This window comes from Triticum dicoccoides, chromosome 1A (assembly GCF_002162155.2).
Source record: "Triticum dicoccoides isolate Atlit2015 ecotype Zavitan chromosome 1A, WEW_v2.0, whole genome shotgun sequence".
Classification (NCBI taxonomy): Eukaryota; Viridiplantae; Streptophyta; class Magnoliopsida; order Poales; family Poaceae; genus Triticum; species Triticum dicoccoides.
The window spans coordinates 545,386,430-545,458,518 of record NC_041380.1 but is presented as its reverse complement, the minus strand read 5'-3'; the positions used below and the strand labels follow the sequence as shown (position 1 = coordinate 545,458,518).

The 72,089-nt window shown below is 44.3% G+C and overlaps 3 protein-coding genes and 1 pseudogene across 3 annotated transcripts; 2 read left to right on the top strand and 2 right to left on the bottom strand.

Annotated features, from left to right (window-relative positions):
- Positions 1–27,598: 27,598 nt before the first annotated feature.
- On the top strand, positions 27,599–32,933 carry LOC119287804 (annotated as a pseudogene).
- A 1,222-nt stretch (positions 32,934–34,155) lies between these two features.
- Positions 34,156–36,592, top strand: LOC119287796 (50S ribosomal protein L20-like). Its single transcript, XM_037567410.1, has 3 exons — positions 34,156–34,312; positions 35,481–35,699; positions 36,046–36,592. The coding sequence occupies exons 2-3, from the start codon at positions 35,514–35,516 to the stop codon at positions 36,226–36,228; spliced, it is 369 nt and encodes a 122-aa protein (XP_037423307.1). The 5' UTR covers positions 34,156–34,312; positions 35,481–35,513; the 3' UTR covers positions 36,229–36,592.
- A 655-nt stretch (positions 36,593–37,247) lies between these two features.
- LOC119287787 lies at positions 37,248–44,200 on the bottom strand. The gene is made up of 6 exons (XM_037567403.1): positions 44,059–44,200; positions 43,851–43,941; positions 42,209–42,693; positions 41,876–42,121; positions 40,782–41,012; positions 37,248–39,221 (listed from the first exon to the last, which is right to left on the bottom strand). Exons 3-6 carry the CDS (start codon positions 42,629–42,631, stop codon positions 37,485–37,487), a joined length of 2,637 nt encoding a protein of 878 aa, XP_037423300.1. The 5' UTR covers positions 42,632–42,693; positions 43,851–43,941; positions 44,059–44,200; the 3' UTR covers positions 37,248–37,484.
- A 6,714-nt stretch (positions 44,201–50,914) lies between these two features.
- On the bottom strand, positions 50,915–55,955 carry LOC119354945. The gene is made up of 5 exons (XM_037621715.1): positions 55,874–55,955; positions 55,503–55,783; positions 55,143–55,388; positions 54,226–54,456; positions 50,915–52,711 (listed from the first exon to the last, which is right to left on the bottom strand). The coding sequence occupies exons 1-5, from the start codon at positions 55,953–55,955 to the stop codon at positions 51,035–51,037; spliced, it is 2,517 nt and encodes an 838-aa protein (XP_037477612.1). The 3' UTR covers positions 50,915–51,034.
- Between the last annotated feature and the right edge of the window lie 16,134 nt (positions 55,956–72,089).

Here is a 72,089-nt window from a genome sequence, read left to right as displayed (position 1 = left end):
AAGGAGGAGAATTTATTGGAAGGCGGCCGGGTGTATGAACCCGACCAGGGTGGTCAGTCGACTAATGAGATTCATCCACCTGGGTCACAACCGATGAATAGTAGAATTATATGTCACGCATCGCCGTTTGTCGTGAAACAGGGTTGAGCAGTCAGTCAGCAGTAATTGTTGGTAGTGGTTTGGCTAATATTGCTGGTAGTGGTTTGGCTAGTGGGGACGGGGAAGGGGAGAAAATGCAAAGGATGATGGAAGAGAAGGATGAGAATGGATTGGCGGGTGATCTAGATTCTGATAATTTTTAAGAAGATGAAGGTGAGTGAGGATGAGGACTGGGCGCCGTTGGGAAGACATCGAGACGTTGATCTCCTGCAGCTCACTCTTGCCCGTCTTCGTCAGGTCTACGCTCTGGCGAGAGCTCCTGCGCCGCCCCCGTAGGGATGTGAGGCAGGCACCTTTTGGCACCTTTGTTGTGAGCCTGCGTGCTCTATGCTAGCCGTCTTCGGCTTGTAATCCAAAACTTGCTCCCCTCGCCTCGCTTGATTTTTTGAGGGTTTCTGTTGCGTTGTAAGACTGAAAGTGCGTTATATCGACTAGAGGGGGGGTGAATAGGCGATTTTTATGAAAGTCTTCAAAACGTGAAAGTTATGAAGACAAACGATAAAAATAAACCTATTACCATGCACCGGAAGGTAGACTACATTAGGCAAACCATAGTCAAGTATTCAATGGAGTGAAAGCACAATGACTAATAGCAGCAATCTAGTAAGGATCAGGTAGGAAGATATTATGAAGCCAAACAGAACACGCAGTCACTCAGTGAAGATAAAAGATAGTGCAATCATACAATGACTTCACAAGGACCAACAGTAAGTAAAGGGAAGGAAAGGATGAAACTAGTGACACGTTGAAGACAATGATTTGTTGGACCAGTTCCAGTTGCTGTGACAACTGTACGTCTGGTTAGGGCGGCTAGGTATTTAAACCTGAGGACACACAGTCCCGAACACCCAGTCCTGAACACGCAGCTCAGGACACCTAGTCCTCACCGTATTCCCCTTGAGCTAATGCACACAGACCTCGCCCAATCACTCTGGTAAGTCTTCAAGGTAGACTCCCAAACCTTCACAGACTTTGTTCACCGGCGATCCACAATGTCTCTTGGATGCTCAGAACGCGACGCCTAACCGGCTGGAGGATTCACAGTCCTCAAGTGTAATAAGTCTTCAGATCACACGGACAAGAAGACTTAAGTGATGCCTAATTCTCTTTGGCTCTGGGTGGTTAGGGCTTTATCCTCGCAAGGAATTCTCTCTCAAAGGCTTCGAGGTGGGTTGCTCTCAAACGACAAAAGCCGTATACTAACTCTGAGCAGCCAACCATTTATGGTTGTAGGGGGTGGGCTATTTATAGCCACTAGGCAACCAGACCTGATTTGTCCAAAATGACCCTGGGTCACTAAGGAACTGACACGTGTTCCAACGGTCAGATTTCAAACTCACACGGCAACTTTACTTGGGCTACAAGCAAAGCTGACTTGTCCGACTCTGGACAAGATTCGCTCTCATAGTCTTCACTCGAAGACATAGGTTTTGGTTAAGCATCACTTCAGTCATTCTGACTGGTTCTCTTGGACCCCACTTAACAGTACGGTGGTTCCTATGACTCAACAAAGAAGAAGAAAAAGAACTACGAAAGATCTAAGTCTTCGAGCTCCATAGGCTTCATGCGATGTCTTCTCTTGTCATAGTCTTCAATGTGAATATCTTCATATACCACCTTTGACATCAATGTCTTCATACATTTTTAGGGGTCATCTCTGGTAGGAAAACCGAATCAATGAGGGACTTCTACCTGTGTTATCCTGCAATTCTCACAAACACATTAGTCCCTTAACTAGGTTTGTCGTCAATACTCCAAAACCAACTAGGGGTGGCACTAGATGCACTTACAATCTCCCTCTTTTTGGTGATTGATGACAAACTAGTTGAAGTTTTCAACGAGGAATATAATATGTGAAATTGTAAAGGATAAGGAATTGTCTTCATAAGTTGCAAGGGCTCCCCCTGAAGATGTGCATATAAGTAGTTTGCTTTTGGAATGCAAATGCACATGGCAAGTTGTGCTTGTGGAGACTCTCTTCAACTTATGATGACAATCCACTATGCATGTGAAGGTATGTGAAGATAATGACATGCATAATGGAAAATGGACGTCTGCAAAATGATCTAAGTGCGGAATTTATCGTCGCACATGCGGAATTTATCATCGCATCACAAAATGGCAAATAAGTAGCAGACGACCATTGAGTTTAAGTGTTACAACTCAAAAAACCAAATGTATCAAAACAATAGTTGTAAACACGAAGCAAAATATGAAGCACCCGCCCATATGGACCCGCTTGAAGACTATCAAACTCATATGCTTCTCCCCCTTTTGTCAGTAAGGACCAAAAAGGTTTGAAGACATAGAGCATCTACTCGTTCCCATGAAGAGTAGGTGAAGCAGCAGGGTCGTCGGTGGTGTTCGGCGGTGCAGAAGAACTTGGAGCAGTGTCGAAGTGTGCTGAAGGAGGCGGCGGTGAAGTAGCATCGTCTTCATCCTCGATCACTCTGGCATTTACAGTTGCAGCAGAGGAAGAGAACTCAGAGTCTTCAAGAGATGGAGTTCGTCGCAGCACTGCCCTTCGAGGGGGTGTGGAGTCAAACTTGAAGCGCTCAGAGAAGCCATCCTCTTGAAGATCATCTTCAGGACACATCAGCGTCAGCCCTTTCCATGTGCGTCGAGAGGTTTCATGGGCAACAAAGGCATTCTTGGTGGCAAGATTGCGAATGCGATTAACATCCACCAAGAGGCTTTGCATTTGACGCTTCAGCCAGTCATAATGCCTATCCTGTTTCTGATGAAGAGCCACAAGAAGCTCTCGGTCATTGAGAACACGAGTGCGCTTCTTGGGTCGTGGGGCAGTTGTACTGTCAGTGGCTTCAGTGAGAGCAGGATGCGGTGCACGTGTAGTGCCAGCCAAAGGATACACACGAGTGACTGCTTCAACTCCTTCAATGTTCTGAGAAAAACTTTGATGCTCTGCATTCTGAAGACTTAGAGGTTCCTTGGCAGGCTCGGGATAGATGGCTTCAATAGTCATATCCACATCAGGCAGAAAAATCCGATGATTGCGAGCAGATGGCTGATATGAGATAGCGGAGTGAAGTTTGATCAGCCGCATTACCCATGGGGCGTAGAACTTCAAGCCAAACAGATCAGAGCCTGATGCAGCAAGTTGGCGAATGAAGAAATCCTGTGCATTGAAGCATTTTCCATGAAGAATATAAAAGATCAAAGTCTTCATTGCACCTTCCAGCTTGGCATGTGGAGAGTGCCCTTTGATGGGCCAGAGAGTTCGCCTTATGATGTGATAAATAGTCCTTGGCAGATACTCTAGGTCTTCAACAAATAACTCTTTGGGATATGCAGCATCTTGGGGTAATGGTTTCATCATACTGAGCATCTGACTCATGTTAGGTTCAGGCTTCTGAAAGATGCTCTCCACAGCTTCACTGTGAAGTTGACAACCAGATTCGTAGAGATCACCGGGAGTGGGTAGACCAGTGAGCTCAATGATGTCAAAGGCTTTGGCTTCGTGATGAACGTTTCCTGTCATCCACTCCAGGACCCAAGTCTTCGGATCTCTGTTATACCCGCGGATGTGAAGTGTGGCATAGAATTGAAGCAGCAACTCTTCATTCCAATGCTCTTGGTCAGTGACGAACGGCAGCAATCCAACCTCCTTGAAGCAATCCAGAGCTTCTTCCAGACAGGGCAGACCAGCTATTGCTTCAATGTCAAGACGCTTGTGTGGGAAGATGCGACCTTGATTGTATAGAATGCAGGAGTAATAGCTTCGCTGCGGATAGCTCCAGAACCGATCAGATGATATTCTTTCCCTTGAGTAGGGGTTCCTGGAGCTATTGAAGAATGTGTTGTCTGCTCTGAAGCCATTGATATTGAAGGATCCAGGTGCTGATGCAGGACCTGGGAACCTGGGCAATCTTGGGATTGGCTTCTGTACCTGAGGCATGTGCTCAACATGATAGTCGAACTGAGGACCGGCAGCAGGCGCGGGAACAGAAGCAGTGGGATCAGTGACTTCGCTGACTTCTGGTGCTTTTGTTGGTGAGGGCTCCACATTAGCTTCAGCCATGACAGCGTCAGTGGCTTCAGTGGTGTTGGTGGTGGCAGCCTCAAGATTTTCAACCTCCACTTGACGAGCTGGAGGGTCGGTCACAGTCACGTTCTCCTCGAGAACCACTTCTTGGTGGGACAGGGGAGTAGCAGCTTGTGGGACTTCTTCTTCATCGGCTGATGCAGCCGGAATGTCTTCAGCGGCTTCAGCTTCAGACACAGAGACTGGAGGCCTGGGTCCTTTGCGAAGCCTGCGCAACACAGGCGATGCCTGTGTAGTTGGAGTTGGCTGGGCCGCAAAGTCTTTTTCCTCTTGTGGGCGATCAGCCCATGAAGCATCCTGAGCAATTGGCGTCAGAGGACGACCAATGCTGATGAGTTCGCTGTGCTCGAGCTGAGGAAGGACTGCACCATCTTCTACATGGTCATGGTGACCAATGTCGTCAGCAGCGATGGGATCAGCTGCTGGAAAGTCTTCAGCTTCATGAGCCTCTGTGAAAGCAGGCTCATGGATTGTCAGTTGGCGTTCAGCGTCAGGACGAACCATGGAAATGGGTTCAACAATCAAAGGCTCTGTGGGAGCAGCCCGTTCTTTCTTGATCTTCCTCTTCTTCTTGGAGGGGGCAGTAGGAGAGGCTTCGGGATGTTTCCTCTTCCTAGCTTCAGCCTCAGCAGTCCTTATCTTCTTCAGCTCTGAAGCGGTTGATCGGGCTTTTGGCTTCGAACCAGTGATTCTAGTTGGGAAGACAATGGGATCTGCTTCCTGCCTTGGTGCGAGAGGTTCAGCCACAATGGGCTTCTTCTTCTGCTTAGCAGCCATCCTGGGATCAATGCCCGGACGCCCAAGGGCCTTGCGCTTCTCAGCTTCGTTGTAGCCTTGCACACACTTGTCAGCCAGGCTCTTCATACGCTCCCGAGAACCCTGAGCTTCTGCGCATTTTTGAGAAAGGCTTCTTTGAGCTCGTGCAGCATAATCTTGAAGTTTTTCACCTCTTGCACGCTGAGCTTGGCCATATGCTTCTTGAACTGAGCCTTTTCATAGTCAATCTTTTGCTTCAGTTCGACGATGCGCTGAGCGAGGGCTAGCTCTGAAGCAATGGCGCCATGGAAGGCGACACTGAGGCCAATGGGTAGTTGCAGATCTTCGAAGCTGATGTTTGGCATGTCAAACCACTCATCAATGAAGTTGTGGATGATTGTTACATCAAAGAGAGGCAGATCATTGAAGATTTCTACTTCTTCTTTGCTCTTGATGAGTTGCTCAAGAGCGTCATCTGCAAGATCTTCATCACTTGACAGATCAATGGCATCATTGCGCAGAATGGCAGCAGCTGTTAGCTCTTGGCCGGTGTGTGGCAGAGGCATCTTGACCTTCTGGGGCTTGGAGATGCGTGACAAATCTTCAGACTGCACACTGTCTTCAGGAGGTGCAGTTGCCAGTGGCTTCGCCCGTGAGATTTTTGGTGCAGAGGCCGGCTTTGAAGCTTTTGGCTGCTTCAGCTTCTTTGGCTTCGGCGCTGCAGGCGCTTCATCTGATTCAGCGTCATCTGCAGGCTCATTCACGGCTGTCCCTTGAACCACGATGTGAGTGATGAGACCTTCAAGGTTGTAGAAGGGCCCAAGAAGATTGGGTTCAGCTTCGCGAGTTCCATCGGCACGGGGAGCAGAGGGACCAGGGTTGAAATCTAAACCCAAAGTCTTCTTGTTCTGCTTCGCTGAGTTTTGGGCAAACTGGAAATTGCGCTTAAACAGATTGTCGTCATGACACCATAGCAGGGACGATGGGTCAGCATCCGCAGGCTGTGGTCCACGGACCATGCAGGGATAGAAGCCTTGTTCAATGGCTTCATTTCTGGTCCTGGGTTGAAGATTTTTGTAGAGGATGTCTCCCCATGGTCGCTTGATGGCATTCTTTTCAGCATATTCCTTGGTCACAAATCTGTACTTGAACCACTGTTCTGCCCAATAGCGTCGAATCCATTGGATTCGCGTCTTGCGCTGATTGTAATCTTCTTCGGGATCTGTCTTGTACAGCTCTGAGAGGTCATCGGGCAGATCTCTTGATGTTTCTCCTCGACGCTTTCTGCCACCCTTCCTTGCTGATTTTTCTGAAGCCATGAACTTTAATCTGAAAGGCTTCAATACGTTCAGAGGCTTCAAAGGTTTTCGCTTGCTGGACAAACAGGAACTGGCTTCGGGAGAATTTATGTGATGCTGCAAGAATTCTGCAAATGAATGCAGACTATGAGAACCAAGGGATTCTCCCACGGACATGTACCTGTGACAGCATTAAGGTGCAAGGGAAGGGGAAGAGGTCATATGCATTCTCAGAAGATTTTGAAGATAAATTAGTTTAGAAGACATTGACCTCATCGTGCGAAGATATTCACTCATAGATAAGGAGTTGGTTCCAGATTTGTACGAATCCACGGATCAGTACAAGTGAGGAATCTAGCTACTTTGTGAAGCATAAGTGAATATACTAGGCATGTTATGAGATGCAGTATGAAAGAGATCCAACTTGTGTGAATAGAAACTGCTTGTGATAGAAAGTGATAAAGCTATAGGATCAAAGGGGCCGTAAAAAGGAGGTTTTATTTACCACACGAAGAACTGCTAGACGGAGTGGAAGAGGAGGCCGAGCAGTTCGATCGTCCGTGCCCTAACTTGGCGACGGAGGACACTTACGGCAACGGCGGAGAAGACGATGTCCGCGGTCGACGTGAAGACGGCGTCGGAGAGGTTGCGGCAGCGAAGCACTTCGTCGCCGACGTCGTCGAGGGCTAGCGGTGGCGCTAGGGTTCGTGCGAGAGTGGAAGAAGAGATAATGACTGCTGTGAGGTGTGTATTTATAGGTACAGGGGCGGCACTACATTATTACACAGGTGCCCCTGGCGATTTGCATCTGAGGAACACGTGGCCATCATGCAGCATATTGGGGTTTGTTCCACGTCCCACGCACGCCTGGATTGTCGGGTGGTCGTTCCCACTTCTCCGGGTTTCAGGTGGAGGAATGAGCATTGAAAACGGACTTAATGGTTGTCTCTGTATCTTCTGCTGACAAGGACACAAAGAAGACATTCGACAGTTTCAATAGAATGCATATGATTTGGAGAGATAGAGTTTGAGATAGAAAGCATAGAGAAGTTAGGGTCCGATCACATTCACTTAGTTCAAAAGATTCAACAAGAAGACATAGCTATAAGTGAATGCTGTAGAGGACAGAACACTAGTATATATATATCTATATAATCAACATAGTGAAGATAATCATGAAGATATGTTGAGATTGAAGCCAAACCAAATGTGAAGACATAGCAAATGTAACGCCATGAGTGAAACACTTCAAACAGAACATCTGGTGGTGGCGTTACCCACTGTATAGGAAGTATTAGACCCAGACACGGCGCACAATCATCGTGGCACTTCGAAGTCAAATTCCATATTAATGTATTCACACTTAGAATGTATGTATTTATTGATTGAAGATATACTTTACTTCGTGTGTTGCACATCTAAGTCATCAATATGCATAAGTGTTAGGATGTGTGCCTGATCACAGGACATTTGAGGATTCCAGGATATTTAGCTCACACCGTAACTTGCAAAATCTCTTCTCATCCAAGGGCTTGGTGAAAATATTTGCCAATTGCTCTTCAGTGTTGACGTGTATGATATCAATATCTTCCTTCACAACATGATCTCTGAGAAAGTGATGACGAATTTCGATGTGCTTTGTCTTCGAGTGCTGAACTGGGTTGTTGGCAATCTTGATGGCGCTTTCGTTGTCGCAGTAGAGTGGCACTTGCTTCAGATGAATGCCATAGTCCTTGAGTGTTTGCTTCATCCACAGAAGCTGAGCGCAGCAAGATCCAACAGCAATGTATTCAGATTCAGCAGTGGAGAGAGATACACAGTTCTGCTTCTTTGAAGACCAACATACAAGTGATCATCCCAGAAAGTGACATGTGCCTGATGTAGATTTGCGATCCACTTTGTCACCAGCATAATCAGCATCTGAGAATCCAACTAGATCAAACTCTGAGCCCTTTGGATACCATAATCCTAGAGTTGGGGTGTGAGCCAAATACCGAAGAATTCGCTTCACAGCTAAGTGATGCGACTCCTTTGGTGCCGCTTGAAATCGAGCACACATGCAAACACTAAGCATAATATCTGGCCTAGATGCACATAGATAAAGCAAAGAACCAATCATGGAGCAGTATACCTTTTGACCCAACTCTTTACCATTGTCGTTAGGACCCAGATGATGCTTGGCTGGCATTGGCGTCGTGAAGCCTTTGCAGTCTTGCATACCGAACTTCTTCAGGCAATCTTTGAGATACTTCTCTTGAGATATGAAGATGTCGTTGCGTTGCTGTCGTATTTGGAGAACGAGGAAGAACTTCAGCTCTCCCATCATAGACATCTGATATTGCTCTTGCATCATATATCCAAACTCTTCACTGTACTTCTTATTGGTGCAGCCGAAGATAATGTCATCCACATATATTTGGCACACAAACAGTTCACCATCATATGTCTTCGTGAAGAGAGTGGGGTCTAGGGAACCAGGTATGAAGCCTTTGCTCTTCAGGAAGTACTTGAGTGTGTCATACCAGGCCCGAGGGGCTTGTTTGAGGCCATACAGTGCCTTGTTGAGCTTGTATACCATGTCAGGATGTTTCGGATCTTCAAAGCCAGGCGGTTGTGCAACATACACTTCTTCTTCAATCTTGCCATTGAGAAAGGCACTCTTCACATCCATTTGATATAGAAGTATGTTATGATGATTTGCATAGGCCAGCAGTATGCATATGGCTTCAAGTCGAGCCACAGGAGCAAATGTTTCATCAAAGTCAATGCCTTCCAATTGAGTATATCCTTGAGCAACGAGACGAGCTTTGTTTCTGACAACTTGACCATGCTCATATTGCTTGTTGCGGTATATCCATTTGGTGCCTATTATGTTGTGCTTCCGAGGATCAGGACGCTTAACTAGTTCCCATACATTATTCAGCTCAAACTGTTGAAGCTCTTCTTGCATAGCTTGAATCCATTCAGGTTCCATGAAGGCTTCTTCAACTTTCTTGGGTTCTGTTATTGAGACGAATGCGAAGTGCCCACAGAAATTTGCCAGCTGAGTTGCCCTTGATCGAGTGAGCGGACCGGGTGCATTGATGCTGTCAATTATTCTCTCAATCTGCACTTCATTGGCAACACGAGGATGTACAGGGCGAAGGTTTTGCTCTTGCTGATCATTGTCATTGTTAGTGGGATTGTCTTCAGGCTGAGCATTGTCTTCAGGTTGATCAGGTGCGAAGATGATAAGTTCCTCTTCAGGTTGAGCTTCAGAGGGTATGATTTCTCCGGTTCCCATAAGCTTGATTGATTCGCTGGATGGAACTTCATCTAGCATATTTCGGAGGTGCTCTCTTTGTGAACCGTTAGTCTCATCAAACCGCACATCCACTGTTTCAACCACTTTATAATGAAAGAGATTGAAGACTCTGTAGGAGTGCGAATCCTTTCCATATCCAAGCATAAAACCCTCATGTGCTTTTGGTGCAAATTTTGAAATGTGATGTGGATCCTTGATCCAGCACCTGGCGCCAAATACTCTGAAGTAACTGACATTTGGCTTCTTGCCAGTAAGGAGCTCATAAGATGTCTTGTTCAGAAGCTTGTGAAGATAAACATGATTGATTGTATGGCATGCAGTATCAATGGCTTCAGGCCAGAATTTTCTTGGAGTCTTGTATTCATCAAGCATCGTTCGGGCCATCTCAACGAGTGTTCTGTTCTTGCGTTCGACGACGCCGTTCTGCTGTGGTGTGTACGGGGCTGAGAATTCATGTGTGATGCCCAAGGTATCAAGATATGTATCAAGGCCAGTGTTCTTGAATTCAGTGCCATTGTCACTTCTGATGTGTTTTATCTTGGCGCCATAGTTGTTCATTGCTCGATTGGCGAAGCGTCTGAAGACATCCTGCACTTCAGTCTTGTAGAGGATTATGTGCACCCAAGTATATCTAGAATAATCATCAACAATAACAAAGCCATAGAGGCAAGCAGTAGTAGTAAGAGTTGAGTAATGAGTGGGACCGAAAAGATCCATGTGGAGCAGTTCGAAGGGTCGAGTGGTTGTCATGATTGTCTTCGAGGGATGTTTGGCCCTCGTCATCTTTTCTGCTTCACAGGCACCGCATAAGTGATCTTTCTTGAACTTGACGCCCTCGATGCCTATGACATGCTTCTTCTTTGCAAGGGTGTGGAGGTTCCTCATGCCAGCATGCCCTAGCCTCCGATGCTAGAGCCAGCATTCTGAAGCCTTTGCTAGAAGACATACGGCAAGCTGTGGTCCTGCCAAAAATCTACCACGTACAAATCATCTTTCCGATACCCTTCAAACACTAGAGACTTGTCAGATTCCATTAGTACAAGGCAGCGATATTTTCCAAATATTACGATCATGTTCAAATTGCAAAGCATTGAGACAGACATTAAGTTGAAGCCAAGGGATTCAACAAGCATGACTTTATCCATGTGTTGATCCTTTGAGATTGCAACTCTACCTAGACCCAATACCTTACTTTTACCAGTGTCAGCAAATGTGATGTGACTCTTGTCGGATGGACGTAAGGTTGAGTCCATAAGAAGGCTTCTTTTCCAGTCATGTGGTTGGTACACCCACTATCAATAATCCATTCTGAAGACGCTGGTGTCATACCCTACAGTGCAGTTAGGGGGATAGGCTTCACGAAGAGAATTGTGAAGCAAAAACATTTGACGAACCAGTGGGTTATGAAAGCTTAGATCCAGATTAGGACTGATAGGGAGAGTAGCAAGCGATTCAGGAACGAAGTACATAGTAAGTGAAGGAAATATGCCCTAGAGGCAATAATAAAGTTATTATTTATTTCCTTATTTCATGATAAATGTTTATTATTCATGCTAGAATTGTATTAACCGGAAACATAATACATGTGTGAACACATAGACAAACAAAGTGTCACTAGTATGCCTCTACTTGACTAGCTCGTTAATCGAAGATGGTTATGTTTCCTAACCATAGACATGTGTTGTCATTTGATTAACGAGATCACATCATTAGGAGAATGATGTGATTGACATGACCCATTCCATTAGCTTAGCACCCGATCGTTTAGTATGTTGCTATTGCTTTCTTCATGACTTATACATGTTCCTATGACTATGAGATTATGCAACTCCCGTTTGCCGGAGGAACACTTTGTGTGCTACCAAACGTCACAATGTAACTGGGTGATTATAAAGGAGCTCTACAGGTGTCTCCAAAGGTACATGTTGGGTTGGCATATTTCGAGATTAGGATTTGTCACTCCGATTGTCGGAGAGGTATCTCTGGGCCCTCTCGGTAATGCACATCACATAAGCCTTGCAAGCATTGCAACTAATGAGTTAGTTGCGAGATGATGTATTACGAAACGAGTAAAGAGACTTGCCGGTAACGAGATTGAACTAGGTATTAAGATACCGACGATCGAATCTCGGGCAAGTAACATACCGATGACAAAGGGAACAACGTATGTTGTTATGCGGTCTGACCAATAAAGATCTTCGTAGAATATGTAGGAACCAATATGAGCATCCAGGTTCCGCTATTGGTTATTGACCGGAGACGTGTCTCGGTCATGTCTACATTGTTCTCGAACCGTAGGGTCCGCACGCTTAATGTTACGATGACAATTTCATTATGAGTTTATGTATTTTGATGTACCGAAGGTTGTTCGGAGTCCCGGATGTGATCATGGACATGACGAGGAGTCTCGAAATGGTCGAGACATAAAGATCGATATATTGGAAGCCTATATTTGGATATCGGAATCGTTCCGGGTGAAATCGGAATTTTACCGGACTACCGGGGGGTTACCGGAACCCCCCCGGGGGTTATTGGGCCTACATGGGCCCTAAGGGAGAAGAGGAAAGGAGACAAGAGGTGGCCGCGCGCCCCTCCCCTCCCTAGTCCGAATAGGACAAGGAGAGGGGGGCGGCGCCCCCCCTTTCCTTTCCCTCTTCCTCCTCTTTCCCACTTCTCCTTCTCCAACTAGGAAAGAAGGGAGTCCTACTCCCGGTGGGAGTAGGACTCCCCCTTGGCGCGCCCTCCTTGGCCGGCTGCCCCCTTCCCTTGGCTCCTTTATATATAGGGGCAGGGGGCACCCTAGAACACACAAGTTGATCTTTGTGATCGTTCCTTAGCCGTGTGCGGTGCCCCCTCCACCATATTCCACCTCGGTCATATTGTAGCGGTGCTTAGGCGAAGCCCTGCAACGGTTGAATATCAAGATCGTCACCATGTCGTCGTGCTGACGGAACTCCTCCCCGAAGCTTTGCTGGATCGGAGCCCGTGGAGTGTCATCGAGCTGAACGTGTGCCAAGAACTCGGAGGTGCCGGAGTAACGGTGCTTGGATCGGTTGGATCGGGAAGACGTACGACTACTTCCTCTACGTTGCGTCAACGCTTTCGCTTCAGTCTACAAGGGTACATAGACAACACTCTCCCCTCTCGTTGCTATGCATCACCATGATCTTGCGTGTGCGTGGGAAATTTTTTAAAATTACTACATTCCCCAAAAGTGGTATCAGAGCCAAGTTTTATGGTTTGATGTTATATGCACGAGTAGAACACAAGTGAGTTGTGGGCGATATAAGTCATACTGCTTACCAGCATGTCATATTTTGGTTCGGCGGTATTGTTGGATGAAGCGGCCCGGACCGACATTACGCGTACGCTTACGCGAGACTGGTTCTACCGCCGTGCTTCGCACATAGGTGGCTGGCGGGTGTCAGTTTCTCCAACTTTAGTTGAACCGAGTGTGGCTACGCTCGGTCCTTGCAAAGGTTAAAACAGCACCAACTTGACAAACTATCGTTGTGGTTTTGATGCGTAGGTAAGATTGGTTCTTGCTTAAGCCCGTAGCAGCCACGTAAAACTTGCAACAAACAAAGTAGAGGACGTCTAACTTGTTTTTGCAGGGCATGTTGTGATGTGATATGGTCAAGGCATGATGCTAAATTTTATTGTATGAGATGATCATGTTTTGTAACCAAGTTATCGGCAACTGGCAGGAGCCATATGGTTGTCGCTTTATTGTATGCAATGCAATCGCCCTGCAACGCTTTACTTTATCACTAAGCGGTAGCGATAGTCGTAGAAGCATAAGATTGGCGAGACGACAACGATGCTACGATGGAGATCAAGGTGTCGCGTCGGTGACGATGGTGATGATGACGGTGCTTCGGAGATGGAGATCACAAGCACAAGATGATCATGGCCATATCATATCACTTGTATTGATTGCATGTGATGTTTATCTTTTATGCATCTTATCTTGCTTTGATTGCCGGTAGCATTATAAGATGATCTCTCACTAAATTTCAAGATAAAAAGTGTTCTCCCTGAGTATGCACCATTGCCAAAGTTCGTCGTGCCCAGACACCACATGATGATCGGGTGTGATAAGCTCTACGTCCATCTACAACGGGTGCAAGCCAGTTTTGCACACGCAGAATACTCAGGTTAAACTTGACGAGCCTAGCATATGCAGATATGGCCTCGGAACACTGAGACCAAAAGGTCGAGCGTGAATCATATAGTAGATATGATCAACATAGCGATGTTCACCATTGAAAACTACTCCATTTCACGTGATGATCGGTTATGGTTTAGTTGATTTGGATCACGTGATCACTTAGATGATTAGAGGGATGTATATCTAAGTGGGAGTTCTTAAGTAATATGATTAATTGAACTTAAATTTATCATGAACTTAGTCTTGGTAGTATTAGCATATCTATGTTGTAGATCAATAGCTCGCGTTGTTGCTTCCCTTTATTTTTGATATGTTCCTAGAGAAAATTGTGTTGAAAGATGTTAGTAGCAATGATGCGGATTGGATCCGTGATCTGAGGTTTATCCTCATTGCTGCACAGAAGAATTATGTCCTTGATGCACCGCTAGGTGACAGACCTATTGCAGGAGCAGATGCAGATGTTATGAACGTTTGGCTAGCTAAATATGATGACTACTTGATAGTTTAGTGCACCATGCTTAACGGCTTAGAATCGGGACTTCAAAGACGTTTTGAACGTCATGGACCATATGAGATGTTCCAGGAGTTGAAGTTAATATTTCAAGCAAATACCCGATTTGAGAGATATGAAGTCTCCAACAAGTTCTATAGCTAAAATATGGAGAAGAATCGCTCAACTAGTGAGCATGTGCTCAGATTGTCTGGGTACTACAATCGCTTGAATCAAGTGGGAGTTAATCTTCCAGATAAGATAGTGATTGACAGAATTCTCTAGTCACCATCACCAAGTTAGTAGAACTTCGTGATGAACTATCATATGCAAGGGATAACAGAAACGATTCCCAAGCTTTTCGTGATGCTGAAATCGACGAAGGTAGAAATCAAGAAAAACATCAAGTTTTGATGGTTGACGAAACCACTAGTTTCAAGAAAAAGGGCAAAGGGAAGAAGGGGAACTTCAAGAAGAACGGCAAGCAAGTTGCTGCTCAAGTGAAGAAGCCCAAGTCTGGTCCTAAGCCTGAGACTAAGTGCTTCTACTGCAAAGGGACTGGTCACTGGAAGCGGAACTACCCCAAGTGATTGGCGGATAAGAAGGATGGCAAAGTGCGCAAAGGTATATTTGATATACATGTTATTGATGTGTGCTTTACTAGTGTTTATAGCAACCCCTCAGTATTTGATACTAGTTCAGTTGCTAAGATTAGTAACTCGAAACGGGAGTTGCAGAATAAACAGAGACTAGTTAAGGGTGAAGTGAAGATGTGTGTTGGAAGTGGTTCCAAGATTGATATGATCATCACCGCACACTCCCTATACTTTCGGGATTAGTGTTGAAACTAAATAAGTGTTATTTAGTGTTTGCGTTGAGCATGAATATGATTTGATCATGTTTATGGTAATATGGTTATTCATTTAAGTAAGAGAATAAATTGTTGTTCTGTTTACATGAATAAAACCTTATATGGTTACACACCCAATGAAAATAGTTTGTTGGATCTCGATCGTAGTGATACACATATTCATAATATTGAAACCAAAAGATACAAAGTTAATAATGATAGTGCAACTTATTTGTGGCACTGCCGTTTAGGTCATATTGGTGTAAAGCGCATGAAGAAAATCCATGCTGATGGGTTTTTGGAATCACTTGATTATGAATCAGTTGATGCTTGCGAACCATGCCTCATGGGCAAGATGACTAAGACTCCGTTCTCCGGAACAATGGAGCGAGCAACAGATTTGTTGGAAATCATACATACTGATGTATGTGGTCCGATGAATATTGAGGCTCGTGGTAGGTATCATTATTTTTTGATCTTCACAGATGATTTGAGCAGATATGAGTATATCTACTTGACAAAACACAAGTCTGAAACATTTGAAAAGTTCGAAGAATTTCAGAGTGAAGTGGAGAATCATCGTAACAAAAATAAAAGTTTCTATGATATGATCGCAGAAGGAAAATATTTGAGTTACGAGTTTGGCCTTCAGTTAAAACAATGTGAACTAGTTTCACTACTCACGCCACCTGGAACACCACAGTGTAATGGTGTGTCTGAACGTTGTAACCGTATTTTATTAGATATGGTGCGATCTATGACGTCTCTTATTTATTTACCGCTATCGTTTTGGGGTTATGCATTAGAGATAGCTACATTCACGTTAAATAGGGCACCATCTCAATCCGTTGAGACGACGCCGTATGAACTATGGTTTGGCAAGAAACCTAAGCTGTCGTTTCTTAAAGTTTGGGACTGTGATGCTTATGTGAAAAAGTTTCAACATGATAAGCTCGAACCCAAATCAGAGAAGTAAATCTTCATAGGTTACCCAAAAGAAAATGTTGGGTACACCTTCTATCACAGATCCGAAGGCAAGTTGTTCATTGCTGAGAATGGATCCTTTCTAGAGAAGGAGTTTCTCACGAAAGAAGTGAGTGGGAGGAAAGTAGAAAACTTGATAAGGTAATTGTACCTTCTCCCTTATTGGAAAGTAGTTCATCACAGAAATCTGTTCTTGTGACTACTACACCAATTAGTGAGGAAGCTAATGATGATAATCATGTAACTTCAGATCAAGTTACTACCGAATCTCCTAGGTAAACCAGAGTGAGATCCGCACAAGAGTGATACAGTAATCCTGTTCTGGAAGTCATGTTACTAGACCATGACGAACCTACGAACTATGAGGAAGCGATGATGAGCCCAGATTCCGCGAAATGGTTTGAGACCATGAAATCTGAGATATGATCCATGTATGAGAACAAAGTATGGACTTTGATGGATTTGCCCGTTGATCGGCAAGCCATAGAAAATAAATGGATCTTCAGAGGAAGACGGACGCTGATAGTAGTGTTACTATCTACAAAGCTAGAATTGTCGAAAAAGGTTTTCGACAAGTTCAAGGTGTTGACTACGATGAGAGTTTCTCACTCGTATCTATGCTTAAGTCTGTCCAAATCATGTAGCAATTGCCGCATTTTATGAAATCTGGCAAATGGATAAACAAAACTTCATTCCTTAATGGATTTATTAAAGAAGAGTTGTATACGATGCAACTAGAAGGTTTTGTCGATCCTAAAGGTGTTAACTAAATATACAAGCTCCAGCGATCCATCTATGGACTGGTGCAAGCATCTCGGAGTTGGAATATACGCTTTGATAAGTTGATCAAAGCATATAGTTTTATACAGACTTGCGGTGAAGCCTGTATTTATAAGAAAGTGAGTGGGAGCACTACAACATTTCTGATAAGTATATGTATGACATATTGTTGATCGGAGATGATGTAGAATTATTCTGCAAAGCATAAAGGAATGTTTGAAAAGAGTTTTTTCAAAGAAAGACCTCGGTGAAGCTGCTTACATATTGAGCATCAAGATCTATAGAGATAGATCAAGATGCTTGATAAGTTTTTTCAATGAGTACATACCTTGACAAGATTTTGAAGTAGTTCAAAATGGAACAGTCAAAGAAGGAGTTCTTGCCTGTGTTGCAAGGTGTGAAGCTGAGTAAGACTCAAAACCCGACCACGGCAGAAGATAGAGAGAGAATGAAAGTCATTCGCTATGCCTCAGCCATAGGTTCTATAAAGTATGCCATGCTGTGTACTAGACCTATTGTATACCCTGCCCTGAGTTTGACAAGGGAGTACAATAGTGATCTAGGAGTAGATCACTGGGCATTGGTCAAAATTATCCTTAGTGGAATAAGGATATGTTTCTCGATTATGGACATAAAAAAGGTTCGTCGTAAAGGGTTACGTCGATGCAAGTTTTGACACTGATCCAGATGACTCTAAGTCTTAATCTGGATACATATTTAAAGTGGGAGCAATTAGCCAGAGTAGCTCCGTGCAGAGCATTGTTGACATAGAAATTTGCAAAATACATACGGATCTGAATGTGGCAGACCCGTTGACTAAACTTCTCTCACAAGCAAAACATGATCACACCTTAGTACTCTTTGGGTGTTAATCACATAGCGATGTGAACTAAATTATTGACTCTAGTAAACCCTTTTGAGTGTTAATCACATGATGATGTGAACTATTGGTGTTAAATCACATAGCAATGTGAACTAGATTATTGACTCTAGTGCAAGTGGGAGACTGAAGGAAATATACCCTAGAGGCAATAATAAAGTTATTATTTATTTCCTTATTTCATGATAAATGTTTATTATTCATGCTAGAATTGTATTAACCGGAAACATAATACATGTGTGAATACATAGACAAACAAAGTGTCACTAGTATGCCTCTACTTGACTAGCTCGTTAATCGAAGATGGTTATGTTTCCTAACCATAGACATGTGTTGTCATTTGATTAACGGGATCACATCATTAGGAGAATGATGTGATTGACATGACCCATTCCATTAGCTTAGCACCCGATCGTTTAGTATGTTGCTATTGCTTTCTTCATGACTTATACATGTTCCTATGACTATGAGATTATGCAACTCCCGTTTGCGGGAGGAACACTTTGTGTGCTACCAAACGTCATAACATAACTGGGTGATTATAAAGGAGCTCTACAGGTGTCTCCAAAGGTACATGTTGGGTTGGCGTATTTCGAGATTAGGATTTGTCACTCCGATTGTCGGAGAGGTATCTCTGGGCCCTCTCGGTAATGCACATCACATAAGCCTTGCAAGCATTGCAACTAATGAGTTAGTTGCGAGATGATGTATTACGAAACGAGTAAAGAGACTTGCCGGTAACGAGATTGAACTAGGTATTAAGATACCGATGACAAAGGGAACACCGTATGTTGTTATGCAGTCTGACCGATAAAGATCTTCGTAGAATATGTAGGAACCAATATGAGCATCCAGGTTCCGCTATTGGTTATTGATCGGAGACGTGTCTCGGTCATGTCTACATAGTTCTCGAACCCGTAGGGTCCGCACGCTTAACGCTACGATGACAGTTATATTATGAGTTTATATGTTTTGATGTACCGAAGGAGTTCGGAGTCCCGGATGAGATCGGGGACATGACGAGGAGTCTCAAAATGGTCGAGACATAAAGATCAATATATTGGAAGCCTATATTTGGATATCGGAATCATTCCAGGTGAAATCGGGATTTTACCGGAGTACCGGGGGGTTACCGGAACCCCCCCGGGGGTTATTAGGCCTACATGGGCCCTAAGGGAGAAGAGGAAAGGAGACAAGAGGTGGCCGCGCGCCCCTCCCCTCCCTAGTCCGAATAGGACAAGGAGAGGGGGGCGGCGCCCCCCCTTTCCTTTCCCTCTTCCTCCTCTTTCCCACTTCTCCTTCTCCAACTAGGAAAGAAGGGAGTCCTACTCCCGGTGGGAGTAGGACTCCCCCTTGGCGCGCCCTCCTTGGCCGGCCGCCACCTTCCCTTGGCTCCTTTATATACGGGGGCAGGGGGGCATCCTAGAACACACAAGTTGATCTTCGTGATCGTTCCTTAGCCGTGTGCGGTGCCCCCCTCCGCCATATTCCACCTCGGTCATATTGTAGCGGTGCTTAGGCGAAGCCCTGCGATGGTTGAACATCAAGATCATCACCACGCCGTCGTGCTGACGGAACTCCTCCCCGAAGCTTTGCTGGATCGGAGCCCGGGGAGCGTCATCGAGCTGAATGTGTGCCAAGAACTCGGAGGTGCCGGAGTAACGGTGCTTGGATCGGTTGGATCGGGAAGACGTACGACTACTTCCTCTACGTTGCGTCAACGCTTCCGCTTCGGTCTACAAGGGTACGTAGACAACACTCTCCCCTCTCGTTGCTATGCATCACCATGATCTTGCGTGTGCATAGGATTTTTTTGAAATTACTATGTTCCCCAATAGTAAGACCATTCGGGCATTTGATCTTGCGCCCTACAAGATGTTTAAGGTCCCCAGCAATAGCGTCAGACGATTTTGGTTTTCTGCCAGAGACCTTTCCCTGCAAAAGAGAGTTAAGCTTTCTTAGCCACCCACATCTTCAAGGGTGGCTTAGAAGCAATAAGTCTAAGTGCAGCGTCTGAGAACTTTGGCTTTGGAGCCCTAGCAAAAAGTCTTGCAGGCGGACAATAGTACTCATAAGAATAAGCAGAATAGTTCTTGGTCTTATGAACATGGCGGTTTGATGAACCGCGCTCATATTCATAGGCCTGAGTATGGTTTCCCTACAAAACATTTGCGTTAGTGCGACTCAGGTGAGTCCTCTGTCTGTATGACGCCTTTGGACCGTATGAAGCCTGTGGTCTGAGGTTTGTCTTCTTCACGTGTGGTGTCATGATGACATTCATAGGAAGATTCTCCAGACACTTTTTCGGAACCCAGATCTTCTTCATAGGCGGTCCATTCCTGCAGTTAGTACCAATGTACCTGGCAAACACTTCACCATTCTGATTCTTAAACAGTTTATAGTTTGCATCAAAGGATTCATCAATGACAATGGGGTTTGCACAAGAGAAGCCAGATAGATTGGATAGATCTGCTGAAGATTCCTTTGCAGCAACCCATGTGGTTTTGGGGTACTGCTCAGGTTTCCAGTAAGAGCCATCAGCATTCATTTTCCTTACGAACCCAACACCCTCTTTCCTCGGGTTTCGGTTCAAGATCTGCTTTTTGAGGACATCACATAGTGTTGGATGCCCTTTAAGACTTTTGTACATCCCTGTTTCAAGCAATGTCTTCAACCTAGCATTCTCATCAGCAATAGCAATGGAATCCTCAGCAGAGGGGTTAGTTCCCACATCAACAGTTGAAGATATTGCAACAGTAGCAGCAGTAGAACATTCAGCAACAGTAGTAGCATTATCACGCTCAATGCACTTAAGACATGGTGGTTCAAATCCTTCCTGGGCGGAGCTGATCTGTTCGGCACGAAGTGACTCATTTTCTTTTTGAAGATCTTCATGAGCCGCTCTCAATTTCTCAAGATCTTGCTTTCTTTGAAGATAATCATAGGAAAGCTTTTCATGAGTTGTTGAGAGCATTTCATGACGACTTTCAAGTTCCTCATACTTAACGTGAAGATTTTTTATGTCTTCAATTAAGGACTCAGATCGAGTCATTTCAGCGCCTAACAGATCATCGCTTTTGTCTAACAGTTTTTGAATATGTTCCATGGCTTTCTGTTGTTCAGTTGCAATTTTATCAAGTGTTTTGTAGCTGGGTTTTGAACCACAATCAGAGTCATCGTCACTGGATGTTTGATAGTGAGTAGTGCGTGTGTTTACCTTGGCACCGCGTGCCATGAAGCAATAGGTAGGAGCGGAGTAGTCCTTGTCATTTGCATCGGTGTCTGTGATGAGGTCATTGTCTTCAGTGTTGAAGATGGACTTGGCAACGTATGTTGTAGCCAGACTTGCGACGCCAGAATCGGACTCCTCAGACTCCACCTCCGCCTCCTCAGAAGCGGACTCCTCCTCTGAATCCATTTCCTTGCCAACAAACACACGTGCCTTGCCAGATGAGCTCTTCTTGTGTGATGAAGACTTTGAAGAAGACTTGGAAGAAGACTTTGAGTATTTCTTCTTCTTCTTGTCGTCAGAGTCATATTCCTTGCTCTTCTTCTTCTTTTTGTTCTCATTGTCCCACTGAGGACACTCAGAGATGAAGTGGCCAGGTTTCTTGCACTTGTGACATGTTTTCTTCTTGTAGTCATGAGCAGAAGCTTCATCATTCCTTGAGCTTGATCGTGAAGACTTTCTGAAACCTTTCTTCTTGGTGAATTTTTGGAACTTCTTCACAAGCACAACAAGTTTCCTTCCAATGTCTTCAGGATCATCAGAACTGCTGTCAGATTCTTCTTCAGATGAGGAGACAACTTTTGCCTTCAAGGCACGAGTTCGCCCATAGTTAGGACCGTAGATATCTCTTTTCTCAGAAAGCTGAAACTCATGTGTGTTGAGCCTCTCAAGTATGTCAGACGGATCGAGTGTCTTGAAATCAGGACATTCTTGAATCATCAGGGCTAGGGTGTCAAACGAACTATCAAGTGATCTCAGTAGTGTCTTGATGACTTCATGCTTGGTGATCTCAGTAGCGCCAAGGGCTTCAAGCTCATTCGTGATGTCAGTGAGTCGATCAAATGTGAGCTGGACATTCTCATTGTCATTTCTCTTGAAGCGGTTGAAGAGGTTGTGAAGGATACTGATTCTCTGATCTCTCTGGGTTGAGACACCTTCGTTGACCTTGGAGAGCCAGTCCCAGACTACCTTAGATGTTTCCAAAGCACTCACGCGGCCATACTGTCCTTTGGTCAGATGACCACAGATGATATTCTTGGCTGTAGAGTTCAGTTGAATGAACTTCTTGACGTCAACAGCAGTGACACCTTCTCCAGCCTTGGGAACGCCATTCTTGACGACATGCCATAGGTCGACGTCAATGGCTTCAAGATGCATGCGCATCTTATTCTTCCAGTAGGGATATTCAGTTCCATCAAAGACGGGGCATGCAGCGGAGACTTTGATTATCCCTATAGTCGACATAGCTAAAACTCCAGGTGGTTAAACCGAATCACACAGAACAAGGGAGTACCTTGTTCTGATACCAATTGAAAGTGCATTATATCGACTAGAGGGGGGGTGAATAGGCGATTTTTATGAAAGTCTTCAAAACGTAGAAGTTATAAAGACAAACGATAGAAATAAACCTATTACCATGCAGCGGAAGGTAGACTACACTAGGCAAACCATAGTCAAGTATTCAATGGAGTGAAAGCATAATGACTAATAGCAGCAATGTAGTAAGGATCAGGTAGGAAGATATTATGAAGCCAAACAGAACACGCAGTCACTCAGTGAAGATAAAAGATAGTGCAATCATACAATGACTTCACAAGGACCAACAGTAAGTAAAGGGAAGGAAAGGATGAAACCAGTGACACATTGAAGACAATGATTTGTTGGACCAGTTCCAGTTGCCGTGACAAATGTACGTCTGGTTAGGGCGACTAGGTATTTAAACCCGAGGACACACAGTCCCGGACACCCAGTCCTGAACACGCAGCTCAGGACACCCAGTCCTCACCGTATTCCCCTTGAGATAAGGTCACACAGACCTCGCCCAATCACTTTGGTAAGTCTTCAAGGTAGACTCTCAAACCTTCACAGACTTCGTTCACCGGCGATCCACAATGTCTCTTGGATGCTCAGAACGCGACGCCTAACCGGCTGGAGGATTCACAGTCCTCAAGTGTAATAAGTCTTCAGATCACACAGACAAGAAGACTTAAGTGATGCCTAATTCTCTTTGGCTCTGGGTGGTTAGGGCTTTATCCTCGCAAGGAATTCTCTCTCAAAGGCTTCGACGTGGGTTGCTCTCAAACGACAAAAGCCGTATACTAACTCTGAGCAGCCAACCATTTATGGTTGTAGAGGGTGGGCTATTTATAGCCACTAGGCAACCCGACCTGATTTGTCCGAAATGACCCTGGGTCACTAAGGAACTGACACGTGTTCCAACGGTTAGATTTCAAACTCACACGGCAACTTTACTTGGGCTACAAGCAAAGCTGACTTGTCCGACTTTGGACAAGATTCGCTCTCATAGTCTTCACTCGAAGACATAGGTTTTGGTTAAGCATCACTTCAGTCATTCTGACTGGTTCTCTTGGACCCCACTTAACAGTACGGTGGTTCCTATGACTCAACAAAGAAGAAGAAAAAGAACTACGAAAGATCTAAGTCCTCGAGCTCCATAGGCTTCATGCGATGTCTTCTCTTGTCATAGTCTTCAATGTGAATATCGTCATATACCACCTTTGACATCAATGTCTTCATACATTTTTAGGGGTCATCCCTGGTAGGAAGACCGAATCAATGAGGGACTTCTACCTGTGTTATCCTGCAATTCTCACAAACACATTAGTCCCTCAACTAGGTTTGTCGTCAATACTCCAAAACCAACTAGGGGTGGCACTAGATGCACTTACAAAGACTTTATTCACGTGTACGCTATGTGTTGTGGGCTTTATTCAGTTAAAGCCGGACGCTCCTGGCGTCTTTGTTCTAAAAAAAGTAAGGATGAGGACGAGGAGGAGGTGTCAATTCCTTATGCATGGAATCAGGGCCTCTCAACCGCAGCCGGCCTGACCATGAATCGATGGAAGTCCATGAGTCTGTATTGGTATATCATTAGAACTAAGTCCAAATAGGCGCTATTTATGCCATAAAGAAACAACTGAAGAATGAAGTGACATAGTGGAGTGGGCTATGTCGGTGCATAGGGTTTTCACACACACACACACACATATCAAGTCAAACAAACTTATAACTTTGAAATGTGCTTAAAATGGTTCTCGACAAGGTGCACGACCATAGGCCCAAGTGAAATGTGCACTGGGTTGTCACTAATATTGTTCCATATAATTATGTGAGGAAAACATTCTAGTTGATCATCCAAACCTGAATTCAACTCTCATAACACAACTCATCTATAAATGAGATAGTGGAGAAGAAAGACATGGAAGCGAAACACACCAAAATGCGGTGAAAGCAAGATATAACTATGAAATTCATTATGTGAAGGCAAGAGGGTGGGAAGGAACATGGGAGGACGAGTGAGATGTCAGGAAGAAAAAGTGTGTGAGAGGTGACGGCTGGAAGGGAATGGGCAGAAGAGGGATGACGAGAAGGGAAAGAGCAGGAGATGGATGATGGGAAGGAAAAGGACGTGAGAGGGAATGATGAAGGGCAATCGAAAAAAGACTTCTTCCTCAACAGAAAGGAAGAGCAACTCTTGTTCGCCCTAAGAATGGCATGCAACTTCGTTGGGCAGTTTACACGAAGAGATGGGCCTAGAAGCCCTCTTCAATCTAACAATGAGTGAAGAGATGATTTTCGTCCGGAGCCGCAACGAAGAGCCCGTCTTTGGCCCATATGTGGACGAAAACGTTCTCTTTGACCAAGGTGCGGACGAAAACTGGCTCTTCTGCCTGGCCGCGAACGAAGTTGACAAACACATTCAAGCTAGAGACCTCCTTCGTAGCGCTTGTGTGCCAATTAAGCAAACGGTGCTCGCGCAAGAGAGCGTTGTGGGTTGGCCAAACAAACCTGTGGTCACCACACGCACGGGTGAGCGAGTGGCTGAGCGGGTTGATGGTTTGACTGGTCCACCTTTTGGCAGATTGGCCATTGACTTAGACCCTTGACCATTGACTTTTTTTTTGAAAAGTTCATGTGATTTTAAAAATTGCAGCATTTGAAAAAAATATTCATGGGTTTTTAAAAAGTTAACAAATTTGAAAAGTTTAAGAAATTTAGGGAAGACTGTGAATTTGGAAAAACTTTGAAATTTGAAAAAAATTCATGAATTTGATTTTTTTTTTGAATTTGGGAAAATATTCATGAATTTGAAAACATTGAATTTGGAAAAGATATTTGTTTTTTCACAAATTTGGACAAAATTTGTGAATTTAAAATAAATCATGAATTTGGAAAGGAAATTTTCATGAAAATAAAAATGAATAATGAAGGAAAAATGAAGACAAAACTTGAAAGAAAAAAATAACAAAACCAGCAAAAAAGAGACAGGAAAAAACAAAAAAGAAGCGGCCAAAAAACAACAACTAGAAACCGCATACCGGTACAGTATGAAGTGGGTTGACCTGTATCGGTCGGGGGTGTCTGCGCACCGAGCACGATTTGGCGTCGGACTAGTCTGACTCCCTATCCTAGTCGACCATCGCGCCGTCCTTTGTATTCGCCCGTACCTTCACACGCCGGCGTACATCGTCTCGCGTGCTCATCGTCCGCAACCGAACTCGCGACGCCACACACCCGCACCGAGCTGAACATTTTTACTACTTTATAACTAAACTAGTAATAATGTACGTGCAATGCACGTTTATATTAGGTAGGATATTAGTTGCACGTTATATTAGGTAAAATATATCTGTTGCATGTTGGTATTTGGTAAGAAATCAATTACTTTTTCGCAGGAATGGTAAAATATTAATTACATGGCAGATTTCGAGGGACAACGTTTTTATAACCAATGGCAGTGGTGGGTAATTAGAGCGTTAAACGCATTTGGTGCTCAATATTGGAGCGATTTGAACCGCTAGATAAAATGATTTGACGGTCGAGATGGTTTGGATCTGCCCATTTGGATCTTTTTATATTGGTATAGATAAATGCACCTAAGCATGGTCTTGAATGGTAGGCTTAAATAATATTTTAAAATGAAAGTCATGTTAATTTTTACTCTCGAGATATTTCCTCGTACAGAACTTAGGCAATATGGGAGCTCCACCTAGACCACATAAAGATGCAAACTAAACAAAATTACGCCCTCCATTGACCCGGTGGGGTGTATGAACCCGACCAAGGTAGCCAGTCGTCTAATTATAATGAGATTGATCCACCTGGGTCACAACCAGTGGATGTTAGCTATCCCGATGTAGAGTCAAATTATGTGTTACACATTTTCATTGGTCATGAAGTAGGGTTGAGCAGTCAATCAATAGTAATTGGTGGTAGTGGTTCGTCTAATGGGAATGTGAAAGGGAAGGAAATGCACAGAGTGATGGAAGAGAAAGATGAGGATAGATTAGCGGGTGATATAGATTCTGGTAATTTTGAAGAAGATGAAGGTGAGGGAAGGCTAATCAGAGGACGATGGAGGACAAGTTTGGGGCATTCATAATCAACAAGTAGGGGAGGAGTTTAATAGAATTAGCGAGGCAAGAGAACGAGTGGAAAGGAACAAAGGAGGAGGAGTGAGATGTCGGGAAGAAAAAGAACAGGAGAGGTGATGGCGGGAAGAAAAAGGGCGGGGGAGGGATGTCGGGAAGGGAAAGGGCGGGAAGGAAAAGGGCGTGAGAGGGAATGATGAGGGCAATTAGGAAAAAAAACTTTTCGTCCACAACAAAACAAAGAGCAACTTTTCATCCGCCCTAAGAACGACATGCAACTTTGTTGGCAGTTTACGTGAAGAGGTGGACCTAGAAGCCCTCTTCGGTCAAACATTGACTGAAGAGATGATTTTCGCCCGGAGCCGCAACAAAGAGCCCATCTTTGGCCCATGCTTGGACGAAAGCGTCGTCTTCACCCAGGCGCGGACGAAAACTGACTCTTTCACCTAATCGCGAATGAAGTCAACAAACGTAGTAGGACTATATACCTCCTCGTCAGCACCTGCTGCCCTAGTTAAGCAAACGATGCTCGCGTGAGAGGGATTGTGGGCCGGCCCAACAAACTGGTGCTCACCACATGGCACGGGTGAGCGAATGGCTGAGCGGGTTGATGGTTTGACTGGTTCACATTTCGCTAAGTTGACCTTTGACTTAGACTGTTGACCATTTTCTTTTTCGAGAAAGTTCATGTGCTCTCAAAAAGCATAGAATAAAAAAAATGTTCACGGGTTTTGAAAAAACTTAACAAAATTGAAAAACTTCATGAATTTGAAAAATATGCAAGAATTTAAAACATTTAATGAATTTGGATAAGAGTTCATGAATTTTAAAAAAGTTCATGAATTTGAATTTTTTTACTTAAAAAACAAAATTTGAAAAAGTCACGAATTTCAGAAAAAAATGCAAATTTTGGTAAAATATTAGATAATTTAGAAAAAGTTGATGAATTTGGTCAAAATTTCTGAATCTAAAAAAATCACTAATTTTAAAAAGAAAAGTTCACGAAAAGTAAAATGAAGAAAAATAAAAAGGAAAATAAATAGAAAACAGAAAAGTTTAAAAAAATGAACAAACGGCAGCAGAAAACGGACAGAAAACACACAAAAGAAACCGGCCAGGCCACTCCTACACCAGTGCTAAGTGGGCCGGCCCGTTTCGTTAAGGAGCGCAGAAGGATTTGGCGTCGGACTGGTCGCCCGACTCCCTAGTCGACCGACCCATCGCGCCGTCCTGCCCTTATATTCGCCCGCAACGCCGGCGTACCTCGTCTCGCGTGCTCGTCCGCAAGCCAACTCACGACGCGCCCCGCACCCAACCGAACCACAGACCCGTCGCGCACCCCGACCTCTTCGCCGACGCGGCCATGGCGGCGGCGACGGTGAGCTCGGCGGGCGGGATCCTCGCCATGCTCCACGAGCCGGCGGAGGAGCTCAAGCTGCACGCGCTCGCCAGCCTCAACTCCGTCGTCCACCTCTTCTACCCGGAGATCTCCACCAGCATCCCCGCCATGTGAGCCCCTCTCCCTCTCTCGTATCTATCCTTCCCGCGATACCTAGTTGCCGCCGCCGCCTCTCGGCCGGCGCCCTAGATGCCGGCCGGCTGACGAGGATTCGGTAGGAGACAAGTTTCCCTAGATGATGTTTCCGTCCCGCGATTCGTTTGCTTGGCCTCGTCCGGTCCGAGTGCGCGGATGTGCCCTCCCTGAGGGATACACAGAGTTCGACTTCGAAGCGAATTCACAAAATGATGGTACTGTATTTGGTAGCAATCGTAAAAATTTCAACTCTTTGCACTTTGATAGATATAACTGACAGTTGTAGGAGTGAGGTGTCAACTGAGGAGGGGAGACAATTCAGAAAGCTTTCAACTTTCAGTTTGGTGCAAGTTGTTTTACGAGTTTGATTCGCTCGGTTGCTTATAATCAGTTGTAATGCTTGCCCTGTGCTAAGAAACATCTTTGACAGACTGACAATTGAATTGTTACTTGCAAAGTTGCAATAGTTTCGGATGACATGTTTTGAAGTCAATCTATTGTTTGTTACCGAAGTTCAGATTATAAATTTCTTGTCTGAATTTCCAAGGAAGCAAATCAATAATTTGTTTCCATCATATCCTTTTGCCTGCAGCGAGAGCATGTATGAAGACGACGAATTTGACCAGAGACAGCTTGCTGCACTAGTTGTCTCTAAGGTAGGATCTCATGTTATTTTATACCTTTTCTAGAAGCGGCGTATTTTGCATTGCTTATATTGATGATGACTGCTGCGTATCATTATCATGTAGGTGTTTTACTACTTGGGCGAGTTAAATGATGCACTGTCGTATGCACTTGGTGCTGGACCTCTGTTTGATGTTCTGAGGATTCAGATTATGCTCAGGCTCTTTTAGGTGGAGGACTTGTCTTTATTTCTCAATCATTCTAGTTGTCTTAACTCTTAATTATGGGACGGAGGGAGTATTTCACATGAATTTCTTTTGCTCATAGTGTTGAATTGGTGTTTCTTTTGTTTCAGCCAAAGCATTAGATGAATATGCGAGTTTCAAGACAAGAGCTTCTAAAGCTATGGAGGAAGAAGAGAATGTGGATCCTAGACTAGAGACCATAGTGGAGAGGATGTTGGAGAGGTATGATTATATATATATATATATATATATATATATATATATATATATATATATCCTACCATTTGCACATATCCTCTTATTTATCAGATGGAGTATTCAGCTAATGTTACTGTTTGCTGCAGGTGTATTCTTGACGGGAAATACCAACAGGCCATGGGTATGGCTGTTGAATGCAGGAGACTGGATAAGCTGGAGGGAGCAATTGCTCGGTGTGCTAATATTCACGGGTCTCTTTCATATTGCATCAACCTTTCTCATCAATATGTTAGTCACCGTGAATATCGTTCTGAGGTAGGGGCATTTTATATATCCTAATTTTTTTATGTTAAAAATTTATTTGGCAGTATGGTTGGTTTATTAAGTTAAAAGCAAGTAGTATTAGTTTAGAGTAATCAAAAAATAACATTCTTTATGTGTTGATCTAATCATTCATGTTATTGCCAGGTTCTTCGCTGTCTTGTTAAAATATACCAGACTTTGCCGCATCCAGATTATCTGAGCATCTGCCAGTGCCTTATGGTTCTGGGCGAGCCTGAAACTGTTGCGGATATATTGGACACACTACTTTCTGGAAGCCAGGTATATGTTTGTTCTTTACTCTGCCCACCACACTACTTACATTGTGGTCTCTGTTGCTTACTTGAGATATTGTGTTCATTATGCAGGATGATGCTCTCATTGCATACCAAATTGCTTTTGATCTAGTGGAAAATGAAAATCAGGCCTTCCTTCTGAATGTGGGGAATCGCCTGGACTCACAGACTCCTGGTCAGCCAGCTTTACCGGTTGATCAGACTGTTAACGCGGGTGCAACTAGCACAGAACCAGCGGGTGATGTTCAGATGGGAGATGGCACAACTACTTCAAACAGAAATGCTCACCCAGTGGATCCAAATGAGGCAGCGCATGCTGATAGGCTTGCAAAACTTAAAGCGATACTATCAGGGGAGAAGTCTATTCAGCTTACGCTGCAGTTTTTGTATAGCCACAACAGGTACACTTACTATGTCCTAAACGTTGAACCTTGGTCTCTTGCAACTTTTATATCTGACATCACCTTGATGGATTTATTTCTTTCGTATGTCTGATCTTCTAATTCTGAAGACAATAAAGCAGGCTGTGGAAACGAGTGGCAATGTTTGCCATAGTGCAACTATTTGTTCCAATGCGATCATGCATGCAGGAACAACTGTAGATACCTTCTTAAGAGAGAATCTGGTAAAATAAATAAAAAATCCGGTTGTTTTGTTGCCATGCAGTGTTTATTTTTTCGCCCCTGTAATGTCTCATTTTGGTATTGTCTTTTAGGAATGGTTAAGCAAGGCAACCAATTGGGCTAAATTTAGTGCAACAGCTGGACTGGGTGTCATTCATAGAGGCCACCTTCAGCAAGGTCGGGCTTTGATGGCCCCGTACCTACCTCAAAATGGTGCAGTTGGTGGTGGCAGTCCATATTCAGAAGGTGGTGCCCTCTATGCTTTAGGTTTGATTCATGCCAACAATGGCGAAGGAATCAAACAATTCCTCCGTGAAAGCCTTCGCAACACAAGTGCAGAGGTGACATTTTGTTCCTTGTCCTTCTCGCGTAATGCTAATTATGTTGTGACTTTTCTTAATCAAAACCGTATTATACAGGTCATCCAGCATGGTGCCTGTTTGGGACTTGGGCTTGCATCTCTTGGGACAGCAGATGAGGAAGTGTTTGAGGACATAAAGAATGTCCTTTACACAGACAGTGCAGTAGCTGGTGAAGCAGCTGGTATTGGCATGGGTTTGCTCATGGTTGGGACAGCCAGTGAGAAGGCCGGTGAGATGCTTGCTTATGCACATGATACACAGCATGAAAAGATTATCAGGTCAGTGCTGTTCAATAATTGTTGCGATATTTCTGAAGATGCATCTAGCTCATGTTTCTGACATCTTTCTCTCTCTCTCTCTCTCTCTCTCTCTCTCTCTCCGCAGGGGTTTGGCACTTGGCATCGCATTGACAATGTATGGCAGGGAGGAGGAAGCTGACACCTTGATCGAACAAATGACTAGAGATCAAGATCCCATACTACGTTACGGTGGTATGTACGCATTGGCTCTAGCGTACAGAGGAACTGCAAATAACAAAGCCATCCATCAGCTGCTGCATTTTGCTGTATCGGACGTCAGTGATGATGTTCGTAGGACTGCAGTTATGGGTCTTGGATTTGTTCTATACAACGAACCTGAGCAGGTCTGCCCTCTATTCAATTTTATTCCAAGGAACAACATAGACCTGCTGTTCATTATGCATTTATGCTGCTGCATCTCTTTGCCATCTAATAGAAAAAAAATGCTAAAATAAAAAATCGTCAATAGCTTTGATCCACACCTTGTCAATAGCTTTGATCCACAACTTACATCTTCTGTTCTGATCATGCAGACTCCAAGAATTGTGTCCCTGCTCTCTGAATCGTACAACCCACACGTTCGTTATGGTGCAGCTCTAGCTGTTGGGATATCCTGTGCAGGCACAGGGTTAAGTGATGCCATTTCTTTGTTGGAGCCTCTCACATCGGACGTTGTTGACTTTGTACGCCAGGGGGCTCTAATTGCTATGGCAATGGTCATGATCCAGACCAATGAGTCCTTTGATTCTCATGTTGGAACATTTAGGCGTCAGTTGGAGAAGATCATTCTTGACAAGCACGAGGACATCATGAGCAAAATGGGCGCCATCCTTGCTTCCGGCATTCTAGATGCCGGTGGCAGGAACGTCACAATCAAACTTCGCTTGAGGAACAAGCATGACAAGCTCACTGCTGTGATTGGCCTCGCTGTTTTCACCCAGTTCTGGCACTGGTATCCTCTCCTATACTTCATCAGCCTGGCCTTCTCGCCAACGGCCATCATCGGTCTCAACTCGAATCTGGAAGTGCCGAAGTTTGAATTTATGTCGCATGCTAAGCCGTCCCTCTTTGAGTATCCGAAGCCGACAACCGAGCAGACTACAACTTCAGCTGTTGAGCTGCCCACGGCCATTTTGTCAACCTATGCCAAGGCAAAATCTAGGGCGAAGAAGGATGCAGAAAGCAAAGCTGCTGCTAACCAGGAGAAGACAGCAGCAGAAGCAGAAAGCAAAGCTAACCAGGAGAAAACAACGGAAGATGCTTCTGGTTCTACTTCTGGCAAGGCAGCTGATGCAATGCAGGTAAGAATAAAACCTCACTGTATCTGCTTGGCTTCAACTTTTTCCCATCACGGCAGAATTTTGCAAACTTTGGTAGGTTCAGGCCATAATTAATTAAACCATATGCTAGTCAACTAGACATCACAGCACAGTTGAGCATAGCTAGCCCTTAGCTGCTCAGTAATGAACCAACCCCAGTCAGTCTGTGGCCTCATTTGGATTGACCGGTCTCTCTCAATCTTTGTTCCCAGGTGGACAGCACTGCAGAGAAGAAGGCCGCAGAGCCAGAACCGGCCTTCCAGATCCTGTCGAACCCAGCCCGCGTCGTCCCCCTGCAGGAGAAGTTCATCAAGTTCATCGAGGGCAGCCGATACGTCCCGTGAGGCCCGCCCCCTGCGGCGGGTTCATCCTCCTACGAGACACGCAGCCCAGCGAGGCCGAGGAGCTTGTTGTGCTCACCGACGCCCCTGCGACAGGGCAGCCGGTGTCGGGTGCCTCTGCCATGGCTGTTGACGACGAGCCCCAGCCGCCCCAACCTTTTGAGTACCTGTCCTGATTCGTGATCTGGGAGAGAATCGCCTGTATTTACATTTCTTATTCCCCTTTTTCAGTGTATTGTGTGGGAATTTGTTGTTTGTCGGAAACTGTGTAGAATCATGGCTTCATCAGAAGTTGAGAATTTAGCTGGAATGAGAATCGCCTGTATATAAGTTTCTCCTCGAGGTGTTGATAGTTATTTCTCCTTTCAAAAATATTAGTCTCAATTCTCAAAGTTATACTATTTCACTGGTAAATTTTGTGCAAAAGATCTTCCCATCAGCTCTCGATGAATGGTTTGATGGACTTTGCCATCAACCTACAGGGTCACCCGCCGCTATTCTTTGATACCCTGAAACAAAAAAGGCTTCTTTTATTGATCCCTTCACTGAGTGGCCCGACTTGCTTCCAAATTGAGATAATCTGTCTGGTTCCCTTCATTGAGCTATCATGGTTTAGGTGTTTCGATGCAACTTTTCAGTGTTTATGTTTTGATTCCCTAATCACTGTTTGATCTTTTGTATAATCACGCTGGGAGGCCAACAAAAGAGAATAAGCAGAGAAAAAGATTTGAACTGGAGTCTGCAGTATATGTGGGGATGCTTTGGAAAATGCACACCATCCTACTTCTTTTTTTTTTGCGGGGTTCACACCATGCTACTGTGGCCTACACAAAACAAAGAGCACTTATAGAGAGGAAATGAGAAAAGTCTGGAAACTGCCCATAACACATTTGGAAACGGATGAAAACTTGGAAGTGGCAACGACTCAAAGTACACTTCCGGGATCTCCATCTCAGCATGCACATCGATGTTGATCGCCATGGCGGCCTTGAGTATCTGGCTCGCGCAGTCCCTCCTCTGTTGCAGCTTCCTCCTGGCCTCCTCGAGCAGCCCCTTGGGCGGCACCCGCGGCCACGACAGCCACCATTTATTAAGATCACATGAACTTTTTTATAAAAAATGGGAACAATTTCTTCATTACTAACATTGTATTGAGCTTGCGTTAATTAATTCGGATTGGAGGGAGTACATGGTTTTTAAAATGTACGAGAACCTTTTAAATTTCATGATTTATTTAAAAAAATATGTGAACAATTTTTACAAATTTCAGGAATACTTTTAAGGTATGAGAAAACTTATCTTAAATTACATGAACACTATGTAAAAGTATGAAACACAGTGTTGATTCCATAAAAAAATCATTGCTTATACTTTTGTCGATTATTATATAAAAATAAATAATCATTTCAATATATTATTTGATTTTCTGCATGCACACAGCGTTGTCTGCTTTCCTTTTTTACAAACGTCGGAGGCGAACTTTATGGACTGGCCTATTATAGCGTTGAACGTGTGAGGCTAGTGATGTACAAGCGCGGCAGCTAAAGGGGCCGGCCCTGGTTAGCGGCACGGGTGCTATTGACGTCTTGTGGGCCGGATTGGCACCCAAGAATATGATTCGGCCCACACCCGTGCTCGCTCGATCCACAGAAAACGCAGCGCTAGGTTTCTCCTCTCACGCGCCCGAGCTCTCACTCCGCCGCCCGCCGCCCGCCGCCGACGCCGGTCTCCGTCGCCTCCCTCTACTCCGAGCTGCTCCCGACTCTGCACCGGCTCTTCTTCCCTGCTTCTCGGTACGTACGCGCTTGCACACACATGTACATATCCCGCTCGCGCGTGCGAGGTGTGTATGATTCCACCGCGCGCGGCACGGCCGGCCCGGCTCCTGCTACTGAATCCGCGTGCTTGTTTGCCGTAGCTCGCGACCGTCGGAATCCCTTGACGCCCCTTGCCTGCCACCTGATAGTGCGGGATTGGTTGGAAATGATTCTTTGTTGGTGGCGGTTGAATTAGCAAGCAGATCACACATTTGCAACATCTACTGCTGCTTGCATTTGCTATAATTTTCACGTTATTTTTTAATCGGACGGCTAATTCAGTAGTATGCAGTACCCGGTCCTTTTTGAGCGCAATTTTTTTCATCTCTGGTAGTCACTAAACAAATGAGCACATATCCAGTTTTAACATTCATTTTGTCACATATCATAGATGAGAATGGGAAATGGGGGAAAGTAATGATGGATCCTATGACCTGTATAGTTTCTCTTGATGTGCGTATCGAAGAAGTACATGTAAATAACTGTCCCACCTGATGTTTGAACTTACTTGGGTATGTTAATTTGATAAACAAGTTCAGTGAGCGCACAAAGAGAAATTATGAGTGTAAGCGATTCAAAATAGGTGGAGTCATTCAAAACGGACTGTCAGCACAGTTCATGATGCTATTGCTGCTAGTGTCGTACCTTGATGATTAGTTTTTATCGTGACTGCTTTTCTTGGGGGGAAACCTTGTAATGCCTTCACAACCTCTTTTTATCTAACTTGTTGTCAAGTACCAATTACATCTTATTTTTGTTGTAATATTTGTTTTATGATGTTAATAATATCTATGATAAACACAGCAAGAAATTACACAATATAAGTTAAGATTCACATAATTACAGTCCATGGCCTCTTCATCAGAACATAAAATAAACTAAGGGGCAGAATAACTGATACTTACAGTCTATAGACTTCTCTATGCCACAGCTCTTGTGGGTAGAGAAGCTTAAACTGGTTCCTGAAGAAGTCTAGGTTGAAAATAACTGTTCTTAAGTATGTTTTATTCATATGCATTCCCTTCTCGGGGAATAAATGTCTGAAGTATTGGCTCCAACTTCTCTATGTTTTATTCTGAACTTCTATCTCATTACAGTAATTCATAATTTGCTCCAACTTCTTACTTTTATGTTGTGAATATAGGGAGGAAATACTGTGTGAGCCAAGACCTCAAAGATGAACAAGGGGAAGATTTTTAAGTTAGCCAAGGGATTCCGAGGAAGGGCTAAAAACTGCATAAGAATCGCCAGGGAGCGTGTAGAAAAAGCATTGCAATATTCTTACAGGGATCGGCGCAACAAGAAAAGGGACATGCGGTCTCTCTGGATCGAGCGCATCAATGCTGGTACACGACTCCATGGGGTATGTAGTATCTATTAACATACGAGGTTTGACAGGGAAATGAGTTTGTTGCATTCTCATGTTATTTTTTTCCGAAGAAACCAGGCAGAATACGATAACAAAGCAGGGACGGAGCTACCTTGTAAGCAATGGGGTCAATTGACCCCAATGAAATTAGTAAATCCTTCACTAATTTAGTACTAATCATTACTCATTTATAGAAGATGACCCCACTGTCATAAACTTGACCCCATCAATTTTTTTCTAGCTTCGTCCCTGTAACAAAGTATAAGTTATCGGGTTTCTAGTTTTGCTACTGAACGCACACGCACATGTGTTTGATGTATTGTCTGAACTTACTGCCCAGGTGAACTATGGCAACTTCATGCATGGACTGATGAAGGAGAATGTCCAACTCAACAGGAAGGTACTTTCGGAGCTGTCGATGCATGAGCCATACAGCTTCAAGGCCCTCGTTGATGTATCCCGCACTGCATTCCCTGGGAACAGGCCGGCTGCCAAGAAGGAAGGACTAGCAAGCATTCTATAAACAATTCATTCCTCGACAATTCAGTCTACTGTGATGAACTCATGTGATGGGGGTATGTATCACATCACGTTTTAGTCCATGTCATTCGGTCTGTTGGCCTGCTGAACAGAGGGTACATGTACTGTACTTTTGCACTTCTTTCTTCAGATAATGTGCTCTGTTTACCGTCAATAAATCCAGTAGAGCAGAAAGGTTTTAATAAAACATGTAAAAAAAAGATGTGGTTATTTTGGGCAGAAAGTTTTTCTAGCTTTCATCTGAAGTCATGTAGTAGTCCTTATGAAGACATGCTGAATAGGCTGCACCATCTTGTTATCGAGAACAGGCCATCCTTAATACCCACTGCGTGTTGATTTGTGTTGCACATTCCCTGGCCCTTTTCGCTGGCAGTATTTCATGCATGGCTCTGCAGTTCTGTTTATTCATTTACTCTCCCCCGTTCCTAAATATAAGTCTTTGTAGAGATTCCACTGTGGACTACATACGGAGCAAAATGAGTGAATCTACACTCTAAAATGCATCCACATACATCTGCATGTTGTCCATAGCGAATTCTCTACAAAGACTTATATTTAGGAATGGAGGGAGAATGGAGGGAGTACATCCTTTTGCATGCCTGCCTTTGTAACCCTGCTTTTTTGAAGTTCTCCCTTCTCCTGATGGGCGCTGTATCAGCAGCCAGATTATTGATCAAACTGCTGTTATCATGATAATGGTGTGGCTGGGAGCGATCTTCTCCAGGCATCGTTTGCTGGTATGGCTGATTTGAAAACAAGTTACTCCCTCCGTCCCATAATATAAGAACGTTTTTGACACTAGTGTAGTGTCAAAAATGTTCTTATATTATGGGACGGAGGGCACTAGTGTCAAAAATGTTCTTATATTATGGGACGGAGGGAGTAGTAAATAGTACTCCCTCTGTAAAGAAATATAAGAGTGTTTAGATCACTAATGTAGTGATCTAAACACTCTTATATTTCTTTACGGAGGGAGTACTACCAGAAGATGCAGGCAGAAAATAGTTGGAAAGAAATTGTACTGAAGTCTAAAACAAGTTGTACTGGCAGAAAATGCTCAGATAGTTCCAAGTTCACTCACACTTGAGACTTAACCCACACGAGGGTTCAACAATTGTACTGGAGTCTCAACAGGTCCATACACACATACAGTCTCAACAGGTCCATACACACATAAAGCTAGTACATCACAACAAACTTCAGCACACATCGCCGTCCCAAATTCACACACGGCTGCCGTCAGTTGTCGACCTGAGCCACTCCGTCGGTCACCGGGATGCCGGCGCCAGTGCCGTCGTTGTTCACCGCCCGCTTCTTCTCCTCGGCGATACGGGCTCTGCGCCAGTGGTCCCTTGTGTAGATGTGATTGATCATGCCGCGCTTGTCACAGCCGTGCACGGCACACAGGCCGCACGAGAGGCTGTCGTCCGCCTGGCGCAGCGTGACGAACAGCTTGCCCTCCGCCTTGATGTAATACTTCTCGCCGGTCACGGCGGAGCCTCCGTCGATCTCCACGGCTCCCTCTTCATCCGCATCAGCTTTCTCTTGTTCAGCTTTGGCAGCACCTTCGTCTACTTCCATGGGCGCCACGGAGGAGACACGGGCGCAGACCTGGGCGGCGACATCCAATTGAGGCGCTGCCGATGACACTACCACCTCCATCTCTCCCGCTGCTGGTTTCTTCACGGAGTCATCGCTGCCGTTAACAACGATGGAGGCGGCTTCCTTGGATGAGCTGCCAATCATGGCGGCGGCGGCGGCCTTCTTCACCCCCTGTCCTGCTGATGACACAGCCACCTCCATCTCTCCCGCTGCTGGTTTCTTCACAGAGTCATCGCTGCCGTTGACAACGATGGAGGTGGCTTCCTTGGATGAGCTGCCGATCGTGCCGCCTGCTGCGGCGGCCTTCTTCACCCCCTGTCCTGCCGATGACACAGCCACGTCTATCTCTCCCGCTGCTGGTTTCTTCAATGAGTCATCGCTGCCATTAACGATGATGGAGGCGGTTTCCTTGGAAGGGCTGCCAATCGTGGGGGCGGCAGCGGCAGCCTTCTTCACCCCCTGTCCTGCCGATGACACAGCTACCTCCATCTCTCCCGCTGCTGGTTTCTTCACCGAGTCATCACTGCCATTGACGACGATGGAGGCGGCTTCCTTGGATGGGCTGCCGATCGTGGCGGCGGCGGCGGCAGCCTTCTTCACCTCCTGTCCTGCACCGGCGTCAGTGGCGGCCTTCAGTTTGTTGGTGTGCTTCTGGCCGGACAGGTGAGTCCGCATGACGCACTCCGATGGGGCCTTGACGTCGCGGAGCTCGCACAGCAGGATGCCGCCGTCCAGCCGGCGCACGCCGTTGGCCTCCATGGGCACAGTTTCTGACCCTGACCCGTTGCCACATGCACCTACACCAACTGCAGCCACCTTCGCCTTGTTGGTGTGCTTCCTTCCGGACAGGTGAGACTCCATGTCGCACTCTGACGCCACCTTCACGTTGCAGAGCTCGCACAGCAGGGAGCCACCGTCCACCCGGCCCACGCCATTGGCCTCCATGGGCACCATTTCTGATCCTGGCCCATCGCCATCAGCAGTGACGGCTTCGCATTGCTTCTGCTTGGCCTGCTTGGAGATGTGCTTGCTCCCCTGGAGGTGGCACATCATGGTGACGCGGTCGGGGGCCTGCTGGTCACACACCTCGCAGAGGATGGAGCCGTTCAGCTGCACCACCTCGCACAATGTCCCGGAGCCGGTCACCATCTCGAACTTCCACGGCGTGTAGCCGCCTTCCACCTCTGCCTCTTCCCACGCTTCCCCAGGCGCAAGCGAGGCCGCCATCTTCATGTGAGCCTTCCCTTTGAGGTGATCCTGCTTCTGATTCTTTCTGCTTGGCCCTGCTGAAAGGGTGGATGCGGCTGGGACAACGTCGGAGTTCTTCCGCTTGGCCGGTAGCATGGCTGCTGATGCATTTGGTTTTGAGCAGACCTGCATGAAAAAACACAAACTCCAGTAAGCAGACACTCATTTAGGTGTATTCAGACCCGAGGAAGAACAAAAATCCCACTTCAAAACAAAAATGCTGTATTCAGACATATGCCACTAATGTTTTCATAGCTTTGTGCTAGTGCCATCTCAGTCCCTTTTCTATCACTCTCTCCTTCTCTGACCATGTGATGTTTCATTTTTGCTGTCTTTTCAAGCCGTTCAAATCGATCAACCTTGCCTGGTTTTTCCTGACCACGTCTTGAGAAATGACAAGATGTCAAAATATAATGTCGAATGAAACCAAACAAGGTTGATCGATTTGAACCGTTTGAAGGGACGGTGCAAAACCAGAACATCATATGGCCAGGGAAGGAGAGATTGACAGGAAAGGGACTGAGATGACACTAGCACCAAACTTGGAAAGACACTGGTGGCACATCCCTTGCTGCAACATTGATAGTGGAATTTCCTGAAATACCAAGTTTTTGAAGTGGCATTGACAATGAATCTATGTTTTTGAACTTAAACCAAGACAAGAATTATGGAATGAAGGGAGTACATCTGAACCTTATACACCCTAAAAATATGCGCATAAGTTTCAGAAAAATATGACATAAATCACGCAATTAGGGATGGATACAAGTATGCGTGTGCAAACTTAAAACTTAAATGACTGTATGAGGCCTAGAATCTATCCCTAATTTTCAAATGAATCTAGGCCCTAGATAAACAAGGAACGATGTAAGTTACAGGTCATATTTAAGTTTTTAATTTTCGATGCATATACTTGTACCCATCCTCTATGAGCATGATTCATTTGGTATTTTATCAAACTTCTACAATATTTTTTAGCCGTATAAGGCTATAGGGTTCATATGTCCCTAAGTTTAGAAAATCCCTTCTCGCAAGCTCCCGTGCTTCTCACGCCTCTTAATGTTCAAAGATAATGGAAGAATGCAAACACTTTACTAGACTAGAAATTAGCACCAAAGACATTTGTAAGAACATTTAAAATTGGTTTCTCCGCAATCATGCTTAAATAGCCTTTGAAACCTCTTTATATATGTTCCAGAAATCGTGGTACACTTTGGCCTTGTATTATTACTGGATTTGCAGTTTGGGCCCTTTTGTATAAAAAAGAAAGAGCACTATACACTAATAGCATCAGAATAATACCTACTTTCAAGCATATAAGACCCTCTCCAACTTTGAGCCCAACTTAAACAATAAGTTTGACTAATAAAATGTCAGCTATATGCCACAAAAACTATAGCATTTGTAACTTCTTTCAGATACATAATCAGTGATATATTTTTTTGTGGCATACAACTCAGATTTTATTAGTCAAATTTATAGTCGAAGTTAGACTCAAAATTTGAGGGGGTGTTACATATTTGTAAGGAGGCAGTATTGTGATCAATAAATGAGTTGGAAAGCAAACCGATTCAAGCAGCCTCCTATGAAATTATGAATATTATAGTTAACCATGCTACTGTAAAACACATATGTTGTTTTGTTGAATTTGGGTAGTGTTGGCAAAGTCCAAACCATATTCCTTACCCCATTCTCCTTAGGATATGGCTGCGCGAGCATGGCAGTCTTCCTCATATGAATTTTCCCTTTGAGGTGATCTTGCATGTTCTTTTGACTGCTTGCTGTGATGCCGCAGACCATGCAGTTCAAACCCAAGTTGTTGCAACTTTTTTCAGCGAGAGCCATCGAAGTGACAACTACACCAGGGTTTTTCCCCTTGGCCGGTAAGGCTGGCGACCCATTTACCTTCAAGCTGAACTGCATCAAACACAAAAACGGTCAATTCTGTGACACATATAAGAAATATCTTATGTCTCTCTGTAGATATAGAATTGTCGTATGTATTCATAGTGAAATCAGAAGCAGTTGAGAGCTGTTTATGTTCCTCACAATGTGTGATTTAATGGTGTTACAAGTTAAACCTAACTGCATCAAACACAAAACCGGTCAATTCTTTGACACATATAAGAAATAACACAAAACCGGTCAATTCTTTGACACATATAAGAAATAATCTTATGTCTCTCTGTAGATATATAATTGTTGTATGTATTCATGGTGAAATCGTCAAGAGACCTATTTATATTCCTCAAAATGTGTGATTTACTGGTATTTCAAGTTACACCTAACCAAGCCACTCTAGCTAGCTGGGCTGTAAAATGTAGGTAATCCAAAAATACTAGTGAATTCAACAACATTACTACTAGGGTATCAAGGTGTCAACAAAAAAGAATTGCAGTGGTCTGGACTATGGACTCAAGCCCAGACAAAATACGTGTTCATGTATTCTTTTTTCTAGGACACGCACAAGCATGCATATCTTTCATTCATAGGAAAACAAACATGAATTCATATATAGTTACGAAAATGTAAGGCTAGTGCAAATGGAAACCCAATTCAAGTGGGTTTGATTTGGAGATACTATGATGCTTTTAACATCATATGTATAGCACACTTGACTGTTATTCTATCTATTTTTTTCACCTAAAGAGCATGTTAGTTCGACCAATCAGATATATGGATATCGCAATGAAACATATATTTTACATTATTCTTAATTCCAGTCCGGATACGCGACTAGATAAAACTGAAATGTGTATATATATGATGTATTTTATTACCACATCCTCCTCTGGGTGAGGCTGCGCAGGTTTACCGGCCTTCCTCACGTGGCTCTTCCCTCCGAGGTGCTCTTGCAGGGCAACCTCACTGGTTGCCGTGATGTTGCACACCGTGCAAGTCAGAGCAGGCTTCTGCTTCTTGCTGCCTGTGGCCGCCGAAACAACGGATGCAGCAGCGGCATGAGGGGTTTTCCGCTTGGCTGCCATGGCCGCAGACACGTCTACTTTGGATCCAACCTGCACACACTGAACAACACGCATATTCCAATAGTAAGTGATAAAAAAGATCCGCGTGGTGAAATCCTCAAGAGGACAGCATGCAGAGCAGCAGACCTGGTGATCGATCGGCGCCGTCTTCAGCGATGGCACCGCCGGTGCTGCCCTAGTTTCCGACCCGCCGGCCAACTGCGCGAGCAAACTGGTGCGCTCTTCCATGAGCTCACGCCGGACCTCGAACTCGAGCGCCATCGCCTCCGCCTCCTCGTGCAGGATCCGCTCCCTTATCCTCTCCTTTGCCGCCCGGCGCCGCAGGTCGTCCGGATCCGATGCCGGCGGCGGTGAGCTCTCCCCATGGTACCCCGCACCGTCGCCGCCTACGAGACCGTCATTCACGCGCGTGGCTTCACCAAAGGGAATAAGATCAGCGGGAGCCATCATCAGCGAGGAGAGATCACCTGCTGTCTCGGAGTTGGCCGACGTAGCCGCGGCCCCCGTCGACGGACAGCGCTCCTCGCCGGCGCGGAAGTGGAACTCCATGGCGCGGCCTCGTTATATGGGGTTTGGGGGGTTTTGCTGGATCAGAAGGCCTTCGGTCGGTCCTGCGCGAGAGAAACGTGAGTCCTTTACTCTTCAAATTTGGATTAATGGCCTACTCCCTCTATAAACTAATCTTCTATCTTCTATATCTAAATAGCTAGCCCCCACTAACTATTTTTCTCAACATGCAAGCATGCCACATCATCCCATAGCATGCATGAGAAAATGCCCACCTTCACTATCATATGTCTCCCAACATGCAAGCATGTCACTTCATCATTAAACATGCATGAAAAAAAGACTCATCTCAACATGCAAACATCCAAGAGAATTTTCATTCTACTATGCTATTTATAGTTAATAAAAAAATACAATTATATAGTAATCAAACATAATAAATTATATGTATTTTCAGTTTTAGCTTTTTATATTATTACTTCAGTTATTCATTATTCATACAACGAATCATATTAAAATATGTTGCAAAATATTCCCGCAACAACGTGCGGGGCATCATCTAGTATAAGAATGTTTAGATCACTATTTCAGTGATCTAAACGCTCTTATATTAGTTTATGGAGGGAGTACCTGAAAGAACAAATAGATGTAGTAAAAAAAGCTACCATGGCTATTCCAAAATAACTGAATATGAAAGAAAAGAAAAACAAATCAACATATATGCCTTTTCGATGAGGCAAGTACATTGATGACGCCTCTGACCAAACACCTAAAAATATAAGGTGTGTGCATTCAGTCTGACATTTGTTGCCGACTCTTCAATTTTCTATAACAGAAAGCGGGTACTTACATCCAAACCCATGCATAAAAAGGTTAACAGAAAGCAAGCTGAAGGCTTGTTTACCTCAAAATCATCTCCTACATAGCTTCATATGTTGGGCATCATCCCCGCATTCTTAAATATTTAAATATGTGAATTAAGCTCAGTTGGTTTGAGCACACAATTATAATATGATACTCTCTCGTAAGGAAATAAAAGAGCATTTGAATCACTACTTTAGTGACCTAAATGCTATTTCCGTACGGAGAAAGTACAACGCATAGCAAGATAGAATAAAAAATGTCAAAAAGGGCAGAACAAACTTGCAGAGAGGCTACCGACGTAACACTAGTGATTCCTTTTTACCAAAAGAAAAAGCAGAAGCTGCGCCTTGTTCCATGAAAAGTAGGGCTCATAAGGGGCTAGGGACCCGATTCATACCTACGGCGTGCTAGCCTCGACTGGAGCAGTGGCTACCTCGACATTCGTCCCTTTGGAGCTGCAGCATACACACACTGACCTATATGTCGAGCTGCAGAAAAAATAAGGATCAGAACACACACATGCTGGGAGAGAGAGAGAGAGAGAGAGAGAGAGAGAGAGAGAGAGAGAGAGGAAATGGGGGAAGTGGAGAGGAGAGGGCGCTCACCTCTGCCTTCGCACGACGGATCCCGCTCACCTGAGGCGAGGTGGGCATCGCAGATACAAATCTAGACTGATTGGCGGCGGCGGCAGTAGAGATCTAGGGTTCGAGGGAGGGGGGATTGAGAAAAGAGGGCACACGAGTGAGGGAGGAGGAGGCGGCTAGGTTCTCTTCACGGGAGCCGCCACCATTTTATATCCCACTCGGTGAAATGACCCAAATGCCCTGGTGGGGGTATGGATATTACAATTTGTTGCAATTGAAATTTTATCCGAGGGCTAAGGTCGACCGGGTAAATATCAAACGGCTCACATTGATCTGGCCTGAGATCTAACGCCATGTATCACGAGGAGATTCCGATCGGACTGCCCAAATTGCCTAAGCTCTGAGAGAGCTCAGTTTTAGACACGAATCTAACTATGGGATATGTGAAAACAATATTTCTCAAAGAGGTGGGATAAGCAGAACACGTATAATAGTAATGATTCAATACAAGGCACACACACACAACTAAATGATAGTAATGCTTCTGTATGTTCCACATTTAGCAGGTTAAAATCATAGTACAACTACTTAACACATGCCAATTCTACAAAAGGCTCAAGCAGGAGTCGTTGGTGTACATGCAGATGATCCCCAACGTCAACCAGTACATAGATCCTTTTAACCACAGCCAAGTCAACGCTGGGTACCTATGAAAAAAAAAACATTGTCATTTACATGTGGTATTATTCTACTTGAGCTTGTCTTCTTAGCATGTATAGTTTTTCTCTCTAAACGATAGCCTGGTTTGGCTTGTGCGAGGCCTTCAGTAAGCATCCCCTAGAAAGCAACAGGAGTAAAGGTGCAGAGATGCCAAATAAATCGGGGTATGCTGCATCTCTACTACGAAAAATAGCACGAGATCATTAAGGCACATAGAAGTGTGTGATGTGTTTATACAAAAACAGATACTACATTGTAGAAATATAGCATCTCAAAAAAGAAGTGAACAGTGAATACCTCAAAAGTACAGCAAATGTATACCTATTGTCAGTTCATTTACTCAGCAAAATATACTTCTCAACATTTGAAGTTCTAAATGGAACAAAGGCTTGAGAAAAGACTAATAACACACGTGAGGAGGAACACAAAGGATAGAAGGAAGCGGCCAAAGTATACCTTAAATCAAGTATAGTTGAATTCAGTTTCTCAGTCATTCCTTCATACCTCCTCATTTGTAGTTATCTGAGGCAAAGAATAGAGAATAATCATTCGCACAAAGTACTTCACAACATGAACAATCTCATTCAGTTTCTCGGCCAATCCTTCATACCTCTTCATTTGTAGTTATCCGAGGCAAAGAACAGAGAATAATCATTCACACAAAGTACATCACAACATAAACAATCTCAGCATAAAACTACCGATTGGAAAATTCTTATTCTAGCTCATAAGGAAATGATTTAGTGAAGCATGCACGTGAACCCAGGACTCTGTAGAAGCATATAAATAGAAAAGGTACAAAGAATGACATACATTCAGCTTAGCCACAACATGGAGCAACAATAATATGAATTATCATAGCTATTCTCTTTCACTTTAAAGATGCATGAAGAATGATTCATGTAAAGCACAAGCATGACTCAACATTAGAACAAAAGGAGGAATGAAATGTTTGATTAATGATTATCATAGCTATTTTCGTTCACTGTAAAGGTACAAAGAATGACTCAACATTAAAAATAAATTACATTACATTAGTTGATTAATGATTATCTGTAGCTAAATCTCAATTTAAATACAACCAAGATGAACAAAAATATCTCACCTCGCCTTTGGTGAAAACACTCTTCTCTAATTACTCATTCTGTGACACGGTGATCTGCTTGACATATCGCAAGTTGATCTGCAACCACATAAGCAAGCATCTGCATCAGAACAAAAGAGGAATGAAATGTTTGACCTTTCATATGGTACTACCGATCCTAGAGCAACACTAAATAAGAGACTAGTAACACACATCACTCTCCGAGCAGAAAGCAACTCTTCTTCAGATTGTTGACAATATTCGTTATTCATAATAATGAAGTATGACTCCAAATATGAGAGGTCACCCCGATAATGCTAAGGATAGAAAGGTTTTTGTAGTTACCATTAATGTAATCAACAAGCACCAACTATTGCTTGATGCATATATAAACAATAAGAATGTTGTCTACCTAAATTCTTCCTACATAAATTTCCTTTACCAGCAAGGAGGAACTGTTATCTTGCGCATATACAAACAATAAGCAGATGGAAAAAATCCGAGTGACTATCAATAAAATCACACTTAGATCCACACACTCGATTACCTGAAGTGTTTATATATGAGTTATGCTTGTGCTAATGGAGAATAAACGAGTTGTAACTAAAACTACTTAGTCCATTGGCATGGGCGGCAAGTAGAGACAGCCGAGCAAGCATTTGGGCAAGCACCATAGTCGACTAAGCAAGGTATACGCTATAAAAGCACCTATATGCTAATGTTCTTTCATGGTCATAATCTGTAAGCACAAACCCATGTATATGTTATAAAAGCATAGCCACTTGGATAGCGACCTGATCATAAAAAGAACTCAACCCCTTACATGCGCAACCCCCAAAAAAGGTACTCCACTAATGTACTGATCTAAACGTTGTTATATTTGTTTACAGAGGGAGTACTCAACAACATAACATGGGAGTATATTAGCTGCCATACTGGGATCATATTAAAACCATATGAAGGAAAAATTAAAATCTTTATTACGGAAAGCAAAGTATTTATGAAATCTCTTATAGAAATCTAAGATTTTAAATATAATGAATTATAATGTGTGGTTGTACGTGCAACAATATCTCTCTCAGGTTACAACTATCAAATACTATTGGGTTTCATATGAATGCTTGTTCACATTTAGAAGGTAGTAATAAAAGAAAATACATTCTGGTTTGGGCCACATCATTGTGAAATAGGCCATGGAACACGGAGGGGGCTCTTGCATGGGTGGGTGATACTCTCTTACATGAGCTCGTGCAATTGGTTCTCGTCGGTCGTCACACCTTCCGATCTTGTGCCCACGGAGGCAACCTATGCCTCAAACTACAACGCCATGGTGTCCACGGACTCGACACCAGCAGAGAGTCATACTCATCATTAATTTCACATTGCCAAATGCAGAAAAAAGTTGGTTGACTACTACAAAGCTGCAAATTATATAACAAAACATAAAAATGCACCAAAATGTCTTGATGAACAGAAGGTCAAACATAGACCTCCATTAAACAATAACTACATGAAAATATTAAACATATACCTCCATTTTGTTTAGAGCGAATTGTAGATACGGGGTTTTCTCCTCCAAAGGATCCTCAACACTTATTTTTAGAGGATGAGAAAAACTCTTATATCAATGCTCAAGCTTCTAATGTGCCTTTTGATCCCCAACACTTTTTGATGCTCATGCTCATTTCCATTTCTTGATGCTAATGATTTGTGGACAAAGCTTCAAGATAAATATGGCGTGTCCAAGATTTATGGGGATGATTGCTCTCCCTCCACCTCTGGTCGTGTAGTGTTCTCAACTTCTTCTACTTCACCTACATGTGGATTGCCACAAGGTAATGAGATGGTGAGTAGTGTTGGTCATTGCAATGAGTTTAGTGGGATTATTGTTGATTATCCTTCATCACTATCTTATTGTAATGCTTCATCTTTGGACTTTAACACTTCGAGCACCCGAGATGTTCCACATGCTTGTGTTGATAGTCCTTGCATATCATGTAGAAATTTCTTGACTAAATTTCATGATGATATGCTTGCTATGTCTTGTTGCCATGATAAAAATGCATATATTTCCTCTAGTTGTTGTGCTAACAATGTAGAGGAACCCAACGCTCTATGGTACAAGATATGGTCTTGAATGGCGCCTCACGGGATTCTACATCATAATCCCTTGCCTTCCACTTTTGCCTTATGGCTAAGGTTTCAAAGGTATCTCCTACTTTGAAACTCAATTTATCTTGTGATGATGATGTTGAAGTTAATAAGCATGATGATAATGATGAAGAGTATGATAATGTTTCTTCTTTAAAGATTAAGGGTGAAATTATTTACCAAGCTCTTCATAAGAATAAAATTGCTCGTTCTAACTTCATGGAAATTTTGTCTATTGCTATTGAGAGCAAGAAATACATTGAGGAGTTGGATTATCATCTCGAGGAGCATGATGACACCATTGAGAAAATGGAAGGTCATGAGCTTGATTACACAAAGGAGATCGCAGATCTATATCAAGCTCTTGAACTTGAATAAACCACCAAGGAATCTCTTGATGACATTTTTGCTCTAGAATTATCTTAAGTGAAGGAATCCCGTGATAGAGCCCTTGAGGTGGCTAATGATTTCAAAACTAAAAATGACAAGGTTTAAGTCTCACATGCTAAACTTCTTGAGGACTTTGAGCACCTCGAAAATGGCTCAAGGGTCATTAAGAGTGAGCTCGAAATCACCAGGTCTCATGCTCAACTTAAAGCTTTATATTTAAAAGAGCTTGCCAAGGTGCCTTTTTTATCTTGATATTCATGATGATGCTTGTGCTACTAACTCTATTTCTTGTGAAGCATCCATATTGAAGGAGAATGTTGAGCTACGGGCTCAACTTGAGTTGCTATCTCGAAAGTATGGGGAGTTGGAAGAAAGTCATGAAAAGCTCTCAAGCTCTCATGGTGATCTTATAATCTCCTATAATGTGCTAAAGTTAGTTCATGAGGCTAGTACTGCGAGGGTAACATCTAGTGAGCCTCATGTGGACATAAGCACTATTTCTACTATAAATGTTATCTTGCCTTTTGCTAGTCCTAGTAATTCATCTACTCATAACATTGGTACCTCTTGTGATGAATTAATTTCTTTGCCTTGTTGCTCTAACAATGAAGCTTATGGTTCCTCTAGTTCTTGTGCTGATACTAACCATGCAGAGGAAATCAAAGAGCTCAAGGCCCAAGTCACTTCTTTGAAGAAAGACTTGGAAAAGAGTCATGAAGGAAAGTCCACACTCAACAATATCTTGAGTGTGCAAAAATATCCCAATGGAAAGGGTGAACTTGGATTCAACTCAAATAATAAGAAGTCCTAGATCAACAAGAAGGACCAAGAACAAGTCAAGAATTCGACCAATATTGTTTGCTTCAAGTGCAAGATTGAAGGGCATCATGTTAGATCTTGCCCATTGAAGAAGAAACCTCATAGTGACAAGCAACAAGGGAAGAGGCCTCAAGTTCAAAGTCAAGTTGAAGAAAGGCCACTTCCCAAGAAGACTCAAGTTAATGATCTTCAAGTTGAGAAATCAATTAAGAAGAAACAAATTTGGAACATACACCATAATCTCTCACAGGCAAAAGGTAAGCAAACAGTCACTTGCATTTTCTTATATTTGCAATGTTTACACCTGGCTAATGGGGAATTACTTTTATGAATACATAGGGTCTTCTTAAGGCAATAAATGAGGTGTTCCCTGACTCTCCTCAGATATAATGTCTTAGGCACATCTATGCAAACTTTTAATCTGCTGGTTTTAGATCTAAAGAATTAAAGAAGTGCGTGGACAAGGCAAGGTATTCCTACACTAAACATGGCCATGAAATGGGCATGGCAGAGCTGAAAGCAGAGTGTGAGGAAGCCTGGGTGTGGCTAAACAAAATTCGTGTTTCTGGTTGGGCTAGGTTTGCTATGAATCATGATTGCAAGACCGATCTGGTTGTGAACAACCTTAGTGAAGTATTCAACAAAATTATACTGTCGTTGATTGTATGTTCCAATAGCCATGTTTGTAAGTTCCAATGCCATCTTATTTTGTTGTAATATTTATTTTTATGATGTTCATAACATCTATGATAAACAAGCAAGAAATTACACAATATATAAATACAAAATCACACAATTACAGTCCATGGATTTTTCTTTAGAAAATAAGCTACGGGACAGAAGAACTGACAACACGGTTTCTCAGGGCTTCTCTGTGCCACATCTCCTGTAGGTAGAGAAGCTTAAACTGGTTCGTGGAGAAGTCTAGGCCGAAAATAACTGTCTTTAAGTACGTTTTATTCATATGCATCTCCTACTCGGGAATAAACAATGTCTTAAGTATTTGCGTGTACTCTGAACTTCTATCTCATTGCAGTAATTCATAATTTGCTCCATTTTCTTGGATGTTATGAATATAGGGATGAAATATTGTGTGAGTCAAGAGCTCAAAGATGAACAAGGGGGAGATTTTTAAGCTAGCTAAGGGATTCAGAGGAAGGGCAAAAAACTGCATAAGAATTGAAACCTTGCAATGAATTCATGTGATGGGTATATCGTCAACTAGTATGTTATTCTATCTTTTAGCCTGTTGAACAGAGGTTACATGAATTACCTGTTGCACCTTTTTCTTGGATAATGTGCCCTGTTTACCCTCAATATAAAGCTTTAAGTTTTAAAAGATCTGGTCATTTCAGGCAGAAAGTTATTCATGCTTCATCAGAAGTCATGCAGTGCATATGAAGATATGCTGAGTAGGCCGCACCATATCTGAACAGGCCATCCTTCTTGCTGGCAGTATTTCATGCATGGCTCTGCAGTTTTGTTTATTTATTTACATCCTTTTACATGCCTGCCTCTGTAACCCTGCTGCTTTGAACTTCTCCCTTCTCCTGATGATATCTTTCAGCAGCCAGAAGATACGATTCTTGAGTTTCATGTCTGATTTGACAACAATCAACAAGTTAGTAAATAGTACTAGCAAAAGATACTGGCAGAAAATACTTGGAAGGAAATTGTAGGAAATTCTCAGATAGTTTCAAGTTCTCTCACAAACCCACAAGGGCCCAACAATTGTACTGAAGTCTCAACAGCCCATACACACATACAGTACATTACTAGAATGTTCAGAGTTCAGTACACCGCCGTCCCATGCATAGTCACGCACGGTTGCCCTCAGTTGTCAACCTGAGCCGCTCCATCAGTGACCGGGACGCCGTCGCCGCCATTGTTCACCGCCTCTAGCGCTGCCTCCGGTGCCCACTTCTTCTCCTCGGCGAGACGGGCTCTGCGCCAGTGGTCCCTGGTGTAGAGGTGACTGATCATGCCGCGCTTGTCGCAGCCGTGCACGCCACACAGGCTGCACGAGAGGCTGTCGTCCGCCTGACGCAGCGTGACGAACAGCTTGCCCTCCACCTTGATGTAATACTCCTCGCCGGTCACGGCGGGGCCTCCGTCGATCTCCACGGCTCCCTCTTCCTCGGCATCAGCTTTCTTTTGTTCTTCAGCTTTGGCAGCACCATGTCCGGCCCCTGCACCTTCATCTACTTCCATTGGGGCCACGGAGGAGACACGGGTGCAGACCGGGGCGGCAACATCCACTTGAGGCGTTGCCGATGACACTACCACCTCCATATCTCCCGCTGCTGGTTTCTTCATGGAGTCATCGCTCCCATTGACGACGATGGAGGCCGCTTCCTTGGATGAGCTGTCGATCATGGCGGTGGCAGACTTCTTCACCCCCTGTCCTGCCGATGACAAAGCTACCTCCATCTCTCCCGCTGCTGGTTTCTTCACTGAGTCATCGCTGCCATTGACGACGATGGAGGCGGCTTCCTTGGATGGGCTGCCGATCACGGGGGTGGCGGCAGCCTTCTTCACCCCCTGTCCTGCCGATGACACAGCTACCTCCATCTCTCTTGCTGCTGGTTTCTTCACCGAGTCATCACTGCCATTGACGACGATGGAGGTGGCTTCCTTGGATGGGCTGCCGATCATAGTGGCGGCGGCAGCCTTCTTCACCCCCTGTCCTGCACCGGCTTCAACGGTGGCCTTCTGTTTGTTGGTGTGCTTCCTGCCGGACAGGTGAGTCTGCATGACGCACTCCGACGGGGCCTTGACGTTGCAGAGCTTGCACAGCAGGATGCCGCCGTCCAGTCGGCACACGCCATTCGCCTCCATGGGCACAGTTTCTGATGCTGACCCATTGCCACATGCACCGACACCAACTGCAGCCACCTTTGCCTTGTTGGTGTGCTTCCTGCCGGACAGGTGAGACTGCATGGCGCACTCCGACGGCACCTTCACGTTGCAGAGCTCGCACAGCAGGGAGCCACCGTCCACCCGGCCCACGTCATTGCCCCCCACGGGCACCATTTCTGATCCTGGCCCGTCGCCACCAGCAGCGACGGCTGCCGGTGGTTCCACGGCTTCGCACTGCTTCTGCTTGGCTTGCTTGGATACGTGCTTGGTCCCCTGTAGGTGGCACATCATGGTAACAATGTCAGCGGTCTGCACGTCGCACACCTCGCAGAGGATGGAGCCGTTCAGCTGCACCACCTCGCACAATGTCCCGGAGTCTGTCAGCATATGGAACTTCCTCGGCATGTAGCCGCCTTCCACCTCTGCCTCTTCCTCCGCTTCCCCAGGGGCAAGCGAGGCCGCCATCTTCATGTGAGCCTTCCCTTTGAGGTGATCCTTCGTGCCCTTCTCGCTGGTTGCCGTGCAGGTCAAGTCTCGCTTCTGATTCTTGCTGCTTGGCCCGGCTGAAAGGGTGGATGTGGCTGGGACAACGTCGAAGTTCTTCCGCTTGGCCGGTAGCACGGCTGCTGATGCATTTGGTTTTGAGCAGACCTGCATGAACAAACACAAACTTCACTAAGCAGACACTCGTTTAGGTTACGGAGACCTGTGGAAGAACAAAGGCAAAAATCCCTCATCGTAACAAAAATGTTGTATTCAGACATATGCCACTAATGTTTTCGTAGCTTTGTGCTAGTGCCATCTCAGTCCCTTTTCTGTCACTCTCTCCTTCTCTAACCATGTGATGTTTCATGTTTTGCTGTCTTTTCAAACCGTTCAAATCGATCAACCTTGGCTGGTTTTTCCCCATCACGTCTTGAGAAATGACAAGATGTCAAAATATGATATCTGATCAAACCAAACATGGTTGATCGATTCGAACCATTCGAAGGGACAGTGCAAAACCGAAACATCACATGGTCAGGTCAGGTCAGGTCAGGGAAGGAGAGATTGACAGGAAAGGGACTGAGATGGCACTAACACAAAACTTGGAAAGACACTAGTGGCACATCCCTCGCTGCAACATTGATAGTGAAATTTCCTGGAATACCAAGTTGTTGAAGTGGCATTGACGATGAATCTATGTTTTTGAACTGAAACCACAACAAGAATTACGGAATGAAGGGAGTACATCAGAACCTTATACACCCTAAAAATATGCGCATAAGTTTCAGCAAAATACGACATAAATCATGAAATTAGGGATGGATACAAGTATGAGCGTGTAAACTTTATAACTTAAACAAGGAATGGTGTAAGTTACAGGTCATATTTAAGTCTTAATTTTTAGACGCATATACTTGTATCCATCCTCTATGAGCATGATTTATTTCGTATTTTATCAAACTTATACAAAATTTTGTTAGCCGTATCATGCTATAGGATTCATATGTCCCTAGGTATAGAAAATCCCTTGTCACAAGCTCCTGTGCTTCTCTAGCACCTCTTAATATTCAAAGATAATGGAAGAATGCAAACATTTTAGTACACTAGAAACTAGGACCAAGGACATTTGTAAGGACACATAAAATTGGTTTCTCAGCAATCATGATTAAATAGCCTTTGAGACCTCTTTATGTTCCAGAAATCATGATACACATTTGCCATGTACTGGATTTGCAGTTCGGGCCCTTTCTATATACAAAAGAACGAGCACTTTTACTAATAGGATCAGAATAATACCTACTTTCAAGCATATAAGACCCTCTCCAACTTTGAGCCTAACTTTAACAATAAATTTGACTAATAAAATGTCAGTTATATGCCACAAAAACTATAGCGTTCAAAACTTCTTTCAGATACAAAATCAGTGATATATTTTTTGTGGCATAGAACTCAGATTTTATTAGTCAAATTTGTAGTCAAAGTTAGGCTCAAAATTTGAGGGGGTGTTACATATTTGTAAGCAGGCAGTATTGTGGTCAATAAATGAGTTGGAAGTACAACCGATTCAAGTAGCCTCATAGGAAACTATAAATATTATAGTTAACCACGCTGCAGTAAAACAAATATATTGTTTTGTTGAATTTGGGTAGGGTTGGCAAAGTCCAAACCATATTCCTTACCCCATCCTTCTTAGGCAATGGCTGCGCGAGCATGGCAGTCTTCCTCATATGAATTTTCCCTTTGAGGTGATCTTGCATGTTCTTCTGACTGCTTGCTGTGATGCCGCATGCCGTGCAGTTCAAGCCCAAGTTGTCGCAACTTTTTTCAGCGAAAGCCATCAAAGGGGCAACAATACCAGGGTTTTGCCCCTTGGCCTGTAAGGCTGCCGACCTATTTACCTTCAAGCTGAACTGCATCAAACACAAACACCAGTCAATTCTTTGACACATATAAGAAATAATCTTTATCTCTCACAAATGAAAAAAACTATTATCAACAATATATATACACCATCAATGGATCTATTTTTCCTACTCCCTCCGTTCACTTTTATAAGTCGTTTCAGACAAGTGAAATTGAGCTGTTTTGCACAATATCTGAAACGTCTACAAAGCCTTATAAAAGTGAACAGAGGGAGTATTAAAAGAAAAAAAACAAGTAGAAGGTTAGTACAAATTGTTGGTATTTGGTAACAAGATGACATGTAAATATCTTGAATTGTTGCAAGCCTTAGCACTATTTGTTGTTTGTATTCATAGTAAAATCAGAAGCAGTCGAGACCTATTTATGTCCCTCAAAATGTGTGATTTACCGGTGTTACAAGTTACATCTAACCAAGCCACTCTAGCTAGCTGGGCTGTAAAATGTAGGTAATTCAAGAATACTATTGTATAGTGTCAAAAACACTCTTATATTGTGAGACGGAGGGAGTAGTGAATACTGAATACAACAATATTATCAGTAGGGCATCAAGGTGTCAACAAAAAAGAATTGCAGTAGCCTGGGCTATGGACTCAAGCCCAGACATAAAACTTGTTGAAGGTTAGTATGAATTAGTATGAATTCATGTATTCAAAACAAACACGAATTTTATTACCACATCCTCCTCTGGGTGAAGCTGCGCATGTTTACCGGCCTTCCTCACGTGGCTCTTCCCTCTGAGGTGCTCTTGCAGGGCAACCTCACTGGTTGCCGTGATGTTGCACACCGTGCAAGTCAGGCCTGACTTCGGCTTCTTGCTTCCGGTGGCCGCCAAAACAGCAGATGCATCATGTACATCAGGGTTTTTCCGCTTGCCTGGCACAGCAGCAGACACGTCTACTTTCGACCCGGCCTGCACAGACTGGAGAAGAACACAGATATTGGAATAGTTAGGGGATGAAAAGGAGCCGGAGACCTAGATTCAACAGGTTGAATCCTCAGAGCAGCAAAAGGTTGAATCCTCAGATCAGCAAACCTCATGAAAGTACGGCGACGCTGTCTTCAGCGATGGCGCCGCCCCATGTTCGGACACGCCGGCCAGCCCCACGAGCAACCTGGCGCGCTCCTCCATGAGCTCACGGCGGACCTCGGCCTCGAGCGCCATGGCCTCCGCCTCCTCCCGCAGGATCCGCGCCCTTATCCTCTCCTTCGCCGCCCGGCGCCGCAGCTCGTCCGGATCAGACGCCGGCGGCGGCGAGTTCTCCCCGTGGTACCCCGCGCCGTCGCCGGCGACGAGAACATTAGGCACGTGCGTGGCTTCACCAAATCACCAAAGGGAATAAGAAGATCAGCGGGAGAGAGGCATGAAGAACCAAGAGCCGGCCGTAAACAGGGAGGAGAACTCACCTGCCGTCTCGGAGTTGGCCGACGTAGCAGCGGCCCCCGCCGACGGACAGCGCTCGTCGCCGGCGCGGTAGTGGAACTCCATGGGGAGGCCTCGTGATCTGGGGTTCTGGGGGTTTTGCGGGATCGGAAGGCGTCCGGTCGGTCCTGGATGTTGTGCCGCTGCGCTTGCGCGAGAGAAACGTGAGCCCTCCTCGACTATAAACGCTCTCGATGTGTTGGAAACGGTTACGGTAAAAATCCAAGACCCCCAGCTGATCCCCCGCGTACGATTGAAATCTTTGGAAGGATCCCACTGAGCCAGGGAATTAATGCTGATTCTCTTTATTTTTGGCAAGTCATGATTTGCTTCCACCAAATAAATATAGAAATTAATGCTTCCATGATTTACGTTATAGAAGCTCCATTTTCAGTTTTTCTTTAGGCTGGAAATACCTAGAGTGATTTATCTACTGTGCACAAGATAAGCTTTTCTATCTACACGAAAACTAACGGCATCTCCAACGGCAACCGCGAATATTCTTCCACATCCGTCCGCGAACATAGATGCGGTAGGCTGCCATCCAACGCTGCCCGCATACATCCAGCCAACAATTCGAACTAATTGGACCAAACTCGATCAAAGCGGATGAATTTCATTGAAGTTCGGACATAATTTACATAAAAAGTTGATATTCGACCGTTTAACAAAAGAAAAGCTAAAAAAACTAAACCATATACCGGACGACCACCTCGTACGCGTGGTCTCCATCCCTGCCACACCGTCGTTGTCGTGGTGGTGGTCCCTCCAGCGGCAGGACGACGTCGGAGGGCCGCAGTAGCCTTGTCCGGTGGCTGCCTGCCACTCGCGGAGGAGCTGCTCCGCCTCCTGCTGCACCTTGCGGTGTGACGCCGCGACCACCGCCGACGTGGCCTTCGGAGCCCTAGCGGCGGACTTGCTGCGACTGGCATTGGCGGAGCAGCCGCTAAGTGACTACTCCTCGCCGATCTTGACAAGCTCGCCGTCAAGGTAGCGGAGGCGTCTGGCGGGCGTCTCCGCGTTGGTCACAGAGTAGTCGAGCGCCCACACGGCGCGAGGTTAGGGTCGTTGCGGAACCAGTACATTGTCAGGTTGCTCTTGGCCAACGCGGAGCGGTGATCGACACTACACTGGGTTGTACCTTGCCTGCTGCCGAGCTACGCGCTCCACCTCAAAGACAATGACCTTGAGCCCGAGGGACTGCCTCCTCTGAGGTAGTGGACGAGGCGCCCCTCGCCTTCTTGATTGCGGGCGGTGATGGTGGCTGGAACTACGTCGGTGTTTCCCTGGAGAGGGAGGGATGATGTAGCACACAAATAACAACACCTCGCAACCCGATGTGTTAAAGGGGTTGTCAATCCCTTTCGGGTAACGGCGTCAGAAACGACGAGTGACTGGAGATAAAGTTGTAAATATTGATAGATCGAACGCCAAATAAAATAAATTGCAACAAAGTATTTTTGGATTTTGGTTTAATATATCTGAATAAAAATGCAAAGGAAAAGTAGATCGCAAGGCAAATATATGAGAAAGAAGACCCGGAGGCCGTAGGTTTCACTAGTGGTTTCTCTCGAGAAAAATAGCAAACGGTGGGTAAATAAATTACTGTTGGACAATTGATAGAACTTCAAATAATTATGACGATATCCAGGCAATGATCATTACATAGGCATCACGTCCAAGATTAGTAGACCGACTCCTGTCTGCATCTACTACTATTACTCCACACATCGACCGCTATCCAGCATGCATCTAGTGTATTAAGTTCATGGAAAAACGAAGTAATGCAATAAGAATGATGACATGATGTAGACAAGATCCGTTTATCTATATGGCGGTAGATTTAGATCTCATATTTTTATCCTTAGTAGCAACGATACATACGTGTCGGTTCCCTTTCTGTCACTAGGATCAAGCACCGTAAGATCGAACCCACTACTGGGCATCTCTTCCCATTGCAAGATAAATAGATCAAGTTGGCCAAACAAAACCCAAATATCGAAGAAGAAATACGAGGCTATAAGAGATCATGCATAAAATAGATCAAAGAAACTCAAATACTTTTATAGATATAAAAACATAGAACTGATCATAAACTCGAAGTTCATCGATCCCAACAAACACACCGCAAAAGAGTTACATCATATGGATCTCCAAGAGACTATTGTATTGAGAATCATGAGAGAGAGAGAGAGAGAGATATGAAACCATCTAGCTACTAACTACGGACCCGAAGGTCTACAAAGAACTACTCACGCATCATCGGAGAGGCACCAATGGAGGTGGTGAACCCCATCCGAGATGGTGTCTAGATTGGATCTGGTGGTTCTCGACTCCGCGGTGGCTGGATGAATATTTTGTCGACTCCCCTAGGGTTCTGGTATTTTTGGGGTATTTATAGAGCAAAGAGGCGGTCCGGGGGCACCCGAGGTGGGCACAACCCACCAGGGCGCGCCTGGGCCTCCTGGCGCGCCCTGGTGGGTTGTGCCCCCCTCGGGGCACCCCTAGGTGCAATCGGGGCCCATTGTCTTCCTTCTGGCCCATAAAAAAATCTCTGTAAAGTTTCGTGGCATTTGGACTCCGTTTGATATTGATTTTCTGCGATGTAAAAAACATGGAAAAAACAACAACTGGCACTTGGCACTATGTCAATAGGTTAGTACCAAAAAATGATATAAAATGATTATAAAACACCCAAGATTGATAATAAAACAGTATGAAACAATCAAAAATTATAGATATGTTGGAGACGTATCAGCATCCCCAAGGTTAACTCCTACTCGTCCTCGAGTAGGTAAGTGATAAAAACAAATTTTTTTAATGTGGAGTGTTGTTCATCAAGTCATATCATATTATTTTCTTTATAGCATGGACATTTGGACTTTTATGTGATTCAAAGCAATAGTCTAGTTTTGACATAATAATTTAGATACTCAAGCATATCAACAAGCAACCATGTCTTTCAAAATATCAATGCTAAAATAAGTTATCCCTAGCCCATCATGCTCAAACATTGATCCATTCATGAAACGCACTCGAATATTAACTACACCCAATACTTGAGCACGATCATATTGCCTCCTAGTTGGTGCTTTTATGAGAGAAGATGGAGACTCAAATTTCAAAAATAAAAATTGCATAAAGTAAAAGAAAGTCCCTTGGGAGTAGAGATTTGTAGAGGTGCCAGAGCTCAAAGCGAAAAAATTGAGATAAAAACATTTTGAGAGGTGTATCCATCCCACCAACGAAAACGACTTAGAGTTCCCAATACTTTCCATGCTTAGATATATCATAGGCGGTTTCCAAACAGAAAATAAAGTTTATTCCTTTTTTCATCATAACTTTCACTTTTCATGGCTAACCGTATCCACTGGTGCGCTATTGGGGAACGCAGTATTTCAAAAAAATTCCTACGATCATGCAAGATCTATCTAGGAGATGCATAGCAACGACAGGGGAGAGTGTGTCTACGTACCCTCGTAGACCTAAAGCGGAAGCGTTTATCAACGCGGTTGATGTAGTCGTACACCTTCATGATTCGTCTCGATCAAGTACCGAACGTACGGAACCTCCGCATTCAGCACACGTTCGGCTCGATGACGTCCTCGCCTTCTTGATCCAGCAAGAGGGGCGAAGTAGTAGATGAGTTCCGGCAGCACGACGACGTGGTGACGGTGTTGGTGAAGAACAATCTCCGCAGAGATTTGCCTAAGCACTATGAAAACTATGGCGGAGGATAAACTAGAGGGGACGGGGTTGCCGACACACGGCTTGGTGTTTCTTGATGTGTCTTTGGTGCTAGCCCTGCCCCTCTATTTATGTGTTGAGCCCTGGGGTCGAAACTTGGAGCAAAAGCCTCATCAAAGTCGGTTTTTCCCAAAGGCAAGAGTCCCACTCGGACTCCAGGACCAAACGCCACAATCCTTGGCGTCTGGCCCAGACGCCATGGGCCTCGGCGTCTAGCTCATGTCCAGACGCCAGGGTCTCCGGCGTTTGGCCCCCTGGCCTCCGCAAAACTCCTTTTGCACTGACCTAAAGCCTCGTGGGCTTCACCCCTTGGTTGAACCATATCATCCTATATATCAATATTTACCTCCAGACCATTCCGAAGCTCCTGGTCATGTCCATGATCTTATCTAGGACTCCGAACAACATTCGGCCACCAACATACATAACTCATATAATACTATATCGTCAACGAACGGTAAGCGTGCGGACCCTATGGGTTCGAGAACTACATAGACATGACCGAGACATCTCTCTGGTCAATAACCAATAGCGGAACCTGGATGCCCATATTGGCTCCTACATATTCTATGAAGATCTTTATCGGTCGAACCACATAACAACATATGTTGTTCCCTTTGTCATCGGTATGTTACTTGCCCGAGATTCGATCGTCAGTATCCTCATACCTAGTTCAATCACGTTACCAGCAAGTCTCTTTACTCATTTTGTAATGCATCATTCCGCAACTAACTCATTAGTCACATTTCTTGCAAGGCTTATAGTGATGATCATTACCGAGAGGGCCCAGAGATACCTCTCCGATACATTGAGTGGCAAATCCTAATCTCTATCTATGCCAACTCAACAAACACCATCGAAGACACCTGTAGAGCATCTTTATAATCACCCAGTTACGTTGTGACGTTTGATAGCACACTAAGCGTTCCTTCGGTATCCGGGAGTTGCATAATCTCATAGTCATAGGAACATGTATAAGTCATGAAGAAAGCAATATCAATAAACTAAACGATCATAGTGCTAAGCTAACAGATGGGTCTTGTCCATCACATCATTCTCTAATGATGTGATCCCATTCATCAAATGACAACACATGTCCATGGCTAGGAAACTTAACCATCTTTGATTAATGAGATAGTCAAGTAGAGGCACACTAGGGACTCTTTGTTTGTCTATGTATTCACACATGTACAAAGTTTCCGGTTAATGCAATTCTAGAATGAATAATAAACATTTATCATGATACAAGGAAATATAAATAAGAACTTTATTATTGCCTCTAGGGCATATTTCCTTCACTCTCCCACTTGCACTAGAGTCAATAATCTAGTTTACATCGTCATGTGATTTAACACCAATAGTTCACATCATCAGGTGACCAACACCCAAAGGGTTTACTAGATTCATTAATATAGTTCACATAGCTATGTGATTAATACCCAAAGAGTGCTAAGGTGTGATCATGTTTTGCTTGTGAGAGAAGTATAGTGAACGGTTCTGTTACATTCAGAGCCGTATGTATTTTGCAAATATTCTATGTCTACAATGCTCATGGGGCTACTCTAGCTAATTGCTCCCACTTTCAATATGTATCCAGATTGAGACTTGGAGTAATCAGGACCGGTGTAAAAGCTTGCATCAACGTAACTCTTTACGACGAACTCTTTATCACCTCCATAACCGAGAAATATTTCCTTAGTCCTCTTAGGTAACTAAGGATAACTTTGACCGTTGTCCAGTGATCCACTCCTGGACCACTATCGTACCCCCTTTCCAAACTCATGGCAAGGTACACAACACAACATGGCATACTTTATAGAACCTATGGCTGAGGCATAGGGAATGACTTTCATTCTCTCTATCTTTTGCCGTGGCCGCGTTTTGAGTCTTACTCAACTTCATACCTTACAACTCAGGCAAGAACTCCTTTTTGACTGTTCCATTTTGAACTACTTCAAAAAACTTGTCAAGATATGTACTGATGTCTAGTACACAACCTTCTTCTTGTAGACGTTGTTGGGCCTTCAAGTGCATAGGATTGTAGTACAGTAGCAAATTTCCCTCAAGTGGATGACCTAAGGTTTATCAATCCGTGGGAGGCATAGGATGAAGATGGTCTCTCTCAAACAACCCTACAACCAAATAACAAAGAGTATCTTGTGTCCCCAACACTCCCAATACAATGGTAAATTGTATAGGTGCACTAGTTCCACGAAGAGATGGTGATACAAGTGCAATATGGATGGTAGATATAGGCTTTTGTAATATGAAAATATAAAAACAGCAAGGTAACTAATGATAAAAGTGAGTGAAAATGGTATTGCAATGCGTTGAAACAAGGCCTAGGTTCATACTTTCACTAGTGCAAGTTCTCTCAACAATAATAACATAATTGGATCATATAACAATCCCTCAACATGCAACAAAGAGTCACTCCAAAGTCACTAATAGCGGAGAACAAACAAAGAGATTATTGTAGGGTACGAAACCACCTCAAAGTTATTCTTTCTGATCGATCTATTCAAGAGTCAGTAGTAAAATAACACGAAGCTATTCTTTCTGTTCGATCTATCCTAGAGTTCGTACTAGAATAACACCTTAAGACACAAATCAACCAAAACCCTAATGTCACCTAGATACTCCAATGTCACCTCAAGTATCCTTGGGTATGATTATACGATATGCATCACACAATCTCAGATTCATCTATTCAACCTACACAAAGAACTTCAAAGAGTGCCCCAAAGTTTCTACCGGAGAGTCAAGACGAAAACGTGTGCCAACCCCTATGCATAAGTTCACAAGGTCACGGAACTCGCAAGTTGATCACCAAAACATACATCAAGTGGATCACGTGAATATCCCATTATCACCACAGATAAGCACACGCAAGACATACATCAAGTGTTCTCAAATATTTAAAGACTCAATCCGATAAGATAACTTCAAAGGGAAAACTCAATTCATCACAAGGATATAGAGGGGGAGAAACATCATAAGATCCAACTATAATAGCAAAGCTCGCGATACATCAAGATCGTGCCGAATCAAGAACACGAGAGAGAGATCAAACACATAGCTATTGGTACATACCCTCAGCCCCGAGGGTGAACTACTCCCTCCTCATCATGGAGAGCGTCGGGATGATGAAGATGGCCACCGGAGAGGGATTCCCCCCTCCGGCAGGGTGCCGAAACGGGTCTAGATTTGTTTTAGGTGGCTACGGAGGCTTGCGGCGGTGGAACTCCAGATCTAGGTTATGTTCTGGAAGTTTGGGTATATATAAGAGATGTTGGCGTCGGGAACAAGTCAGGGGCATCTCCGAGGCGGCCACGAGGTAGGGGGGCGCGCCCAGGGGGGTAGGTCGCGCCCCCACCCTCGTGGGTGCCTCGGGACTCTTATGGACCATCTCCGGTACTCTGTGGGCTTCTTCCGGTCCAAAAATAATCTCCGTGAAATTTCAGGTCAATTGGACTCCGTTTGGTTTTCCTTTTCCGCGATACTCAAAAACAAGGAAAAAACAGAAACTGGCACTGGGCTCTAGGTTAATAGGTTAGTCCCAAAAATCATATAAAATAGCATATAAATGCATATAAAATATCCTAGATGGATAATATAATAGCATGGAACAATACAAAATTATAGATACGTTGGAGACGTATCAAGCATCCCCAAGCTTAATTCCTGCTCATCCTCAAGTAGGTAAATGATAAAAACAGAATTTTTGATGTGGAATGCTACCTAACATATTCATCAATGTAATCTTCTCTATTGTGGCACGAATATTCAGATCCATAAGATTGAAGACAAAAGTTTAATATTGACATAAAAACAATAATACTTCAAACATACTAACCAAGCAACTATGTCCTCTCAAAATAACATAGCCAAAGAAAGTTCATCCCTACAAAATCATATAGTTTGGCCATGCTTCATTTTCATCACACAAAATGCTCCCATCATGCATAACCCCGATGACAAGCCGAGCAATTGGATCATACTTTTTAACGCTCTTCAGCCTTTTCAACCCTTACGCAATACATGAGCGCAAGCCATGGATATAGCACTATAGGTGGAATAGCATATGATGATGGGAGTTATGTGAGAAGACGAAAAGGAGAAAGTCTCACATTGACGCGGCTAATCAACGGGCTATGGAGATGCCCATCAATTGATGTCAATGCGAGGAGTAGGGATTGCCATGCAACAGATGCACTAGAGCTATGAGAGTATGAAAGCTCATCCAAAGAAACTAAGTGGGTGTGCATCCAACTTGCTTGCTCATGAAGACCTAGGGCATTTTGAGGAAGCCCATCATTGGAATATACAAGGAAAGTTCTATAATGAAGAATTCCCACTAGTATATGCAAGTGACAAAATAAGAAACTCTCTATCATGAAGACCATGGTGCTATTTTGAAGCACAAGTGTGGAAAAAGGATAGTAACATTGTCCCTTCTCTCTTTTTCTCTCATTTTTTGTTTGGGCTTCTTTGGCCTCTTTTTTTATTTGGGCTTTGGCCTCTTATTTATTTATTTATTTATTTCACTTTCCTCACATGGGACAATGCTCTAGTAATGATGATCATCACACTTTTATTTACTCATAACTCAATGTTACAACTCGATACTAGAACAAAAACATGACTCTATGTGAATGCCTCCGGCGGTGTACCGGGATATGCGATGAATCAAGAGCGACATGTATGAAAGAATTATGAAAGTGGCTTTGCCACAAATACGATGTCAACTACATGATCATGCAAAGCAATATGCCAATGATGGAGCGTGTCATAATAAACAGAACAGTGGAAAGTTGCATGGCAATATATCTCGGAATGTCTATGGAAATGCCATAATCGGCAGGCATGGTGGCTGTTTTTAGGAAGATATAAGGAGGCTTATGTGTGATAGAGCGTATCATATCACGGGGTTTGGATGCACCGGCGAAGTTTGCACCAACTCTCGAGGTGATAAAGGGCAATGCACGGTACCGTAGAGGCTAGCAAATTGCGGAAAGGTAGGAGTGCGTATGATCCATGGACTCACATTAGTCATAAAGAACTCATATACTTATTGCAAAAGTTTATTAGCCCTCAAAGCAAAGTACTACTACGCATGCCCCTAGAGGGATATATTGGTAGGAAAAGACCATCGCTCGTTCCCGACCGCCATTCATAAGGAAATCACTCAAAGAACACCCCATGCTTCAAATTTGTCACACAACATTTACCATACGTGCATGCTACGGGACTTGCCAACTTCAACACAAGTATTTCTCAATTTCACAACTATTCAACTAGCATGACTCTAATATCACCATCCTCATGTCTCAAAACAATCATCAAGTATCAAACTTCTCCTACTATTCAACGCACTTTATATGAAAGTTTTTATTATACCCATCTTGGATGCCCATCATATTAGGACTAATTTTATAACCAAAGCAAATTACCATGTTGTTCTAAAAGAATCTCAAAATAATATAAGTGAAGCACTAGAGCAAACGACAATCTACTCCAAAAGATGTAAGCGAAGCATAATGCGTAGTTGAATAATTATGTAACTATGTGAAGACTCTCTAACATTTAAGAATTTCAGATCTTGGTATTTTATTCAAACAACAAGCAAAACAAAATAAAATAAAATGCCGCTCCAAGCAAAACACATATCATGTCGTGAATAAAAATATAGCTCCAAGTAAAGTTACCGATGGACGAAGACGAAAGAGGGGATGCCTTCCGGGGCATCCCCAAGCTTAGGCTCTTGGTTGTCCTTGAATATTACCTTGGGTTGCCTTGGGCATCCCCAAGATTAGGCTCTTGCCACTCCTTATTCCATAATCCATCGAATCTTTACCCAAAACTTGAAAACTTCACAACACAAAACTTAACAGAAAACTCGTAAGCTCCGTTAGTATAAGAAAATAAATCACCACTTAGGTACTATTGTGAACACATTCTAAATTCATATTGGTGTAATATATACTGTATTCCAACTTCTCTACGGTTCATACCCTCTGATACTACTCATAGATTTATCAAAATTAGCAAACAACACAATGAAAACAGAATCTGTAAAAAACAGAACAGTCTGTAGCAATCTGAAGGTTTCGAATACTTCTGTAACTCCAAAAATTCTGAAACATTAGGATGACCTAAATAATTTGTATATTGATCTACTGCAGTTGGAATTGGTATTTTATCGCTCTCTGGTAAATAATGAAAATTATTTTCGTGAGTGCATACTTTCTGTTTTTATCAGCAAGATCAAACAACAATCACCTAAGAAGATCCTAAAGGCTTTACTTGGCACAAACACTAATTAAAACATAAAAACACAATCATAATAGAGTCTAGATAAATTATTTATTACTAAACAGGAACAAAAAGTGAAGAACAAAAATAAAATTGGGTTGCCTCCCAACAAGCGCTATCGTTTAACGCCCCTAGCTAGGCATGATGATTTCAATGATGCTCACATAAAAGATAAGAACTGAAACATAATGGGAGCATCTTGAAGAATATGACTAACACATTTAAGCCTAACCCACTTCCTATGCATAGGGATTTTGTGAGCAAACAATTTATGGGAACAATAATCAACTAGCGAAAGCAAAACAAGCATAACTTCAAGATTTTAAGCACATAGAGAGGAAACTTGATATTGTTGCAATTCCTACAAGCATATATTCCTCCCTCATAAAAATTTTCAGTAGCATCATGAATGAATTCCACAATATAACCATCACATAAAACATTATTTTCATGATCCCCAAGCATAGAATTTTTATTACTCTCCACATAAGCAAATTTCTTCTCATGAATAGTAGTGGGAGCAAACTCAACAAAATAACTATCATGTGAGGCATAATCCAATTGAAAATTAAAATCAAGATGACAAGTTTCATGGTTATCATTGTTCTTTATAGCATACATGTCATCACAATAATCATCATAGATAGCAACTTTGTTCTCACAATAGATCTTGGAGATGCTTGAGAAAATCAGACGTAGATGCCTATGGACGAAGAAAACCGAGCAAGGAGACAAGTGCAACTCACTGGCAGCCTGGGATTTGGTATGCAGACCTAAAAAACAAGGCGGTCTCGGAGTGATCAATCTTTCCATCAAAAACGAAGCTCTGCTCCTAAAATTCTTGCACAAATTCTACAACAAGAAAGATGTCCCCTGGGTACAGCTCCTTTGGAACACTTACTACTCCGACAAGATCCCACATGCATCTGACGCAGTGGGGTCATTCTGGTGGTGTGACGTTCTCAAGCTTACTCCTAAATACATGGGGGTGAGCCGTGTCCAGGTGGTCGATGGCACGATAGTTCTTGCATGGAAAGACTTATGGCTTGATGAGGCACTGGAAACTTCCCATCCTTGAGCGTTCTCTTACGTTCTGCATGAAGATGCCTCTGTGAAAAATTTGTTGGTAAGCCCATCACTGCACGCAACCTTTCATCTTCCACTCTCGCCAGAAGCATTCGAGGAGGTACGTGACATCCAAACGATCGCCAGACTGCAACCCTCAACAACCAGCAATGACATCTGGCACTATATTTGGGGAAAACCTGACTTCAAAGCGGTTGATTACTACAAGTTCTGCTTGATGAGGTTATGTACCAAGGGTAGGGTAATAGGCCTGACCTAGACACCTTCCCCTAGGACATCACCCTAAAGCCAAAATCATTCAAAGTGTACCATTATCCACTCGACCAGAGACGTTCCCCTTGGAAGAATCAATGGCACTCGACCGTCGCAGAAGCCACTCGACGAGCGGAACATCTAAAGCCACTCTGCACCAGCAACGGTCGAGCATTTACTTATAGGCTTAATTGTCATTTATAGCATTTAATGGCTAGCGTTACCAGTAACATTCCTCTCTTAATGTATAATGAATCCTGTGTAACGGAGGGGAGCAGGGGTCCTGGCGCACTCTATATAAGCCACCCCCTCCTCCGAGAGAAGGGTTCGCATCTTTGTAAACACACACACACACACACACACACACACACACACACACACACACACACACACACACACATAATCCAGGCGACCGCCTCAGGGCACCGAGACATAGGGTTGTTACTTTCTCCGAGAAGGGCCTGAACTCGTGTGTACAACTACTCCATAGCTAGGATCTTGCCTCCTCATACCTACCCCCCATTCTACTGTCAGTCTTAGACCCACGACAGTTGGCGCTCACCGTGGGGCAGGTGTCTGATATGTCTCCAACGTATCTATAATTTTTGATTGCTCCATGCTATATTATCTACTGTTTTGGACTATATTGGGCTTTATTTTCCACTTCTGTATTATTTTTGGGACTAACCTATTAACCAGAGGCCCAGCCCAGAATTGCTGTTTTTTTGCCTATTTCAGTGTTTCGGATAAACAGAATATCAAACGGAGTCCAAACGGTATAAAATCTTCGGAAACGTGATTTTCTCACCGAACGTGATCCAGGAGACTTGGACCCTACTGCAAGGGACCAAAGAGGTGGTCACGAGGGTGGGGGCGCCCCCCTAGGGCGCGCCCCCTACCTCGTGGGCCCCTCGGTGCTCCACCGACGTACTCCTTCCTTCTATATATACACACGTACCCCCAAATGATCAGAATAGGAGCCAAAAACCTAATTCCACCGCCGCAACTTTCTGTATCCACGAGATCCCATCTTGGGGCCTGTTCCGGAGCTCCGCCGGAAGAGGGTCGTCATCAAGGAGGGCTTCTACATCATCCTAGCCTCTCCGATGAAGTGTGAGTAGTTTACCTCAGACCTTCGGGTCCATAGTTAGTAGCTAGATGGCTTCTTCTCTCTCTTTGAATCTCAATACAAAGTTCCCCCCTCTCTCGTGGAGATCTATTCGATGCAATCTTCTTTTTGCGGTGTGTTTGTTGAGACCGATGAATTGTGGGTTTATGATCAAGTCTATCTATGAATAATATTTGAATCTTCTCTGAATTCTTTTAAGCATGATTGGTTATCTTTGCAAGTCTCTTCGAATTATCCATTTGGTTTGGCCAACTAGATTGGTAGTTCTTGCCATGGGAGAAGTGCTTAGCTTTGGGTTCGATCTTGCGGTGTCCTTACCCAGTGATAGAAGGGGCAGCAAGACACGTATTGTATCGTTGCCATCGAGGATAACAAGATGGGGTTTATTTCATATTGCATGAATTTATCTCTCTACATCATGTCATCTTGCTTAAGGCGTTACTCTGTTTTTAACGTAATACTCTAGATGCATGCTGGATAGCGGTCGATGAGTGGAGTAATAGTAGTAGATGCAGAATCGTTTGGATCTACTTGTCATGGACGTGATGCCTATATACATGATCATGCCTAGATATTCTCATAATTATGCACAATTCTATCAATTGCTCAACACTAATTTGTTCACCCACCGTAGAATACTTATGCTCTTAAGAGAAGCCACTAGTGAAACCTATGGCCCCCGGGTCTATTCTCGTCATATCAATCTCCATCACTTTTATATTGTTTTGCTATTTACTTTGCCTTTACTTTTTACTTTGCATCTTTATATCAAAAATACCAAAAATATTCTATCTATCAGATCTTACTCTTGTAAGTGGCCATGAAGGGCTTGACAACCCCTAATCGCGTTGGTTGCGAGTAGCTATCGCTTTGTGCAGGTACGAGGGACTTGAGCGTGGGCTCCTACTGGATTAATACCTTGGTTCTCAAAAACTGAGGGAAATACTTATGCTACTCTGCTGCATCATCCATTCCTCTTCGGGGAAAACCAACGCAAGCTCAAGACGTATTAGTGTCTTAGCAGTTTATTGGAGAAGTTGCGATTCTTCCAATTCCCATCATCATGGTTTCCGGCGGAGGATTGGATGAAGGCCGTGAGATCCGTCTCGGTGCGCTCGTCTTCATCGCCGACGACTCCGCTTGGCTTCACGAAGATCCACTCGACGTCGAGGTGCTACCCGTCCGCGGGGCGACGCACTTCCATGCGTGCGTTCGCGGCGTCCTTCTTCGACAACCGTCGACTCCGTATCAGTCGGCTCCTGTGACAACCTCTCTCTCTGTTGTTCGCCGGCGCCAGTGATCCGATCGGTTGCGGCTTCGGCGGTGGGTGAGGCCGCGGTGGCCCACCAATCGGCCACCCCGCTAATCGCGGCAATCGAGCCCGATGAAACTCTCTACAGCCTGTTCAATCTTTCGACTGGCTCCATCGAGACTACGACCGAATGCGACAGCAGCGACCCCGCGGCAGAAGTCTTGATGGTCAATGGACCACGTAGTCCTCCTGGCTTCACTCGGGAAGATGGTGGCGATGGCGGCAGTGATCCGTCGCGTGTTGACGAGTAGTACCGTCCCGAACCCCTCTCTTCGCAGCGGAGGGAAGATCTTCGTCGCCGTAATATGGATGCGCTCCACACTCCTATCGTTGGAGAAACCCCTGAGGCCCAGGCCTTGGAGGAGGCGCGTCTAGCCAACTTGGCTGAGCACACTCGACTGGAGAACCTCCAGCACGCACTCGATGAGCGTGCTCGGCAGCGGATCCCCGAGTCCAGTCGACGACAACTTTTTCCGCCTCCGACTCCGGTATATCAAACTCCGATCCAGAATCTCATAGCTGCAGCTCGAATAGCAGAGTCAATTCAACCTTCCCAGTCAGAAGCTGGCCGAGGTTTGATGCAAATCCGGGCTTTACTCTAGGCAGCAGGAGAGCAGAATACAGCGGTATCTCAGTCGCGGAATAGGATTCATAGTAGGTCTGTGGTGGTGGATACTGTCCAGTCTGCCCATAGCCTGAGACCGCCTCCGCGGCGTGAGGGACGTGGATACCAGCAAGATCAGTACAGGAACCGTGAGCAGTATGACCATCGACTCGACCACGACGATCGTCGTCGAGTGCCCACGTCTCCTCCGAGGAGTGGGTCGTACGTGCCTCGGCGGCAAGATGATAGGCGCCCCCACAACGGCAAACGGAGAATTCCAGTCGACCCCAAAGAACCAGGCTTTGATGCGAGGTCAATCCTCGTTCAAGGTCTGGTTGATAGAAACAGAGCTCACAGAGAAGGCCACGATAGAGATCATCCGACTGGAAGCAGGGTACATGTTCGAGGACCCGAGTGTTTCAATAGAGCCATCAGAGCAGCAGTGATTCCTCCAAACTTCAGGTTGGCGACTGGAGTCAGCAAGTTCACCGGCGAATCCAAGCCAGACACTTGGCTTGAGGATTACCGAGTGGCTGTGCAGATTGGTGGTGGCAATGATGATGTAGCCATGAAGCACCTCTCCTTGATGTTGGAGGGCTCTGCCAGAGCATGGTTGAATCAATTGGCTCCCGGCAGCATATACAGTTGGGAAGAACTTGCTCGAGTGTTTGTTAGGACCTTTTGAAGGCACTTGCAAAAGGCCGGCAGGGTTGACAGAATTGCAGTGTTGTGTCCAGAAACCGAATGAAACTTTGAGGGACTATATCCAGAGATGGATCACGTTGCACCATATAGTGGAGAATGTGTCAGATCACCAAGCAATTTTTGCCTTCAAGGAAGGCGTTAAGTATCGGGAATTGAACCTGAAATTCGGTCGGATAGGAGATATGACTCTGACTCGGATGATGGAGATCGCCACCAAATATGCCAATGGTGAAGAGGAAGACTGACTCCGGAGTGGCAAACACAAAACAGTCACCCAAGAAACCGGAGGAGGGAATTCCAGTCGGAAACAGAAGCAAAAAGCTAAACCAGCTGCTCCTGATGAAGCTTTAGCTGTTGCCCAAGGAAAGTTCAAGGGAAAACCCAAAGGGTCCTGGAATCCCAAGAAAGTTAAGGATAAAGATGGGAATGATGTGTTGGATTTACCATGACATATTCATACCAAGAAAGATGAAGAGGGGAACATCATTTACCCTAAACACACCACTCGACAGTGTCGTTTCCTGATTCAGCAGTTCCGAGAGAAACAACCCCAGGAAAAGGAAAAGAAGTCAGACGGAGGTGAGGATAGGGAAGAAGATGATGACGGCTTTCCCAATGTCAAACTACGCTGATGATTTTTGCTGATGTTGAAAGCAAAAGTCGATTGAAGGTTATTAACAGGGAGGTGAACATGGTTGCTCCGACAAGACCTAGTTATCTGAAGTGGTCCCAGACTGCCATCACATTCGACCAGTCAGACCACCCAACACATATAGCCACCCCTGGGAGGCAAGCACTGGTGGTCGACCCAGTAGTCGAAGGCACCTGACTAACTAAAGTGCTGATGGATGGTGGCATCGGCTTGAATATTCTTTATGCTGAAACCTTGGAGGGAATGGGTATTCCGATGTCCAAGCTGAGTGAAAGCAACATGAGTTTCCACGGTGTTATACCTGGCAAGAAAGCTCACCCCCTAGGGCGCGCCCCCTGCCTTGTGGGCCCCTTGGTGCTCCACCGACGTACTTCGTCCTCCTATATATACACACGTAC

Coding starts and splice junctions, on each gene's coding strand:
- LOC119287796 (XM_037567410.1), top strand. CDS start 35,514: ATGAACAAGGGGAAGATTTTTAAGTTAGCCAAGGGATTCCGAGGAAGG. Junction 35,700..36,045: donor CTGGTACACGACTCCATGGG/GTATGTAGTATC, acceptor CTTACTGCCCAG/GTGAACTATGGCAACTTCAT.
- LOC119354945 (XM_037621715.1), bottom strand. CDS start 55,955: ATGGAGTTCCACTACCGCGCCGGCGACGAGCGCTGTCCGTCGGCGGGG. Junction 55,389..55,502: donor CGTCGCCGTACTTTCATGAG/GTTTGCTGATCT, acceptor GTTCTTCTCCAG/TCTGTGCAGGCCGGGTCGAA. Junction 52,712..54,225: donor CATTGCCTAAGAAGGATGGG/GTAAGGAATATG, acceptor TTGTTCATGCAG/GTCTGCTCAAAACCAAATGC.
- LOC119287787 (XM_037567403.1), bottom strand. CDS start 42,631: ATGGAGTTCCACTTCCGCGCCGGCGAGGAGCGCTGTCCGTCGACGGGG. Junction 42,122..42,208: donor CGGCGCCGATCGATCACCAG/GTCTGCTGCTCT, acceptor CGTGTTGTTCAG/TGTGTGCAGGTTGGATCCAA. Junction 41,013..41,875: donor CTCACCCAGAGGAGGATGTG/GTAATAAAATAC, acceptor TGTTTGATGCAG/TTCAGCTTGAAGGTAAATGG.